Source organism: Simochromis diagramma, unplaced genomic scaffold (assembly GCF_900408965.1).
Source record: "Simochromis diagramma unplaced genomic scaffold, fSimDia1.1 OVJJ01000299.1, whole genome shotgun sequence".
Classification (NCBI taxonomy): Eukaryota; Metazoa; Chordata; class Actinopteri; order Cichliformes; family Cichlidae; genus Simochromis; species Simochromis diagramma.
This window is the reverse complement of record NW_024386795.1, coordinates 375018-447106: the sequence shown is the minus strand read 5'-3', so window position 1 is coordinate 447106 and position 72089 is coordinate 375018. Positions and strand designations below refer to the sequence as shown.

Below are 72089 nucleotides of genomic sequence, written 5' to 3'. Positions count from 1 at the left end.
CAAGCGCATGGCACAGGATAGAAGAGCCACCTCCACAGGACAAGACTCAGCAGTTCATCTACATCTAAAGGTCAAAGGTCACTCTTTCGAGGATGCCAATGTTCACATTTTGGACAGAGAGGACAGATGGTTTGAAAGAGGAGTGAAAGAAGCATCTATGTCCACTGTGAGCGACCATCTTTGAACAGAGGCGGGGCTTACAACACCAACTGTCTGCCATCTATAATCCAGTTTTGAGATCCTTCCCAGACGCCTTAACGCCCACTCACATCCTGGGCCATCTGACCTCAGGAAATCACATGATAGGGTGGGGCCAGGTTTCACAATGAGCTCACCCGAAACCCTGGCTGATTGGGACCCACACACACACACCTTCACACCTTGGCTCATGTGATTAGCTAGAGGATCATTAGGGGGTCCATGACCCTCTGTGGGGGGATACTCCCACTGGGTTTAAATCTGGGACTCTCCACCATTTGACCCTAGAACTGAAGAAGCTTCTCGTATGAGAGGTGAAACGTCTTCAAGTAACTTAAAGAAGTCCAGATGCTTTTCTTTCCAAGCTACTTAGACTGCGATGACCTGGATGACTGAGAACCTTCACAGACATCTTGATGGTTGGTGTTTCGATCCTTGGACACTCCAGTCTGCATGCTACATGCATGTCTTGGCCATGATACTAACTCCAAGTTGCTCTTAGCTCATCAGAGTGTGAATGTTGGTCAGAAGACATTTAAGCATAGAAAACAGTGCTTGTGTGCAGTGGGTGAGGACGAGTGTCAGAAATGATTTATGACAGAGGGATAGCAGCAAGAGTGAACGAGAAGGTTTACAAGATGATACTGATGTATGGTTTGAAGACGGTGGCACAAACAAATGGACAAGAGGCAGAGCTGAAGACATCAACATTCCCACTAAAGTTACCAGATTTGACAGGATTACAAATGAGTACATCAAAAGGAGGAGCTGTTTGGAGACAAAGTTAGATCATCGAGGCTGAAATGGTTTATAAATGTGTATAGGAGGGAGAGTGGATATATTGGACGAAAGATGCTAAATTGGAGGAAAAGAGCACCTCCTCTTGTCAGAAGAGACTGCTACCCTGCTGAGCAGCCTCAGCCTCCATATTCTGAACATCCTGCACCTTTGTATCCTAAATCTTTAGTGCAGGCAGGCTCAGCACCTACATAGCTTTTAGAGCCAGCGGAGCCTGAGTCGGTATACGTCAGGTGATGCCTGAGCCCAGGCCTGTGGGGCCCACACAGTCTGAGGGTCTCCACCTCTGCTGGAGGCCACATGTCAAGTGATGGGTTGGTGTGACTGAAGAGGCAGATGATCTGCGACCCTACAGAGCACCAGGAGGAGAAAATCATTACAGCATGTTTTGTTTGTAAAATAAAAACTTTGCTTGATGTTTCTGGTCTTAAACTTATTGTATATTCAAATACCCAGTTTAATAAATTCTATTGTAAGTTTCCAAGTAATATTTCACATAAACACATAATGTCACTTTAGATATATGGCATATAGCAAATATGGTGAGTCATCCTTTTTAGGGTGCCAGAGGAGCCACGCAGCTCTGCCTGCCTTTGCTAACTTAAAGTGACACGGTCATGTCGACTTATCACAGTCACCAGGTCTTCAAGTCCAAACAGGCGTGGAGAAATGTCCTGGATAAAAATAGGTCTTCTTCTTGAGTTCCTTTCTAGTAAATACATCACTAGATATTATATTTTGGTATATGTGCTGGTCGGCCTGATGTCAGCATGTTGGCAAATACTATAAAATAAATATTTTATATTTCTTTTTTCCTTGAAAGAAAATTGTGACTAAATGACGAGAGAAACAAAACCAGCAGATCTTGATACAATATCAGCATTTGGCCCTCAGGCAGACTGTTGTTTTAAATCTCAGTGCGTCCCCGGTTAGCAGTAATTCTAAAAAAAGCCAAAGTATTATCAGGGTGGCTAATACAGAGGCACAGACCATGAACTGAACAGCACTTCATCCTCAGACTCATAGAACAGTAATCAGACACAACAATAAAACCCTCTGACTGATCTTGTGCTGCATTAACAGAACCTCAGTGAGTGTCCTGCCATCAGGACTGTGCATTAGATTTATCCCATTGTTTCTACAGACTGTATGTAAATTATATAAAACTGAAACATGAGCTTGCTGTGCGGATTATGGTTCACAGCAGCATCTACAAGCGAGAGCTGTCGACTCCCAGTTACAGTTTTAAAGCTTAGCAAAAGGATAACGATTGAAAAGTTTCATGCAGCTGTCATGACGGTAGAAGTTATCCATGGAGGTTAAACCTGCTTCATGCTGCTGAGAGGTCGAGCAGTGCCTGACCTTGACAAACATGCAAGTGTTAGGTCTGCACTCGCAGGCCTCGCTAGCTCAGAGACGCATCCCCGTGAACAAAGCAAAACAATCAGAGCTCAATCCATTTCAACTTGCAAGGGAAGCCGGTCCGGTCAGGATCTTGGATCTGAAAGCCCCTCACCTGATCCCAGCCAACGTAAAAGAACCAGCATCCCCTCGCAGCCTTTTATTCAGTGAAAACAGTTACAGAAATACCTCATTGCAAAACCCATATGGTGTGTCGTAAAAGCTATGGCACTGTGTGTATATATGCACGTGTGAGCATGTGAGTGAATGTGTGTGTGTGTGTGTCTTCCTGGTTACAACCGTGTAACAACATCCCGAGTAATGAAAGGGTCATCTCCCCTCATCCCATATAATGGTCCACCATATACAAGCACAGGTGAGCCCATAAATGGCAGGAAGTAAACATTCCTTACTAAATAAGGAAACTAGAACCTTATATGCAATGTGCCTGCAACACTATAGCTCATAGCATCCCTAGATGTAGGGGAGGAACAGAAAAATATCTGAACGTGCAGGACAAGGTTTACAGTTTTAAGCACAACTTTTATCAAAATCACTCCAACAGTAAGGATGTTCTCTATGAGAACAGCAAAAACTCAGTCTATCAATTCATCTGTTGGTTTTTCCAGATCCTCATCATGCGGAGCACAACACGTGATGCTGCACATACTAAGCCTGTCCACATTCAAGTGCCCGTATGATCACCAGTGGGAAATATTTCCTGCAAACAAAGAGACTAATTAAAAGAAAGGACTCCACTGAAAAGCAGTGAGCAGGTGTAGAACAGTCATGTAGGACAGCTCACACACACATTTGGGGTTCAGCATCTTGCTCACAGACACTTTGACATGTGGCCCATAGATAGGAGCCAGGGATCATACTACCAACCCTCTGATCTGTAGCACAAATTATACCGTACAAGGAAGAAGAATGTCAAAGAAGAAGACACAACCCTGATGCACGGTCACATGTCCTGGTGTGCTGGACGGCTGCTGTGATGTGTTAATGGATCTGATCTCGGGCTGAGCAAATGTCAGGGCAACAGGTGACGACTGAGAGGGATATGAAGCACGGCCGCGCCTCTGATTATAAATCTGTGGTGGTGGCTACACATGCAGCACAGGTGCAGCGTGGGCAGGCTGAGAGGAGAGGCTGAGTAAAGGATGCTGTGTGTGTGCGGTGTGACTTTATATGAGAGGTGCACTGATTCACACACACAAACACAGTCTAATCTCTCTAAAACTGAAAAACACTCTTAACTCAAGGGACCGCTCCGTCCTCCTCTTCCTCGCCTCGCTCTGCAGTGCAGAACAGTAATAGTGTCTGCAGATGCTACAGTGTCCACTGGGAGCTGTTGTTTGGACAGAGGTTTCATTTTCTGCTGTGGAGTTGTTGTTAGTCTCCTGTTGACGGCGTCCTCAGAAACAGGCACACTCTCATTACCCCACTCAGCCTGTACAAGTGTGCATCGCAGTGGACACAGGGGTCCTCCCTTGTCTGCTGGATGCCATCATGTTGCTACCAGTGGACAGCTGAGGGCTATGCTACAGTCACTCTCATGAAAGGAGACTCAGTGGATACCCAGAAACTACAACAACCATGTGCTTACTCTCTGCTACCAGAAAGAGAAACACCTGAGACTAAGATTAGTAGTTTGCAACAATCCTGAAACGAAGCAGCATTATTTTCAGCAGTGAGAAGAAAATCCCATCAGGAGAGGATACAAAGTCTGCACACAACAGTCTAAACCAAAGACCCTCTGCATCTGTTTATATAGCATTGTCTCTGAGAGCCCATTTACCAGGAGTAAAATACTCAAACATCAAGGACATGAAATTAAAAAGAGGGACAAAGACACAATAAGAGCACGAGAAAGGAAAAAGAAATCAACATGTCACTGTTCCTCCCACTGCCACACATTTTACCTGTCCTGTCGGTGTGTGTGTGTGTAAAACAAGGTTGTTAGGCTGTGTCTTCTTAGCCAACAGTAATGTTAAAATAAGCTAACCATCAGTCTGGGGTAAATGATGGAAACACCAGAATATGGCAAACACATGAAACATCCATCTGTGCTGTAAGCTGTCACCCGACTAACATAATTCAATTCAATTCAATTCAATTTTATTTATATAGCGCCAAATCACAACAAAAGTCGCCTCAAGGTGCTTCATAGATGCAGAGAAAAACCCAACAATCATATGACCCCCTATGAGCAAGCACTTTGGCGACAGTGGGAAGGAAAAACTCCCTTTTAACAGGAAGAAACCTCCGGCAGAACCAGGCTCAGGGAGGGGCGGCCATCTGCTGCGACCGGTTGGGGTGAGAGAAGGAAGACAGGATAAAGACATGCTGTGGAAGAGAGACAGAGGTTAATAACAGATATGATTCAATGCAGAGAGGTCTATTAATACATAGTGAGTGAGAAAGGTGACTGGAAAGGAAAAACTCAATGCATCATGGGAATCCCCCGGCAGCCTATGTCTATTGCAGCATAACAAAGGGAGGATTCAGGGTCACCTGGTCCAGCCCTAACTATATGCTTTAGCAAAAAGGAAAGTTTTAAGCCTAATCTTAAAAGTAGAGATAGTGTCTGTCTCCCGAATCCAAACTGGAAGCTGGTTCCACAGAAGAGGGGCCTGAAAACTGAAGGCTCTGCCTCCCATTCTACTTTTAAATACTCTAGGAACAACAAGTAGGCCTGCAGAGCGAGAGCGAAGTGCTCTAATAGGGTGATATGGTACTACAAGGTCATTAAGATAAGATGGGGCCTGATTATTTAAGACCTTGTATGTGAGGAGCAGGATTTTGAATTCAATTCTGGATTTAACAGGAAGCCAATGAAGGGAAGCCAAAACAGGAGAAATATGCTCTCTCTTTCTAGTCCCTGTCAGGACTCTTGCTGCAGCATTTTGGATTAGTTGAAGGCTTTTCAGCGAGTTTTTTGGACATCCTGATAATAATGAATTACAGTAGTCCAGCCTGGAAGTAATAAATGCATGAACTAGTTTTTCAGCGTCACATATCAAACATATTTAATGAAAAAAATATAGCAGTGGAAATCAAGTGAATTGTTTCAAACACTGAGCTTCAGTAAAATGTGCATTTATGTCTCAGCTGTTATTTAGCAAAAGAACATCCTTATAAAATATGATATAATGCTTAGAACATAGAAAGCTTATAAACGACAAAAGCACAGATGTAGCAGTTTTATTAAAACACAACCTTGTTTCAATAGAATAAGAGTACGAGCTTGGGAAAGGTTGTTCACACTCAGCTGATGGATTATCTAAATAATTCAAATGCTTGAAGTTTTTCAGTCCAGCTTTAAGCCATTTCACAGCACAGAGACAGCTCTCATAAAGGTTATGAGTGATATTCTGGTCGCGACGGCCTGTGGTAAACACGTAGTGCTTATAATACTAGATATGAATGCTGCATTTGACACAGTGGATCACGACCTGCTGATCTCTCGATTACAGCTTTGTGTGGGCATTTCTGGCTTTGCACTCCTGTGGATAAAATCATATCTGTCAAACAGGAGCTTCTGTGTTAAGTTGGGTTCGTCATCGTCCTCTGTGGCCCCTCTGCCGTGGGGTGTACCACAGGGATCTATTCTTGGGCCATTACTGTTTTCATCTCCTGCCACTGGGTGCGGTCTTTCGAAAACACAAAGTTTCATTTCATCTATATGCTGATGACTGCCAGCTTTATTTTCCTTTCAGTCGTTCTGATAGCTCCCCAATTAGACTCCTGCTTGATTGCCTTAGTGATGTTAAGTCATGGATGGCTCAAAACTTTTTAAATTTTAATGAACGTAAAACAGAAGTAATTCTGTTTGGCTCGAATCATTCCTCTGATATCCCTGATGTTGACCTTGCTGCTCTGACCCCTCACCTGAAGAGCTCGATTACCAATCTTGGGGAAAAAATTGACTCTGCACTTACTCTTGATGGCCACGTGAATGGGGTGGTGAAATCATCATTTTATCATCTCAGGCGTCTGTCGAAGGTTAAACCTTTTCTTTCAAGGCGTGACTTGGAGACTGTTATCCACGCTTTTATAACCTCACGCTTGGATTATTGCAACTCCCTTTTAATAGGGGTTGGACCGGGCACTCTGACACGCCTGCAACTAGTCCAGAATGCTGCGGCACGGTTTTTATCTGGTAGAAGGAAATTTGAGCACATTACTCCGGTTCTGGCTTCCCTGCACTGGCTTCCAATTGAATTTAAGATTCATTTTAAAGTTCTTTTATTGGTTTTTAAATCCTTAAATGGTCTGGCACCTGCATATTTGTCTGATTTGCTGAAGCCCTATGTCCCCACTCGTTCGCTCCGGTCAGCTGAGCAGCTGTGGCTCTCAGTCCCCAAACCACGGCTGAAACTGAGAGGAGACCGAGCGTTTGCTATCGTGGCTCCTGAGCTTTGGAATAATCTTCCTCTTCACATTAGGCGATCGACATCAGTGCTGGTTTTTAAATCCAGATTAAAAACACATTTTTATTTGCTGGCCTTTGACTCAGTGGTTGACTGACTTGTATTTACCTATATTGTATTGTTATTACTATGTTTATTATTTTACCGTATTTATTATTCTTATTGTATCTCTTATATTCCTGTTGTTCAGCACTTTGGTCAGCCTTGTGTGTCTTTAAAGTTTCTAAATGAAGGTTATAACATGAATGAACTGTGGTGTATCACATCGCCACACGCAGTCCTGGTTACTGATTTCTTTAGGCCACACGACCACACATTTACTACCAAACAGGAACTTATCACACTAATGGCAACCATAAGTCACCTGATAGAGCTGGACTGGGTGCTCCGACCTGGGAATGCTACAGGGAATCTCGAATGTGACAGTCTCCCGCTAATTCTTCTTGAATCCGTGCGTTTCCAGTACACGTGGGTGAGGTCACCTGTGTCTGTCCTACATCCAGGACAAACACCTGATACGGATTAATTCATCATGTTGAGTCATCCTCATGTAAAATAAGTTTTGTGAATAATTTAATAATAATGGATTGGATTTATATAGCACTTTTCAAGGCACCCAAAGCGCTTTACAATACCACTATTCATTCACTCTCACATTCATACACTGGTGGAGGCAGCTACAGTTGTAGCTACAGCTGCCCTGGGGCAGACTGACAGAAGCGAGGCTGCCATATCGTGCCATCGGCCCCTCTGGCCAACACCAGTAGGCAAGTAGGGTAAAGTGTCTTGCCCAGGGACACAACGACCAGGACAGAGAGCCCAGGGATCGAACCGGCGACCTTCCGGTTACAGATGCGATTCCCAACCCCCTGAGCCACGGTCGCCCGTGATTTAAGCTGTGAAAGCTTGTGAGGAGTGTTATAAGCCCCTTCACATAACGACTCCCGCTCACTGTGTTTGAATGTATGACCCGCTTCTTGTTCCCGTTTGGTTTGGACAGAATGATTTAGCCCACTGCTTTGGATAAGGGGAAGAAGATGGATGGATTCTCTGTGAGAGTTCAAATTCTGTTATGTGCTGACAACTAAATGCTTGTTTTAGCATTTCATAATTTGGGAAAGGTGCTTCAGATGATGTGTTGGAGTTACGGTGCATTCAGACCGAACGCGATAGACGCGACCAGAGCGTCAGGTTTACATGTAAAGTCAATGGAGGAGTGCGATGAAGCGCGACTGGGGTTCCTGCGAAAATTCAGAAGCAGATTTGTAGCGCGACTGACACGTTTGAAGCGCGGATAAAAATACGTGCCTCAGTTTTTGTGTTGCATTTTGTGCATTCGCATGTATCGCGTCTACCGCGTCTACCGCGTCTACCACTCGAGTTGGAAAAATCTGAGCGTCAAGTCGCACCGCGACAACCAATCAGGAGCCTTGTGACGTGGCTCTGACCTAGTGCAAAGGGGCAGGTCCAACCAAAGCCCTTCATTCTTCATTCAGTATTGAGGAAAGGCTAATCAACGCCGTAGCAAACCACCCGGAGCTGTACGACACCAGCTGCTTTCTGTACCGACAGGAATATAAAGGACCGAGCTTGGAGGAAGATATGTGAAGAGATCGGGCAACCTGCTAAGTTCATTCATTTCTCTTTTGAAAGTTTTGACTGGCTTCTAGCGCAAAAGCTAGCAAGCCCGCCTACTGTCCAGCTATTTTCCCACTGATGAACAAAACCTTTCCGCTAACAAGACAATGTGTTTTTTTCAGAGGACATCTTCAGGAGAAAGTGGAAGAGCCTCAACAAGAAGAAGAGGACAGACAAGGAGAAGAGGAGTGAGTCTGCAGCAGGATCAGGGAGGAGATGGAAGTTCTTCGCGGTCATGGGGTTTCTGGACCCCTTCCTCACCCCGCGGGAGACTAGCGGCAATATGGTGGGGACCGTGGAGAACATCCCCCCCGAGGACCAGAGACAGCCCGGAGAGGCATCAGAGGAGTCTCAGTCAGAAGGTATGTTTACAATGAAATAATGTAGGCAGTTAATTCATGCATGTTGTCATATAGGAATATATGTTACTGTTTATTAATAAACAGTATACAGTGGTCCCGCCATTCATCAAAAAACGTGGCATAATAATACTTTTATGTTTTGCAGTCTACAAAGGTTTGCACTTTGAGAATCAGCTTGTGAGAACTGTGAGTAATGTTCATGTGTGTGGGAAAAAGTGTATAAAGTGCGTGGTGAGGGGCTGGTTATTCTGAGAACCCCTGCTGCAATAAATAAGGGACCACTGTATATACTTTCTCTATGACTATTGTTTTCAACCTGTTAACATTTAATATTGTCTTGACAGAACCAACTGATGCTGCAGCAGAGCATCCCCTGTTGCTTCTCCTGGCTCCCCAGTCCCTGAGCTCCTGCTGCACCCACAGGTATGTACAGCAGCACTGATAGCTTTTTACTCTGTTGGATTCCCTTGTGATTACTGTTAAGTCTAATTGTTGAATGTTGTCATTGTGTTTCTTAAATTTGTAAGGTCTTAGTTCAATCTATAGGATCAATACATTCTTTTGTCTCTGACCACCTCTCCAGCCACTCTGCTGGGGGAGGTTTTATTGCAGATACATCCTATCTAAAAGTTCTGTTTCTTGTGTTGTAAGCTTCCTGCTTCATGACCCTTTTGGTCAGCAGGAAATCATGCATACAGACACACAAATAAACACACACACACACGCACACACACACACACACACACACACACACACACACGTTCTTGCACATGCATACAGACACACACACACAAACACACACACGTTCTTGCACATGCATACAGATGTTTACACATACACACACACACACCTTGTCTTAGAACCATTTGGGGGTTTTACGGTGGGAGGTGCTTTTGCTGTGATGTGTATTGTGTGAACTGTTTTCCCAATAAAAGGCAGCAAGCGGAGGCCGGATTTGGGGTCATTTTGTGGTAGGGTTCGAAGTGCGTTCCTTAGATACCGACGAGGCCTCCCTTGCAAGTAAATCGATCGATCGCTGACTATCTTGTTTTCTTCATGATGAATAAGTCTCTAAACTAGCGGGCTTGTGGAAACACAGACCCAACAATTACCTTTACTAAATATCTACAACCAATCTGTTTATATCCTTTTTTTTCAATGTTGAAAATGAAAATCTAGTAGCAGCCTTCTCATTACTTTGTGTCTTGTGCTGTTTTACAGGCCCACAGAGGAGGACAGCTCCGAGGAGGACGAGGGACGGGTCCCAGGACAGTCCATCGGCGGTGGAGCTGGCCATTCTGGAGTCCCTGAAGAGGCCACACCAGTCTCCAACGGAGCATTTCCTCCTCACCCTTGTTCCTGCTCTGGAGAGCATGCCGCCTCACACGAGAGTATTAGTGAAATTTCAAATTTATAAATTAGTTTTTGAAAACAGCACAGCTGTGTTAAATTTGGAAACATTGGAGCGATAGTAGTTTTCTGATGAGGCAGCAGCTCTCCAGGGCAGAAACAATGTTCTTATTTTTCTCCTCCTTCCCCCTGAGGCTCTTCCACTTTAAGCTGGGTCCTTTTTATTCCCGTTTCTCTGTAAATGGTTATATTTTATATACAGGTCCTTCTTAAAAAATTAGCATGTTGTGATAAAGTGCATTAATTTCTGTAATGTACTGATAAACATTAGACTTTCATATATTTTAGATTCATTACACACAACTGAAGTAGTTCAAGCCTTTTATTGTTTTGATATTGATGATTTTGGCATACAGCAAATGAAAACCCAAAAGATTAGCATATTTCATCCGACCAATAAAAGAAAAGTGTTTTTAATACAAAAAAAAGTCAACCTTCAAATAATTATGTTCAGTTATGCACTCAATACTTGGTCGGGAATCCTTTTGCAGAGATGACTGCTTCAATGCGGCGTGGCATGGAGACAATCAGCCCGTGGCATTGCTGAGGTGTTATGGAGGCCCAGGATGCTTCGATAGCGGCCTTAAGCTTATCCAGAGTGTTGGGACTTGCGTCTCTCAACTTGGGTGTGGGTACTTGACACTGGACTTCAGGCATTTTGGCATTTCCCTCTCCCCAGTCTTCCTCCAGACTCTGGCACCTTGATTTCCGAATGACATGCAGATGCACTTTGGACCACTGAGCAACAGTCCAGCGCTGCTTCTCTGTAGCCCAGGTCAGGCGCTCCTGCTGCTGTTTCTGGTTCAAAAGTGGCTTGACCTGGGGAATGCGGCACCTGTAGCCCATTTCCTGCACACGCCTGTACACGGTGGCTCTGGATGTTTCTACTCCAGACTCAGTCCACTGCTTCCGCAGGTCCCCCAAGGTCTGGAATCGGTCCTTCTCCACAATCTTCCTCAGGGTCCGGTCACCTCTTCTCGTTGTGCAGCGTTTTCTGCCACACTTTTTCCTTCCCACAGACTTCCCACTGAGGTGCCTTGATACAGCACTCTGGGAACAGCCTATTAGTTCAGGAATTTCTTTCTGTGTCTTACCCTCTTGCTTGAGGGTGTCAATGAAGGCTTTCTGGACAGCAGTCAGGTCGGCAGTCTTACCCATGATTGCGGTTTTGAGTAATGAACCAGGCTGGGAGTTTTTAAAAGCCTCAGGAATCTTTTGCAGGTGTTTAGAGTTCGTTGATTCAGATGGTTAGGTTAATAGCTCGTTTAGAGAACCTTTTCATGATATGCTAATTTTTTGAGATAGGAATTTTGGGTTTTCATGAGCTGTATGCCAAAATCATCAATATTAAAACAGTGAAAGGCTTGAACTACTTCAGTTGTGTGTAATGAATCTAAAATATATGAAAGTCTAATGTTTATCAGTACATTACAGAAAATAATGCACTTTATCACAATATGCTAATTTTTTGAGAAGGACCTGTATTTATGTTTAATGTTTTTCTGTTCGAGAATTATTTTATTTATTTATTTATAATTTATTTCAAATAAATTTTTGTAATGACTAATGTCTCAGTTCTACTACACAGCAAATGTTGGCACACAACTTGACATATGTAGAATTAATTTCATATTATACTAATGAAAAAATATACTGCTATATAGAAACATAGTGAAGACCAATTATTTAAGAGCATAAAGAGAGGTTAGTTTATTTTGGAGTAGAGCTCCATTTATTAAGAATATGTTTTAAAAAGGCAGGAACGCTCTTTAGAGGTTTGTGGGTGGCTCAGGGCCGTTGTGGGGAAGTCACTGGGTCTTCAAACAGGCTGTTCTTTTGTTTGCCAAGACGCTGCTCCCTCCGCCGAGAAGTGGGCCATGAACTTCTCCCTCACCAGGACAGCCTCTCTGGAGGAGTTGTTGGCTGTTACACGACCCAGGCCTGTTTTGAAAATTAACCTGTGATAAGACAGCATATATAGAAATCTTATTATCATATAACTAAAGATGAACCAAACTGTTCACAATTTTATCTAGCTCTTGGTTTAAAGAAAGGCTGGTGACCCCTGTTATGGAGTCTGACAGCTGCAGGGATTATATACAAATATTCAACTGGTTCTACACCAGAATTAAACCAGGTCTAAATAATAAAAGGACTTTATAAGATAGACCTTCCTGGTATTACAACAAAGATTAACCCACAGTGGGCCTCATACCACAGTTTGATATCAGCAAAGACCGAGAGCATACACTGATATGACACCACAGCCATGCTATCATTGCAAACACTGACAATAGCATAAATTGAATTAAATCGGGACTTGATGAGACCTTTCGAGTATCACTAGAAATATTATAAACAGTCATCTCCGTACCACAGTTTGCTATCAGTAAACACCGACGGCATTCACTGTTAGCATAGCACATCCATGTTAGCAGTGTATAAACGATGGTTTAGCATATATTAGCACAGGTATCAATAAAGGACTACCGTAGTAAACACTTTTACTAACCTCAGGCAGATGGACAGGCACTCTGCAGGTGGGATTGAGCGCCTGTAGTTGGTGTCTAGGCGAGCGATGCTTGGACCGACGCGGGACAGCAGGTCCTCAAACTGGGCGAGGGAAAGATGGTGGTACCGCTGAAAGCAGCCGTCGTCCAGGCGCAGCTCCTGGAGCAAATGGTGAAAGTCACCAAACTGCTCACGCCTCTGGAGGACCTGATGGACCCAGGTACGGCGAGGACGTCCTTAACGCCGCTGCTCTGCTCTCCACAGTAAATAGAGAAGGGAGACTCTCTCTTCAAACTCTAGCTCGACAGCTGCCATCTTGCAAACATACCGTCTGGCACTACTTCCTCCCACATTTCCGTTGACCAATTCGCGTTGGATGCGCGTCGAGGTGCGAATGTGCACGCCACCAGCTAGGGGCGTCTGGCGCTTTTTGGTCGTGTCTATCGCGTTCGGTGTGAACGCACCGTTATGATGAGCCTGGAGTTATTTGTAAAAGTGGGAGGTTGAGCGGTGGACAGTCTAGTGTAAATTAGATGTAAATCATTGGAATGATTACATGTAAATGTAATTTCCGACCAGATGAACACAGCTAACATAACATCAGAGTAATGTACTCAGAGCAATGTCCCAGCTCACAGTGGGACTGTCAACAGAGTGCTGGGAACTAAACATGGGTAGCTTCCGTGTAGCTCAGTCGCACAGGAACAACAACACGTTTGGTCTAATTACTGACAATCCAAGAGCGAACATAACGGAGCGTCTCGACTTAAACATCAAAGTCCAGCCTGTCACAAAATCACAAATCTACTGTTTCACATCTTGTCTGATGGTAGCTGCTTCCACTCCCGTCAGTGTGCATCTATCATTACTCAGCCTGTGAATGCATTTCTCTGGCTAACTATGTGCTCACTTCCTGTTATCTATGAGTGTTGTTCATATCAAATCCTTTTCAGTGTGAGCATCATTTACTCAGGTCATCACATGTTGCATATAAAGCACCAAAGTAGAGTTGGAACGCTGGAAACACCCCAGGTTTGTCAAACAGAGAGAGGAATGTTGTCAAACAAGATGGGACCATGATGCATTGCATCACTACTCAAAATCTCTCACTATGCATTTGATTACATCCCACTGTGCTGGGAAAACCATCATGCAAATCAGTGTGGCGTTTATGTTTTAGTGAAGAGGGGACAAGCTTCAGACTGCAGCTGCACACACTCATTAGAATGAACAGAGGACAAACACATAAACACTGTGTGTAACGAACAGGATGTGCTTTGTGAGGACGACGTTATTCTTGAATATAGTTACATTATTACACAAAGCTCATGGTTGTGAAGTGGAAGCTCGTCTACATCTAGCTATCAAGCTAACGTCATGGTGTAAGGCCAATAACCTCCTCCTCAACACTTCAAAAACCAAAGAACTCATAATAGACTTCAGAAGGAAAAAGGCAGAGATTCAACCACCATTCATTAATGGGGACTGTGTAGAAAGGGTGGCAAGCTTCCGCTTCCTGGGAGTGAATATAGAGGAGAACCTTTCCTGGAGTGTGAACACCTCCGAGCCTCTGAAAAAGGCCCACCAGACACTGTACTTCCTGAGAATTCTCAGGAGGAATAACATCACACAGAGACTGCTGGTGTCCTTCTACAGAGCCACCATTGAGAGTGTTCTAACCTACTGCATATGTATTTGGTACACTAGCTGCACAGGGGCTCAGAGGAAAGCACTCCAAGGGATCATTAACATTGCCCAAAAGATCACTGGCTGCCCTCTCCCCACACTGGAAGTTCTACACAACATCCACTGTTTTAAAAAGGCCCAAAACATCATAAAAGACACCTCACATCCTGGCCACTCCCTGTTTGAACTGTTGCCCTCAGGCAGACGGTACAGGGCAATCAGCGCAAGGACTAATAGACTCAAACACAGCTGTTATCCAACTGCAATAACACATCTGAATGCTACAAAAAAACTGTCCATCAAGCCACTCTTGTGTTAATCTATGCATGGTCTGAAGCATGTATGTGGGAATGTATGTGAATGTTTTACTGTTACGTCTTATTAGTATTTTAAGTATTCTATTTTATTTATTGAATTTTATTGATTTATTTATATTTTGATATTGCTGATTAAATCTTGAGAGGAATTTGTTAAAGAACAAGGTACAAACATGCCCGTCATATAAGAGGAGCTGCAGCTCCTGCCGATACACTCAGTAGCTCCTCCCACTCCATGTAATAGTTCAATTCAATTTGATTTACATGGCACCAAATTACAGTCACCTCAGGGCACTTAATATTGTAAAGACCCCCCTATAATACAATAAAAAAATTAAATAGCGGTTAAGTATTAATTTCATTATACCTTCATACCATTCTTAGTACATGTGTCCAGGTAGGACCAGCATGGTGGCCCAAAAGAGCCTGTGTTGGCTTTTGCATTTTTGACCTGACTGAGATTCACCAAAGAGAAAAAAATCACACTTAAAGGGACAAACCGGGGTAAACGTCACATCATGAGTTGTGGTGGCCACCTTCCTCCCTGTTAGTAATTACGCTGTGTAATGTCAGCCTGCTGCAGGAGCCATTAGTGCATAGCAGGGACTGATGCAGTTCTTCCAGCCCAGTGACTGCTGTTTTCCTGTATGAACCAAGCAAAACAAACAGCACAACAATATCTTTGCTCGCTCAGTTAAACCATGTGAGGGGCATTTTGGTGAAAACACCTTTTGGAAAATCTTGCTTCTTGCTCTGTGAAATTATACACTAAGTGGGTCAAATGTGTGAATTTAAAGAGTGTTTAGTATACTAATCATAAACAGTGTGATTACACTTGGCGCTCCTGCTTTGCATGACATAAAAGCTCAGCCCTGGTTTACAGTCTTCAAAAAGCCTGGTGTGTCTATGATAAATCCACTGAGAGCGTTAGCAGGAGAGGGCTCCAGGCTACGAAGCAAACAGACCTCGCGGTACATCCATAACTGTGCTGAGGGAGCAGAGTCCTAATATTGTGGGGAAAACATCGGTGTGAGAGTTTGGGAAACTGAGTTACTCTATGCTGATATTGCTTTTTTAATATTCCAGCTCAGCTTCCACATTTTTTCCTTTCTCTCTAAAGTGAAGGAGTCTTTGATCCTCACCTAGCGTGTCACACTGCTTGTTTTTCCCTGTCAGATATCAGTGGACTAAAACAGATCTGGAGGTGAGATTACATGCTTTTAAAGGTCTGCATGAAAAGAAGTATAAACACGTGACAGTGCTGGAATAAAAGCAGATTTATCTTCAAAGACACACAGGTGCACGACTTGTTTCCATCAGGGCTGCATCAACTGGCCTCATATACATAGAAACAGTCATGGCTTTAAGGATATCAAGATAAAAAAGAAATAAATCACTCATTCCCCGGTCTGGACGGCGTGCTGACTGGAGAAGGTCACCTGCAACATAGGAACCCCTGCCAGGTGGTCAAGACGAGGCCCCAGAGGCTTGTGGGAGAGCAGAGGATAACACTGTGCAAACAGCACAATGGCTTTGTGGGGACAAAAAAAGCTTGGTGACATTTGGATAAAGCTTCTATTGCATTTCTAAAGAATAGAAGGGTGTTCTGTGCCCAACACGGATCCCCCTGTTTGTTCTCTCTGTGATACTGAACTGTGTGCACTACTTCATCACAGCTGATTCTAGGATTTTTCAGGCTGATCATTGATGCCCAAGTCGCAATGACATGACTAATAATGTCCATCAATCTTCTACTTATCCAGAGCCCTATGTTTAAGGGCAGCAAATGTATGCTATGTCTTCGAATGATAATGGGTAAGGGAAGTGTGTTTAGTGTAAACGCGAATGGTCCTCCACAATTAACCTCTGTCCAGTTTGTTCATGTAAATTGGGGGTCCTCCTCACACACAAATTTGTCTATTAGATAGATATGATTCAAACGGTTAGCACGGTGGTTAGCACGGTGGTTAGCACGGTGGTTAGCACAGCAAGAAGGTCCTGAGTTCCACCATCAGGCCGGGGTCTTTCTGTGTGGAGTTTGCATGTTCTGCCTGTGTTTGCGTGGGTTCCCTCCGGGTACTCTGGTTTCCTCCCAAAGACATGCAGCTTGTGGGGATAGGTTAATTGGATTAATCCAAATTGCCCATAGATGTGAATGTGAGCGCGAATGGTTGCTATGATATTATGGTCGACAGTATCGGACGCTGCACTGAGGTCTAGCAGGACAAGCACAGAGATGAGTCCACTGTCAGAGGCCATAAGAAGATCATTTGTAACCTTCACTAAAGCTGTTTCTGTGCTGTGATGAACTAACTCTTTAACCAGGCACTTTCTACTCTCTACATTTTCAAAACAGGCTCGTTACTTTTGAGGTGAATTATTATTACACGTCACTGTGGGCCTTCAAACATCGAACGGGTTTGAGTCTAAACACTAACACATGAAAGACATGCATTAATCACCAGGTAAAAAGAGATGAACGAGGCAAAGCCTTGTGCCAAAGTCAGGGGTTAAAGTGGGACGGTGTTTGTATTTATCGATATTTAACGACTGCAATTGTCCATAAATTACAGTTGCGCTACTTCGGCATCTAGCTAGCACTACAAAAGAGGAGCGAGGAGCATTAAGGGAGTAATATTTTTCACGTAGCAGTTTCAAATGCAACGTTTCTATCAGTTTAACAAATACACAAACTGCAGCTAAAAGTCCAGCTGCTGTATTTGACAGAGAGAGAAGAATGAGAGCAAACTTCACCTTACTTTACTCGTTACTTAAAAAAAATAATCAGATTACTGCCCATCTCTGCTGGTGACCCAGTGTTTATGTTTTTGATTCAATAATCTTTATTTAATAATAATAATGGATTGCATTTATATAGCGCTTTTCTAGGCACCAAAAGCGCTTTACAATTCCACTATTCATTCACACACTGGTGCAGTTATAGCCACAGCTGCCCTGGGACAGAGTGACAGAAGCGAGGATGCCATATTGCACCATCGGCCCCTCTGGCCAACACCAGTAGGCGGTAGGGTGAAGTGTCTTGCCCAAGGACACAACGACCAGGACAGAGAGAGCTGTGGGATCAAACCGGCAACCTTCCGGTTCAGGAAGGTGAACGCACGCAAAGCTACTGGTCCGGACGGGATTCCCGGCCGCGTCCTCAAGTCATGCGCGGCTCAGCTGGCTGGAGTGTTCACGCACATCTTCAACCTTTCCCTCTCTCTGTCTGTAGTCCCAGCCTGCTTCAAAATGGCCACCATCGTCCCTGTACCCAAATCCTCCACCATCTCCTCATTGAACGACTGGCGACCTGTAGCCCTGACCCCCATCGTAAGCAAATGCTTCGAGAAGCTGGTCAGGGACTTCATCTGCTCTGCACTACCTGACTCACTGGACCCTCTACAGTTTGCATACAGGTCCACTGATGATGCCATAGCCCTGACACTACATACTGCCCTGTCACACCTGGAGAAGAGAGACACGTATGTGAGAATGATGTTTGTGGATTACAGCTCAGCATTCAATACCATCGTTCCCTCGAAGCTGGACAGGAAACTGCAGGATCTAGGACTGAGCAGCTCCCTCTGCAGCTGGATCCTTAGCTTCCTGTCTGACAGACGCCAGGTGGTCAGACTGGGCAGCATCACCTCATCCCCCATCACACTGAACACTGGTGCTCCACAGGGGTGTGTACTGACCCCTCTCCTGTACTCACTCTACACCTACGACTGCACGGCCACTAACAACTCCAACATCATTGTGAAGTTTGCAGACGACACTACAGTGGTGGGTCTTATCACCAACGGTGATGAGACGGCTTACAGGGAGGAGGTCAGCGCCCTGACCCACTGGTGTCGAGACAACCATCTCACACTCAACGTCGCAAAGACAAAGGAGTTGATGGTGGACTTGCAGAGGAGTAGAGAAGTACACACCCCCATCACCATCAACAGAGCTGCTGTGGAGAGAGTGACCAGCTTCTGGTTCCTTGGTGTACATCTGGCTGAGGATCTTACGTGGTCAGGACACCCAAATAAAACAGTGAAGAAGGCGCAGCAGCGCCTCTTCTTTCTCAGGAGACTGAAGAGATTCGGCATGAGCCAGGACATCTACAGGAAGCGGTGCCTGAGGAAAGCAGGGAGGCTCATCAAAGACTCCAGTCAGCCCAGCCAGAAACTGTTCAGACTACTTCCATCAGGCAGGAGGTCCCGAACCAGCAGGCTGAGAGACAGCTTTTTCCATCAGGCCATCAGACTGCTGAGCACTTCATAGACTCATCATCTTCACTTACCCGAACTTCAACATTATGCACTCCACACTGTACATATGTGCTATTTCCTTTGCACAATATCCAACAGCTGACCTCTGTACATTTAATTTTAATTTTAATTTTATTTTATATATATGTACACACACACACACACACACACACACACACACACACACACACACACACACACACACACACACACACGTAGCTATACATATTTACTATACATATTCAGTAATATGCATACACTCTTATATTTGTACATATATTAATTGTTATAATCTTCAGATTCCTGTTCATATATTTTGCTTGTTCTTATGTTATTTGTATTTTGCACACCTCTGTTGCTTGTGAAGCTCGCACACAAGAATTTCACCCGCATGTGCTGTACCAGTGTACCTGCACATGTGATGTGACAATAAAAGTGATTTGATTGTGATTCCCCTCCTGTGTCTCATCACCTCATGATCCCTCGTGTTTGTAAACCTTGTGTTTTCCTGTTGTTGTTTTCCATCGCTCTTAGTTTCCTAGTGTTTAAGTCCTTAGTTTCAAGTTTGTGTTTCGTGAGTTTATTTTTTGAGTGTTTGCACAGTGTAATAAAGCTGCCCAGTTCATCCCTTTGTGTGTGCGAGTCCTGCATTTGGCTCCGATCCTGCCACACAGCGTTTCTTGACAGATGTCCTATTTTTACTCTTTTTTTCCCCCCTCTTAGAGCAACAGACTCTTTTTTCAGGCTAAATGAAGATCAAGTTCTTCTGATTTGAGGTTTTCTTTTTCAGGTGATCCACAGTATCCAGAACATATGCAGGATGTAACACTATTACTTAGATAATTGACTCATGAGGGAATAGAGTTTGGGGAGCTGCACTGTACCACTTTGGCACGTGGTATTAAGATCTCCACCCTACATCACTTTGTGGCCATCTGAAAGTCTTGTGCTACAGCCTCACCTGACTCCTTCCACACCAGAATTTTTGCGTCAACTTCCAGAGCTGAACTCATCTCAGCTCAACAGAACCTGTCACTGGCTAATCAAGCCCAACAGGAGCTGCTCTTCAGCTTGATGTCTCCCTTCACCTCTGGTGTCCACCATCTATTTTGGGTATTACCACTACGAGGGGAACATGGTCTGTTGAGCTCTATTTAGACTCACCCCGAAATGCCGACTGTCACCAAGGGCAGCTCTGGACTGGAACACAGTCTAGCCCCCAGTCCAGGAGGCTAGTTCCAGAGCGCTGTGTTGAAGTGAACCCGACTACATCTCGCCAGCATCTCTCAACCTCGTGGTTTAGCTCAGGCTCCTTCACTACCAGTGAGGCGACATTCAGTCTACACAACCTTAGTCTACACAACTGGACCACCACGGCCTCCAAACTGCTGCCTGACGCACGTTGCACCTGACCACGTATCGAACCAGATATGTGAGAATCACTTCAAGGTTGTTTTTGTGTTTGTTTGTTGTTTGCGGGTAAAATAAGATCATTTGTACGATAGATATTTGCCCACTGCATTACATTTGTGTTTACAGAGTAGCTGAAGTTAAAAATGTGATACAAATAAGGAACTCATTTTAATTTCGAGCCTGAAGATGCTTTACTCTAAATGTCTTCAAACTCCAAACAGGTACTTATTAAATCTTTATTTATTTATGTCAGGACAGTGTGGGCACGGATGTAAACTACTGTTGGGAAATGAGCAAATGTGTAAGGTTGTATTGTGTTTGCTTGTATATTAATATCCCAGTGCCACGACTCACAAAACAGAATTGAGTCTCCATAGCTGTAATGCAGGGGTGGATTACCTTTTCCCTCTAACAGATACTCCTTTATTTAAGGTCACAATGATGACAGTGGGATCAATGCTGGGTTGAGAGCTATTTACTGAGAAGGAAACAGTATGTTATTCATTTAAAATCAATGTTTTTAGAACTCAGGAGTTTGGATTTTGCTACAGGCTACAGGGTGTGGCAGCAACATGATATTGAAATATTTTAGAATCCATTAACCTACAGAGAAAACGGGGTTTTGACTCCTCAAGAAGTCTGCAGAGTTCTCCAGTGTAATTAAAGAAAAGTTATTGACACATCCTCCAAATGTGTTCATCTAAGCTTGCACTGACACATGAGCAAACAAGCATACACATTTGTCTCGCTGTGAGTGCATGCAAGCAGCAACAAAGCCGGTGTAAATAGAAGTGATGGCAATGATAAATTCATGTCATAATCTGAGCTTACCTTGGGGTTGTCTTTCTTCTTCCTCCAGATAGGGAAACTCTGTGGAGTTCCTTATCACACAGCCAAAGATAACAGGGCTGCAGAACAAAGCAATGATCCCGTCTGTTTTCTGACAAGAGAAGTAACTTGGATCCCTGCGGAGGATTCCCACCTTGTTCTGGGACAGAGAGCAGAAGATAGAGGCAATATAGAGAGCTCATTTACATAGAAAACTTGACAGAGATGCTTAGAAGAGAACAACAGTTTCACCCAAGTTTGACACAAAGAGAGATTCACTGCAATACTGTACCAAGTGTGTCTCCTCGAAATGACATTCAGATTTTACAAAGCAGTTTTCCCAGCTGTGTCGTGATGCCACTAACCTGTTTGCTCAGTGGATTATGTTCACATTCTGCCTCTTTAAGTGAACCACAGTTGGAATCAGAATCAATTTTATTAAGTTTGTTTTTTTGATTGGCACTACATACAACCCTGGACGTGTACGTGTCCTGGTGGAGGGAAGATCAGCACAGATGATCCTCTCTGCTGACCTGGTTGCAGTCTGGCCCTGTCCTGCTTTGTGGCCGAATCAGACAATGATTGATGTGCACAGGACAGACTGGATGGTGGAAGTGTAGGTTGCAGGTTGAACTTCCTGATTTGGAAGTATAACCTCTGCTTGGCCTTCTCTCAGTCAGAGTGTGTGTGAGGACCACCTCAAATCCCATGAAAAGATGAGTCCTAGGAATCTGAAGTGATCCACACTGGGTACTGTTTGTTGAGGATTGTAAGAGGAGAGTTTGAGCAGGTCTTGAGCAGATTCAGCTCAACATGGTTCTGACTCTACCAGTGGACCTGCTGGTTCACCTCCTGTTTGTACGTGAACTCATCGCCATTCTGAATAAGAGCTGTAATCCGCGAACTGCAGGAGTTTCAGAGCTGGTTCTACTGAGGTACAGTCATTAGTGTAGAGGGGGGAACACACCCCTGGAGGAGGCCGGTGGGAGGAGGAGGGCACTTCACACAGCTCCAGAGGCACAGACTCCTGGAGCCTTCCTGGTCTTCTGTTTTTGGAAGACATTCTGAAAGGGCTTCAGAGTAGAGTGGCTGCTCCACAAAATCCAAAGGTGCCAGTCGAGGTGGTTCTGGCATCTGCTTATGATGCTTGTTTTAACTATTTGCCAAGCCAAACATTGTCTTTCCCACCAACAGCAACAGCAGCAGCAGAGGGATATTCTACCACACTGGATACACGTCTTCTTTTTGCTAAATATTGTATATGACATATGTCCTCCGTACAATAATTTTTAATTAAAACTAAACATGAATAAAGCTTAAATAATAAAAACATACTGAAATAAGGAAATTCACTGTGGAAGCACTGAATTTTAAACAGAAAGTCAAAACAAAAGAAAAATAGATACAAATGAGAAACAAGAAAGTATTTGGAACTAATGAATGTAGAAATGTGCACAACTTAGTAAAGTCAGGGCTTTAGTAAGTTGTGCAAAGGGCTGGACTCGTCCCCTGGCTCCTTTGAAGAGCTGTAATTATTAAGATAAGATAAGATAAGATAAGATAAGATAAAATTCACATTGTTACAGCAGCTAAATGAATATAGCTGGAATCAGCAGATGCAGCACAGTCTATAACAGTAGTTCTCAAAGTTTTCACAATGAGTACCACCTCAGAAAAGATATGACCCTGCACGTACCACAATATTAAAGTACAGTAGTACTGGCCTATTTAGCAACACATACAGTTTACATGAGGCAGGTTTATTTCTTATATGAATTTTATTTTTTTAGCAAAAATAAATATAAATATACAAACAAAAATAACTGTACTTGACTGAAACACTCAGTGAGGTTATTAACATTTGTACTGCATTAAAACAGCCACAGCAGATGGATATTAATAATAACAGCTCCCTGGCAACAATCAAAACATTAAATTGTGTTTGTCAGCCCTGTAGCTCCTAGTTCGGCGGGCCTAGTCAGCGTGCCTATTGGCTGATATAAAAAAGACTATCCCTTTTTCAAAAAAGACAAAACCTGGTTTAAACTGAATTTTGGTGATCGTGTGGTAAATAATTTTTAATGTATGTATATTTGAAAGAAATCTTGGAGACCAGTCATTCTACACAGAACGACTGATCTATAACAATAACACAACAACAGGACTGCAGATGATCACAGCAGGCACACGGTGTGGATCCATGTGGTGTGGTGATGATCCACATCCTCCAGCGTGTCCCCTCAGGACTGTGGGCACCAGTGGAATGACGAACACGACTCTCACAATGCTTCCAGCATTTTCCAGGTCAGTGCGTGATGGATGTGGGAGGTGGATGACAGCATCATTAAATATTAAATATCTGCTAATAACAGTCCCTCCACAGGTCTTTGTACAACAACTCTAAAATCAAACTTGTAATCAATACCATTTCTGCACTTTAACAAAAGCGTGCTTCTCAACAGTCCGGCATCGATGGCAGATTAAACGCACCAGAGAGGAATTACTGAGAATCACAAACTGTGAGCAATCTCAGTTCACCAGTTTGTGGCTCATATCTCAGTTTGTTGACACTCCTTCACAGATATGTGTGAAATACTGCAAACACAGCTAACGTCTATGAAAGAAATAAATCTGTGTATGAACAAGCTTTTCATCTCGGTTTGGGATGAGCTTTTAAACCTGTCTTGCACTCAGAGACAAAAGGCTTCTTGTTTCTCTCCACCTGTAGGCTGCAGAAGGCTTTAACAGTCATACATTTTATAGTCTCATATTTATTAGCTGAAACCAAATGATAACATTTATGTTGAATTTTTCTCCTGAGAATTTCTCATCACAAACTCTTTGATGTTTTAATATGACGTGAAGGAGAGTGGAAAGCTGCAGATGTGCATGCAGGGTGCACACAGGCAGCACGGTTTCTCTCCAGGCTGAACGTAGCTGTGGATAATAATGTGGACTCTGGGTCACATGACACTCCCATGAAACCTTCTTCTGCTGCATTTTTAAATCTAACATTTTATTAACAACGTAACTAAAAAGGCAAAAAGCTAATATTTCACTTCCAGATATTTCTAACATTTACATGAACTCTGGGCCGGTGAAGTGTGTGCTTGAAGCAGTCTCTTTGTCTACAATGAAGAGAACAAAGACTAAGGAGTGACTGGCTATGAGAGCAAGACCGGTGTGTAGCATCACTAACAAGCTAACAACAAGCCTTTGACACAGTGTGTGTGGCAGCAGCTCCCAGCAGTGTGATGTTTGTATGGAAACATGAGATGTGTACCTTTTTAAATAGAATGATGTGGTTGTATTTTAACAAAGCATCAGTCACATTAAAACCTCACACACACACACACACACACACACACACTGCTGTAAACGCCACTCTGGCCGTCTGATTTAAAAACACTCGTGCCTTGTGTGTAAAGCCTCCCTGTCCTCCGTTCCTCTCGTCTTTCTGCTCTCAGGCCGCTGATCCACTGTCTGAAATATTCAGTGTCAAACACTTAAAACGAGGAGAAGAAAAAAGAAGAAGCACCTCTCCGCCCTGTGCTCGCCCGTGAGGGCAGGATGGTGTGGGGGTTTGATTAAACGTGTGGGTGGAGTGGAGCATGACGAGGTCTGCTCTGACTCCTATTTCACTCCATGAACTTTGGCTCCTCTTGTGGATTCGTGTGTTTGTTGGCGTGTTCCAAAGCAGCACACGTGAGCGAGAGAGCCTCACACTCATAGAGAGAGAGCTGGGCTTTAGCTGGCTTCACAGTAGTATTTGTATTCAGTTGTGGTTGTTGGCAGTCGTCTCTGCTGACCCATTGTGTGTGTTTGACTTGATTCAGGCATAAAATACAAAAATACAGTGATTTTATTTTCGTGAAAGTTTAAAAATACAAGTATTATTTTCATTTCCAGCTCTGTAATTATATTTCTGTAATCCCTCTGCCTGCTTTCCTGGCTGTTCGGCTGCTTCTCTAGTCCAGTCATCTTCTATCCAGATGCCTTTGAGTCAATCACCTCCATTTTCGATGGTTTAAATCTGTGCTCTTGCTTTCAGACAGTCATTTGTGCATCAACCATCTCCACCTCAGCCAGAGCTCTATTCAAGCCGCAGACTCCATCTTCCTCCTGCGTCTCAAACAAACATGGTTAGCTCCTATCCTGTGCTATCCTGTGCTATCCTGTGTGACCAGGATGTCCTCTGTCACTGGTGCCATAGAGCTAAGAGTAGAGACAAGTGTGTTTTGTCTCACAGGGATTTCATGTAAGCACAACAACATACTGTGTTTACTATGCATAGTAAACACAGTCATGAGGTCACGTACATCACTAATGTGGCTGTTCATACACACAGACACAGATATTTTCACACAGCTATCTTGCTAACAGAAAGAAATTAATGTTAATGTATAATTCCCGTAGAATTGAACGCATGTCCAACAAAGCATATTGTTTTAAGTTATGGGGAATACTTAAAGGTACTTACAGGAAATGATTCCAAGCCTTCCAGCTCCGTGCTTCTTTGTATTGGCTGTATGACAAACCTGGGTGCGGTTTAAAGCTATCTCAGGTTATCTTCAATAATTCACAGTGATTTTCAGACCCATCAGTCTAAAAAGGAAAAGGTTGCTAATATCCTCCACTGATGCTGTGTACGCATCATTCTCAGCTCCTTTAATTGATCCAGTGAGCCTGCTGCTGCTGCTGGCTGGCAGAGTTTTCTCAGCTGAACAAATGTAATTTATTGAGCAATAATATTTCACTTAACTCAGTGATACTCCTGCACACCGCTGTCAGTAGTAAGTGTGTATTTAGATCAACACTTCCAGATTCTGTTTAGTCTGCCACAGTTCAGCAGCCAAAACCACTCAAGAGCAGCCTGGTGCAGTGTAATCCCTGGACTCTATGGCTGCCTGGAGGTGTACGGGATGAGGTCCCGGCAGAGCCATACGCAGTCTGGAAGAGGCAGCCTGTGAACTTGTGCTCAGGGCTACTGAAACCCAGCTCACCACACACATACACATCAACACTCACAGTGAAAAACACAGCAGACGAGCTGCAACGGTTTTCTTCTGCGCTTAAAGCGAAATGCATTTGCATATTGTCAAATCTAATTACACACTTTTTTCTCCTACATGTGTCTCCAGAGAAACAATATTCCTGTGGAAACCCTTTGGATAGATGCTCCTTTTCTGTCTTGCTCTTTGAAACCTGATGTTGAAGTTTCTCCAGCTGGATTTTTACTTGAAGCCTTCTCCCTTAATTCACTGTGACCACTCCTCCACTTCCAATGTGTTTACTTGTAAAGAGAAATCAGGTTATGGCTGTTTGCAGAATCCACAGCCTGTTGATGGAGACTGAGTCTGAATTACTAACACACACACAACATTATACATGCGTCACAAAACTAACAGTGCTCAAACTCAGTTTTTATGCACAGTAAGAACATTTCCATCTTTTTAAATGAGGCCCAGTGTCACATCATCAGCTTTGTTCTCATGCCTCAGTATCTCACACGACCTCAAACTGAATCAGTGAGACTCGGCCGCAGACGTGTGAAAGTCAGGGTTCGTCAGACTGGAGACCAAAGTCAGCAGGAGTGCAGAAAACAAGTCTTACCCTGCTGATGTATCTATCTGATGTCCAGTGGACACTCGGTTCAGTATTCAGTGCACTGACTGGAACCACTGATTCTTTCCCCCTCGGTGTCATTCTGTCACAGAGGGGGGAAAGTGAGACTTTCATGAGCTGGTCAAGTGAAGTTGTTTTTCTCTTCTCCAGCAGCTATGTGCCGTTTTAGTGACTCACTGTGTGCATGGTAGTTGTAGAAGTAAAAACTGCACTTTAAAGAAGCTTTCCTCCACCCACGCGTTCATCGAGCGAGCTTCACTCATGTTTGTGGACAGACGGGCACCACAGCTGCTGCTGCTGCTCTGCTAGCTGCGGTGGCTCTGCTGAAAGATTGACTGAATCAATAAAGCAGATGGAGATGCATGGCTTTCCACGCACCTTTGGAACTCTATTTTTATAAGCTTAGTGGCATCAAAGTCAAGTGCACTCTGAGCTCATCAAGGAAAACATACTTGGGGTAAACTAGCACCCAGGCTAACCTGTTGCACCTGTAGCATGAAACTGGTCGTGGCTTTAACTTCAGTACTGTCTGAAACGTCCCATGCTCACCTTGTGTTAACTGAGACAGCTCCACACTGTGTTAAGCAGCACACCTGTGGTGCTACACATTTTTAGAGTACTGCCTTGAGGTTATGATACTGGCTTTTTCTTTCTAATACAAATGTGTGAGCAAGGAAAAGACACCAACTCGCTCCATATATAATTCTATATAACCATATGTAAGGCTCCATGGTAGCAAAGATACTGGAGTCAAGGTGTTACAATCCGGCGATGTGCTCTTCTGACCAGAAGAAATCCATGCAAAGTACTTCATGTGCAGGACAGGAGGGGCCTGAGAATGGGGGCAGTCATGTACTGCATGTAAACCTGTGATCCAAAGAGTTCACACTTCACTGTTCAATATCTTATTAAGTGTTGTCTATCCTACATTGTGCACAGGCTCTGACTTCCTCAATGATTTCATGGGATCCTACATTTGATTCATTGAACCATTAACACACACACACACACACATTATTTGTATCTATTTAAATGAAAATGCAGTCGTTAGAGTGTTCTTTGCTTTTCTGTAGTATTTTGTAAAGAAATTAGTTTCAATACAGACGCTTGTCTAATTCATGTAATAATAATGGATTGGATTTATATAGCACTTCTCAAGGCACCCAAAGCGCTTTACAATACCACTATTCATTCACTCTCACATTCACACACTGGTGTGAATGTGGCAGCTACAATTGTAGCCATAGCTGCCCTGGGGCAGACTGACAGAAGCGAGGCTGCCATATCGCACCATTGGCCCCTCTGGCCCACACCAGTAGGCAAATAGGGTAAAGTGTCTTGCCCAAGGACACAACGACCAGGAAAGAGAGCCCAGGGATCGAACCGGCGACCTTCCGGTTACAGATACGGTTCCCAACACCCTGAGCCACGGTCGCCCGTTAAATGTACAACACTATGCCTCTGGTATGTGGAGCTTTCAGATCCTACAACCATAATACTGAGATCCATTTAGTCAGACCTCCAGACTAATAGTTTAGTGTATTATGTGAAGCTGATTAAACTAATAACGTTTCCAGATTTCCTATTCATGCTGATTATTTGGATTATGGATTAAAATCCAGTCATTTGACATGAAGGTAATTGTTTTCTGCTTTGACAAAGTTGAACAAACATACTCAATGGTGTATTGGTCATTGGTGTCCATGGGAGCCATGGCTCGACTCTGTTGTCTGCCTGAATCACAGCCCCATTAGAATAATTGCAGTGAGTTCGGGGCGCTCTCCTTTCTGTTGAACTTGCCTTCAAACCTCAGAGAGGAGCTCCTCTGGGGGCTTGACTAACATATGAGCAGTGTGAAGAACACAACAGTGCACACATGTGATAACACTGATATTAATTTTCCATGCAAGCTCATATTTAGTGCATGATAAGAACGTTTCCACACAAATATCAGTAACTAAGAGACATTAAGTTCAGAGACACAAGAACAAAAAGAAACTGTGAGATGTCCAAAGGTCGCTGACATGCAACGGTGGCTTATAAACACGTGTGTGAGTGAAAACCAGGGGTTGTTACTCAAAAAAGTAATCTATTACACAATACTCATTACTTAAAACTAATGCAGTACATTACTTAATTACTTAGCGGAGAAAGTAAACACACAGTTACATTATTACCTATTAAGCATATAATAGCAGCGGTAGTGGTGCAGAAACACTGAGTGAGAAGAAATGCTGACTGCATCACAGGAAGCCCCCAGCAGCCTGTAGCAGCGTAACTAATGGAGGGTTTGGGGTAACCTCATCTAGCCCTGACTATGCTTTATTTAAAAGAAAAGTTTTAAGTGTAAAGAAGAGAGAAGGTCCCTGTCTCCTGAACGCTCACTGGGAATGACCTCGTCACTAAAGGCTTTGCCTCCCAGCCCACTTAGAAATTAAAAACATTAACTTGTAGTTAATGCGAGGTCTATAGCACACAACACTTGTGAACAAATCTGTGAGTGAATCCTAAACGGGGGGTAGACGAGTTAAACAAAGTCTGACTGGTACTGCATTAAGTCACACTCCTTGTAGGAGTAGCTGTGAACAGGTGTTCAGCCTTCAGTGCAGTGGAGTGGGCAGGTGACGTGTGGTGGTGTGGGTTGCGGTTCAGCTGAACACGGCCTGCTGCACCAGCACAGATGTGTAATGAGCACAACAATGGGCACATTCCATTTCCCTTACCGGGTTCAGGTGAACTGTTATGGACCGTATATCCACAGATGTAGGAATGTGTCCACACTTGTGAGCAATAAGCAGCAACTCACACAGACAAATATTCAGAGGAGGATGAGGAGCTGACAGTTCTGCAGCAACTGAGCTGTCAGGTCATGTCAATATGGAGCCAAATCTCTGCAATGTTTCCAGCACACTGTTGATTCTGTGCCTCGTAGCACCAAAGTATATATACTGTAGTTGAACTACAATCAGCTGATTTCAGTTCGAGTGCCCGAGGAGGAAATAGCGGCCCAGGCTACAGTGTGGTTAAGGACATTTTATTTATATTTTATTTCACAAAAGAACAAGAGCACCATGCTGCAATGCAAACTGCATCCAGGACACACACCACTGCAAAGGCTGTTAATACAGCTTCAACTCTTTGCAAGCGCCTGCACACACAGCATGATAGCACTAACCTGACCAAGAAACCAGAGTGATGGTACAACTGAGCCCCCCAAGGGTGAGTTATGGACTCCAGTACAACACACACACACACACACACACACACACACACACACACACACACACACACACACACACACACAGAGCCTGTGTTTGCAAGGAAGTGATGATGATTTATTTACAGTACAACTGCACCACCAAAACTTGTGGCAGCCTTCCAACTGTCACGCCTCCAGCTCAGCTCCGTCCTCCCACCAGGTCCTGGTGGATCATTGGATAATTCCATTATCAACTGATAAAATCTAATCAGTTCCCATCCAGGAACAACTGGTGTGAACATGAAGGTGCTGAATACAAGAACAGCTGACCTGAAAGAGAGGATTATGGCTAAGATAGAAACCTGGACCCTCCGTGCTTGATTATCTTGTGATGTAACCTTTGAAAGTGGACTAGAAGATGTGGCTGCACTGCTACAGAGAGTCCAATCAGCTGATCTACACCACGACAACAATGACTGTTACTTGTCTACAAGCCAAACAGGCACAAGGAGCAGCACCCTCTTTAGACAAAGAAAGTACAGGCCAAGATCAAGGCAGCACAAAGGGAAGTAAGGTAATTACATTAGCTCTGCAGAAAGAAGAAAGGGAAGCCTAAGATGTGCAAAAGCTGTCTGTATCTGAAGCCTTTTTAAAACGTTCTTCATAAACAGTGAAATAAAACTGCAACTTATCTTAAATGACTTAAAAAAACAATAATTTATTGCTCAAGGTTGACTTTATTTTAGATTTTCTCCACACAGGATCAATATTAGACAAAAAGGGTCTAAAATATCCATAAATCCACATGAAAATGTCAGGAAATCATAGTCTGCAACTGTTCAGTAGGGTTGAGGTTTAGCCTTTCCCCTCTTATTCCAAAACTAGTGTTTGGGATTTCAATCTCTTGTTGATTTTAGGTGAAGATGAAGAATTTGGAGGTCGTCCTACATTATTCCATCCACTTTGTGCAGTGTGTTAGTACCACTGGCAGATGGTACCGTGTTAGTGTCTTAGATTTGAAAGCCACACATTTACTCCTCCATCCATCTCTCGTATTCATAGCCAACTCGCTCTATGTTTGTCTGCTCTGACCATCAGACATAAAAATAAATGTGAAAAACGTTGTACAAAAAAAGCCAAATTACTAACCTAACATATCTCTAATTCACTTTATCTTCCTTTTCCTTGTGGTGTTGTAACAAGTGAATTTCCCCAGTGTGAGATTAAATAAGATATATTTCTATTAGTGCTGTCAATAGATTAAAAAAAATTAACTAATTAATCTCACAATTTTCTGTAATTAGTCACGATTAATTGCAATTACTTGATCAATAGCCTGGTTGCAATTACATTTTTTCAACTTTACATTTAAGCTTGTAACTGACATTCATGCAATACAATGAATTAAATGCAGAGTAAACACAAAGCATGTTAAATGCTTAAATTCAAAGAGAATTTGAATAGTTTTCTTCAATCTTTTAACTCTCTCTCCTGTATTTCTCTCCTGTGAAATGCAATTTTTTAAAAGACCTATATACTAATAGGTAAGTATACAATTAAAATGTTCAATCCGATTGATCACAGGGTTACTGTGGATTTATTTTGATTAATCACGATTAATCCTTTTTTTCTATATTAATCGCATTTCATTTTGCATGAGCAAACAGACTCAAGAAAAAACTTAAAATATATGCTCTTAACATGTTTATTGAACATCTTGAACATTCATGTTAACAAAAAACTCTGTAAACGTTTATCCAGTCTCTCTCTGTCACTCTTGGGGAGGCTTCAAGTCCTTGAAACGAGTGAAACGAGGAACCAATACTATGTAAAGCGCGCGTTCTTAACAATATTAACAGGTCTGCAGTTTTTTGCAATCCACTTGGCAGTTGTGTCAGTCAACGTTTCGGAGGTAGACTCACTCCGTGAGCTGGGTGACGCGTTAGCCAAAGTGCTAGCAGCATCCCGGATTAACATAAACTTCACGTCAATGTGATATTTTAAGCTGGAAGTGCTTCGTGAAAACAAAGTTCCTTCTTGCACAACGTGCATAATATGCCGTAATATTGCATAATATTTGTTTTTCATGTCGGTCGACTGCTCCGTCTTGTTATTTTCTTAATGCTCAAATTTCCCATCAAGAGGACCTATGTGCGTTTATCATCTTCCATATTGAGCTGATTGGTTCAGCTGCCTGTCACTACAGACCAGCTGCCCATTTGCGCATGTGCGAAGGTAACTCTGCTTGGACAAACTGCCCGAAATGCATTGACAGAAACATTTCAGGGATTTTGAGTCATTCTGCACTCTGGATGTGTTAACTGTGTAAAAACCTTTAATCGCGTTGACCGTGATGGTGGATTAATTTACGTTAAATTAATTTTGACAGCACTAATTTCTATGTATGAGAAAAAAGCCCAGACTGACCCAGCTGTGCACTGCCTGGACTGACTGAAAGAATCAGCCTCTGACTCAGTGCTGCACACATGGATACAGGAACGCAGCTCAAATTTGGGGATAAAAATGTGAACTGAGTTGACATTTTTTTAGTTTTCTTGTGTTTGTTCTGACAGGTGGTCTCATAAATGTATTGTGTATATGCAAATATACATTACATTACATTACATGCACATTGTCGCTCCCACACAGTCTCGGTTCCACAGTGTGTCTTTTGTCATGTCTATACAGAAAGATAGACATTTTACAAGACTCACGGCCTTGGCTAACCACCTGAAGAAGTACACCACAGAGACAGAAGCCAGGAGAATAAACAGCTGTTCTCCACTGATCATCTAAGGTGAGCTCTCAGCGGCAGGAGAACCATATGAGAACAGCCCCACCAAGGCTGGAGATGGAGCAATACTGGAAGGGCATATAGGAGAAGCATGCAACACAACACAAAAATGCTCAGTGGGTAGTGGACGTAAAAGCAGACCACAGCAAAAAGGCTCCAGTAACCATCACAGACATCCACGAAAGAGTCTCAAGCATGAGGAGTCGGACAGTACCAGGCCCTGACATGATTCACACTTACTGGCTGCTGCACTCCACTCCAGCACAAATGAACCAACTGCTAATAGACGAGACACATACAGAATGGCTGACTGAAGGCTGGACAGGCCTAATTTTCAACGGTCTCAAGAAGGGACCCATCTAACGCCCAGCCAATAACCTGCCTCGGTACAACATGGAAGCTCCTGTAGAGACACACGGCTCAATACATGAGCAGGGCCCAGAACAGAGGTGGCAGAAACACCAGATGGGAAAAACAGCAGCTGCAGGCAGACAGAGCAGTCACTCACAACTGTGAGACTGGCTGTGCACTGCCTGGACTGACTACAAGAATCAGTCTATGAATGAGTGCTGCACATGTAGATCCTGGAACGCAATGTTGAAAATCAAAATTACTCCACAACAATGTGAGAGACTGGTGTATAAAAAGGATTCCACAAGCTAGTGAGATATATAGTGTACATAGTTTTCATAGGACAATACACATTTGATGGTATGATCACTGGCTTGTATATCGTAATATTGAACATTCCCTATCATTGGAATAAACTGAGCTGGCTAGTGACATAAAACATTTAACTAAAAATCTTACTCAACACAGTGCTTGCACACATCTCGTGTTTCATATTTTAATAGACAGTTTTATGGAATTTCTTTTCACTGCCACAATCACCCCTCAAGAGCAACATACATGTGCAGCTTTGTGAAGGAAAATCTGCAGAGGAGAAGCTCTTATGCTCGTTTTCTGGTTTTTCAAACAACTCTTGGCGGTATGAACACACATGGCTGCTCCAAACAACTCCAGAAAGCCTTGGGAGCATACACAGGAAGCAATGAGGCTAACCCTGTTTTTCACTGCTTGTGCTCATATGTGTTTGTAACAGTGGCTCCTCCTGACCCTTTACAAAGTCTGCATTTGTGTTAACTTCTATTAATATACAGGGTGGGCCATTTATATGGATACATCGTAATAACATGGGAATGGTTGGTGATATTAAAGTCCTGTTTGTGGCACATTAGTATATGTGAGGGGGCAAACTCCTCAAGATGGGTGGTGACCATGGTGGCCATTTAGAAGTCGGCCATCTTGGATGCAACTTTTGTTTTTTCAATAGGAAGAGGGCCATGTGACACATCAGACTTATTGGTAATGTCACAAGAAAAACAATGGTGTGCTTGGTTTCAACGTAACTTTATTCTTTCATGACTTATTTACAAGTTTCTCTTTGTTCACAGCCATTGACATGTCGAAGAGGTTAACACCTGAGGAGCGGATCGAAATTGTGTTGATATCTGGTGAACGCAGTAACCGGGTCATTGCAGCAGATTTCAATGTTTCCCACCGGGATTGAATTCTATAGATAAAGCCATAAATAGTGTACCGAGCCTTCTATCAAAGTTACAGCTTTATAATGAGTTGTACAAAAACGCTTTATTTCGCCAAGACGGTGCGTGTTCTGGACTGTACATGCATTTGAATGGGAAATCGCCTAACAAAGTATAGGTTGTCATTATGTGAATACTTGAAATCTAAGCTCAACGCTGCAAAACCTGTTTGCCCAGCACGGGATATTGAAGTCTATAGATAAAGCCATGAATATGTGTGTCCGAGTCTTCTATCAAAATGTTACAGCTATTTATATGAAGTTGTACAAAACGCTTTCTTTCGCCAAGACAGTGCGTTTCTCACTGTTACATGCATTTTGAATGGGGAACTCGACCGAAACAAAGTATAGGTTTTCATTATGTGAATAACTTGGAAATCTTAGCTCAAACAGCTGCAAAACCTCTTTTCCCAGCACGGGGACCTTGACTTCTATAAGATAAAGCCATAAACATGTGTATCCGAGTCTTCTATCAAAAGTTACAGCTATTTATATGAAGTTGTACAAAAACGCTTTCTTTCGCCAAGACAGTGCGTTTCTCACTGTTACATGCATTTTGAATGGGGAACTCGACCGAAACAAAGTATAGGTTTTCATTATGTGAATAACTTGGAAATCTTAGCTCAAACAGCTGCAAAACCTGTTTTCCAGCACGGGGACCTTGAGTTCTATAAGATAAAGCCATAAACATGTGTATCCGAGTCTTCTATCAAAAGTTACAGCTATTTATATGAAGTTGTACAAAAACGCTTTCTTTCGCCAAGACAGTGCGTTTCTCACTGTTACATGCATTTGAATGGGGAACTCGACCGAAACAAAGTATAGGTTTTCATTATGTGAATAACTTGGAAATCTTAGCTCAAACAGCTGCAAACCTGTTTTCCCAGCACGGGGACCTTGACTCTATAAGATAAGCCATAAACATGTGTATCCGAGTCTTCTATCAAAAGTTACAGCTATTTATATGAAGTTGTACAAAAACGCTTTCTTTCGCCAAGACAGTGCGTTTCTCACTGTTACATGCATTTGAATGGGGAACTCGACCGAAACAAAGTATAGGTTTTCATTATGTGAATAACTTGGAAATCTTAGCTCAAACAGCTGCAAAACCTGTTTTCCCAGCACGGGGACCTTGAGTTCTATAAGATAAAGCCATAAACATGTGTATCCGAGTCTTCTATCAAAAGTTACAGCTATTTATATGAAGTTGTACAAAAACGCTTTCTTTCGCCAAGACAGTGCGTTTCTCACTGTTACATGCATTTGAATGGGGAACTCGACCGAAACAAAGTATAGGTTTTCATTATGTGAATACTTGGAAATCTTAGCTCAAACAGCTGCAAAACCTGTTTTCCCAGCACGGGGACCTTGACTTCTATAAGATAAAGCCATAAACATGTGTATCCGAGTCTTCTATCAAAAGTTACAGCTATTTATATGAAGTTGTACAAAAACGCTTTCTTTCGCCAAGACAGTGCGTTTCTCACTGTTACATGCATTTGAATGGGGAACTCGACCGAAACAAAGTATAGGTTTTCATTATGTGAATAACTTGGAAATCTTAGCTCAAACAGCTGCAAAACCTGTTTGCCCAGCACGGGGACCTTGAGTTCTATAAGATAAAGCCATAAACATGTGTATCCGAGTCTTCTATCAAAAGTTACAGCTATTTATATGAAGTTGTACAAAAACGCTTTCTTTCGCCAAGACAGTGCGTTTCTCACTGTTACATGCATTTGAATGGGGAACTCGACCGAAACAAAGTATAGGTTTTCATTATGTGAATAACTTGGAAATCTTAGCTCAAACAGCTGCAAAACCTGTTTGCCCAGCACGGGGACCTTGACTTCTATAAGATAAAGCCATAAACATGTGTATCCGAGTCTTCTATCAAAAGTTACAGCTATTTATATGAAGTTGTACAAAAACGCTTTCTTTCGCCAAGACAGTGCGTTTCTCACTGTTACATGCATTTGAATGGGGAACTCGACCGAAACAAAGTATAGGTTTTCATTATGTGAATAACTTGGAAATCTTAGCTCAAACAGCTGCAAAACCTGTTTGCCCAGCACGGGGACCTTGACTTCTATAAGATAAAGCCATAAACATGTGTATCCGAGTCTTCTATCAAAAGTTACAGCTATTTATATGAAGTTGTACAAAAACGCTTTCTTTCGCCAAGACAGTGCATTTCTCACTGTTACATGCATTTGAATGGGGAACTCGACCGAAACAAAGTATAGGTTTTCATTATGTGAATAACTTGGAAATCTTAGCTCAAACAGCTGCAAAACCTGTTTGCCCAGCACGGGGACCTTGACTTCTATAAGATAAAGCCATAAACATGTGTATCCGAGTCTTCTATCAAAAGTTACAGCTATTTATATGAAGTTGTACAAAAACGCTTTCTTTCGCCAAGACAGTGCATTTCTCACTGTTACATGCATTTGAATGGGGAACTCGACCGAAACAAAGTATAGGTTTTCATTATGTGAATAACTTGGAAATCTTAGCTCAAACAGCTGCAAAACCTGTTTTCCCAGCACGGGGACCTTGACTTCTATAAGATAAAGCCATAAACATGTGTATCCGAGTCTTCTATCAAAAGTTACAGCTATTTATATGAAGTTGTACAAAAACGCTTTCTTTCGCCAAGACAGTGCGTTTCTCACTGTTACATGCATTTGAATGGGGAACTCGACCGAAACAAAGTATAGGTTTTCATTATGTGAATAACTTGGAAATCTTAGCTCAAACAGCTGCAAAACCTGTTTTCCCAGCACGGGGACCTTGACTTCTATAAGATAAAGCCATAAACATGTGTATCCGAGTCTTCTATCAAAAGTTACAGCTATTTATATGAAGTTGTACAAAAACGCTTTCTTTCGCCAAGACAGTGCGTTTCTCACTGTTACATGCATTTTGAATGGGGAACTCGACCGAAACAAAGTATAGGTTTTCATTATGTGAATACTTGGAAATCTTAGCTCAAACAGCTGCAAAACCTGTTTGCCCAGCACGGGGACCTTGACTTCTATAAGATAAAGCCATAAACATGTGTATCCGAGTCTTCTATCAAAAGTTACAGCTATTTATATGAAGTTGTACAAAAACGCTTTCTTTCGCCAAGACAGTGCGTTTCTCACTGTTACAATGCATTTGAATGGGGAACTCGACCGAAACAAAGTATAGGTTTTCATTATGTGAATAACTTGGAAATCTTAGCTCAAACAGCTGCAAAACCTGTTTCCCAGCACGGGGACCTTGACTTCTATAAGATAAAGCCATAAACATGTGTATCCGAGTCTTCTATCAAAAGTTACAGCTATTTATATGAAGTTGTACAAAAACGCTTTCTTTCGCCAAGACAGTGCGTTTCTCACTGTTACATGCATTTGAATGGGGAACTCGACCGAAACAAAGTATAGGTTTTCATTATGTGAATAACTTGGAAATCTTAGCTCAAACAGCTGCAAAACCTGTTTGCCCAGCACGGGGACCTTGAGTTCTATAAGATAAAGCCATAAACATGTGTATCCGAGTCTTCTATCAAAAGTTACAGCTATTTATATGAAGTTGTACAAAAACGCTTTCTTTCGCCAAGACAGTGCGTTTCTCACTGTTACATGCATTTGAATGGGGAACTCGACCGAAACAAAGTATAGGTTTTCATTATGTGAATAACTTGGAAATCTTAGCTCAAACAGCTGCAAAACCTGTTTTCCCCAGCACGGGGACCTTGAGTTCTATAAGATAAAGCCATAAACATGTGTATCCGAGTCTTCTATCAAAAGTTACAGCTATTTATATGAAGTTGTACAAAAACGCTTTCTTTCGCCAAGACAGTGCGTTTCTCACTGTTACATGCATTTTGAATGGGGAACTCGACCGAAACAAAGTATAGGTTTTCATTATGTGAATAACTTGGAAATCTTAGCTCAAACAGCTGCAAAACCTGTTTTCCCAGCACGGGGACCTTGAGTTCTATAAGATAAAGCCATAAACATGTGTATCCGAGTCTTCTATCAAAAGTTACAGCTATTTATATGAAGTTGTACAAAAACGCTTTCTTTCGCCAAGACAGTGCGTTTCTCACTGTTACATGCATTTGAATGGGGAACTCGACCGAAACAAAGTATAGGTTTTCATTATGTGAATAACTTGGAAATCTTAGCTCAAACAGCTGCAAAACCTGTTTGCCCAGCACGGGGACCTTGACTTCTATAAGATAAAGCCATAAACATGTGTATCCGAGTCTTCTATCAAAAGTTACAGCTATTTATATGAAGTTGTACAAAAACGCTTTCTTTCGCCAAGACAGTGCGTTTCTCACTGTTACATGCATTTTGAATGGGGAACTCGACCGAAACAAAGTATAGGTTTTCATTATGTGAATAACTTGGAAATCTTAGCTCAAACAGCTGCAAAACCTGTTTTCCCAGCACGGGGACCTTGACTTCTATAAGATAAAGCCATAAACATGTGTATCCGAGTCTTCTATCAAAAGTTACAGCTATTTATATGAAGTTGTAGAAAAACGCTTTTGCCAGACATGTGCATTACTCATGTACTGCAGTTTGAATGAGGACACTCGCCGACACAAAGAGGTTTTCACATTATGGAATACTTGGAATTAGCGCAAACACTGCAAAACACGTTTGCCCACACGATAACCGGGACATTTCTATAGAGAAAGCCAGAACCTGGTGCCTGATGTTCTACAAAAGTTACAGGTTTATGGTGTGGATAATCAAAAACAACGCTTTTCTTTCGCCATAGCTGCGTTTTCGCACTGTTCAATTTGAATGGGAACTCGCCGGAACAAAGTATGGTTTTTCTTTATGCACTGAATCTGGCATCTTAGCTCCCAGCTGCACAGCCTTGGGGCCAGGCCGGGCGCTTCCGGCTATAAAGAACAGCCCTAAACATGTGAGATGCCGGTCGTCATGCAGTTGCTATTTATGGCCCCCAAGGCTCTCTGTTCGCCCCGGTTCTTCACTTTTACTCTTTGGGGTCATCTGAAGGCAATTGTGTGAAGATACGAGATGTGCAGCACCTGAAACTACGGATACTGGATGCCTGTGCTGGCATTTTTCCTGCGGTGTTGCTATCAGTGTGTGAAGAGTGGGAGAAGAGGGTTGCATTGACAATCCAACACAATGGGCAGCACATTGAACACATTTTATAAGTGGTCAGAAACTTGTAAATAACTCATGAAAGAATAAAGTTACGTTGAAACCAAGCACACCATTGTTTTTCTTGTGACATTACCAATAAGTCTGATGTGTCACATGGCCCTCTTCCTATTGAAAAAACAAAAGTTGTATCCAAGATGGCCGACTTCTAAATGGCCACCATGGTCACCACCCATCTTGAGGAGTTTGCCCCCTCACATATACTAATGTGCCACAAACAGGACTTTAATATCACCAACCATTCCCATGTTATTACGGTGTATCCATATAAATGGCCCACCCTGTATATACATGTTTCTCAGTATGGCCTATCATAATCAGCATAAGAAAAAAAACAAACAAACATAACAAAGATCTCTTTGGTGCAGATTAAAAATGTCAAGAAAATTGAAAGGTGCAACTTCAAAAAATAGCCTCCGTTTTATGAGGGCATGTAAGAGTTTCAACATAAATCTCTAATGAATCTCGAAGGACATATTTATGGAAAAGAAAGAGTCAGAATGAGAAACTAAAGCAACATTTCTTACTCTGTGTGCAACTTCAGTCTTTCAAATGCACGTATAAAGAAAGCTTTGTGGAGCAGAGTGAAAAACATGCATGTTTACTCCAAGGTTGGCAGCTTGGCATTTTCAAGAATACACAGCCATGTGTGACCAACACGGCCGAGGAGCTCATTCATTTAGGAGGCGTTCAAAGTAGAGCCAAATCTCCTCCAAACTGAATGGAGCCAGTCGAGGCGGTTTGGCTTCTATGTAAAGTGTTCCAATACATGCTAGATTCCATCTTTCAGCTTTCCAGGCAATACCTTGGTGTTCCCTCAGACGAGCTGGAAGAGGCCCGGGGCTTACCCTGTTAACACCCCAATGATATTTTGGGAGGTGTTAATTACTGCACAACCTTCCTGTTCTCAGTCATGGCCCCTGCATACCAAACATCTGGTAGAAGGCCAGCAGCAGCGTCTGGTCAAGGTTATTATTCCTCAGGACAGTGCAGCCACTGCTGGTCCTTCTTTACCAGGGCGATGATGTTAGTCCAGGTGAGACTGGTGGACATGTGGGTCCCAAGAAACCTGAAGGTGGAGACAGATTCTACCCACTCTGTTTTAATTAATTTGAGTGTATTAATTAGAGGCTGTGCTATTCCAAACCACTTGTGTCTGTATAATATTAAATCTTTCAAAGCACTCACATTCAGGGAGAAAAGGTATCATTTTAGAGCCATGGTGCGACGTCATTTTCACACGAAGTCTCTTCTTCCAGAGTTTCTGTTTGTTTTGTTTTGAAGAGAAAACTAAGAAGGTGTTGTTTGCCTTTTGTTCAAGGATAAACCCACTAATTGAACCCTGAGTTCCTCTAACTCCCTCTAACTGAAGCTAATTAACACTCAAGGCTATGCTACACAAGTGCAAGTTAAATTCCATTACTTTCCTTAAAACACTTTATAACCAGCTACTATGCAGGTTTCTGAAAGCACTGAACAGTCAGTGTGACCTTGGGAATGCAAAATAAGCACACTTCATCAATGTGAGACACTTGTGAAGATGCATAAAACAAAGTTATTAAAACAACAGTCTCTAATGAAAGTTTGTTGAAAATGTCAGTGCATCTTTTTGTATGCTGTAACTGATCTAAGAAAAAGGTCACCACAGGTAAGATGTTAATAGAGTGACGATGTAACGAGCTGACACTGGGAGCCTTCTCAACTCGGTACCTGTATAAATAACAGCTTTCCATAGAATCAGTCCAGATTCTGGACTGAGCACCATGGCCAAGACCAAAGAGCTTTCCAAGGATGTCAGGGGCAAGACTGTGGACCTACACAAGGTTGGAATGGGCTCTACACAGCTGGGTGAGAAGGTGACGACAATTGGTGCAATTATTCACAAATGGAAGAAACATGGTCCCTCTGCTCAATAAAGCACATGTACATGGGCCAGCACATGGCCAGTTGCAGACACACTGGTGGTCCTGTGCTGTCCATGTGTGGATTATCTCTGGCAAACCAGATCTGGGCCACCAAAGGCCGTCATTCTTTGAGGTATTTGGGCCATGTGTAAGTTGTGTGCAGCCACGGGCTTGTTGTAGACACACACTGGCCCAGAACAGTTTCAGCTCTGGCTCCAGATGTTAGCCTAATGTGTACCTTAATCAAGCCATGTAATAACAACATGTGTCAGAACATAACAGTGCAAAAGTAACATGACAAAACTCTGTTCAGACAGTGAATGAACTGATTCTTATATAGCGCTTTTGTGCTCTCCCAGTGCTCTATACAACATGTCACATTCACACACTTCCTCTAAACTAAGTGCTTCCTAACTACATTCATAAACATTCACACTGTCAACATGCAGACGCCAGGGATCGAACCACTAACCTTCCGATCCGTAGGTGACCCGCTCCACCTCCTAAGCTACAGCCACCTGGTGGTAAACATGAATAAACCCTCACAAGGTTTTGGATAAAGTGTTCACTCACAAACCTGTCAAACCTGAATTTGAAACGTTGGCTACCATAGCAGTATACTATTGCAACATGGCATTTGGGTCTTCTAATTAAAATAGGAAAATAGGAACATAAATAGTGCCATCATTGCCAGACCTGGCCCACATCTGGTTGACATACACCCTGCCATGACACCGGTCAGTCAGAAGTGCCAGCTTGATGCCAGATCCGGCCCAGACCTGTTTTCTATGAGCCTGGGCCACATAAACCAAACCACAATCGGGCCAGAAGTGGTATACCATCACATAAACAGTGGCATCTACACCAGGCCTGGCCCATATCTGGATGAGATACCACTGACCATGCCAGAAGCCAGCCAGCAGTGCCAGCTTGACACCAGATCAATGTCTGTGTGTACACGTTGTGTGTACACAAATCAGCTTTACCTGGGTGCTGTTGACAGATTGCCTGTCAAACAACTGATACGCAGCAAGCAAATGATTCTACTGTTTGATTTCACTCAGTCACTCAGTGCTTCTCCCGGGATCTCTCCGTTCCGTTTCTGGCTTTACTATTTGCTGCTGACACTATCTGACTCCAGGTCTCTCTTTCCTTGCATGTGGCTTCATCAGCTCAGGGGCACTCCTTCTCAGCAGACATCCCATATAGCAGACAGGTCTGGCCTGGATCTGGTGTCAAGCCGGCACTGCTGGCTGACTTCTGGCATGGTAAGTGGTACGTCATCCAGATATGGGCCACCAAAGGGCAGTCATTCTTTGCAGTATGTGGGCCATGTGTAAGCACATTGTGTGGGCCAAATCCAGACCATACCAATTTTGCCATGTGGGATGGTGCCCCTAAAATAGAGTATCAGGGTAAGGGTTCAGTCTGTCCTACCACCTCACTCAGTGCTGTCATTAAATTCCTTGAAACTCCCCAAGGCCTTAAATACTGTCTCACAGTGTAATTTATACACTTCACCGAGACTAAGGGAGTGCTCACCACAGCACAGAAGGTCATTGGCTGCCCCTCCCCTATTTTGCAGACATCTAGGTGTCAGCAGAGCTAAGGCAGTCACAGAGCACCAACCATCCTGCAGCTCACCTGTTCAACCTGCTGCACTTTGGGAGCGATACAGGTGAATACAAACCAGAACTCAGGAGCAGTTTCTTTCCACCATGAATCACTGTACCGAACACACACACATGCCCCACCCAGACTCACTCATCAGTACCTCTCATACACATACAATACACACACACACACTCTGTGTAAACCATGTACATCTGTATAGTTGGTATTTGGTTGAACATCTGATGCTTAATGACTGTAAAGATTCGGATTCTCATTTGAACATCCCTCCGTGCTGCTTCACAGGCACTGACTGTTATCCGCTCTGTACTGTCTGGCAGCAACGACACCACAACAAACCTAAAGGGAAAACTGAGCAATTTACAACAACTGGCTTCCATCAACAGCACCATGTCCTCCACATCTATCTCAACATCAGCTGTCTATAGTGCATCTTTCATGCTGTCGAATGCTCTTCACTCAACATGAAAACGCTACTAATCTGTGATATTCTTACTGACTTCCTTCGCCCATCAGAGACATGGCAAAATCAGCAAGACTTTATGTCACTCACCAAGTCAGTCCCCGGGATTTGTGTACATTAAGAAGTGTTTGCTCTAATCTGTCACAGACCAAGCTGACTTCCTTCACCCAGTGTCACCTCTTTTCAGTGCCTTGATGTCACTCTGGCTGGGTCAACACAGCTCACGGTTGTCCTCATCTACTCCCCTAAAGCCTGTCCTAGCTTCATGTCGGAGTGGTTGTTGGGATGTATTTTTATCTTTAAGGCTAATGTCTTATTATTAGCATCACATATTTGTATTTTATACTTTATTGCACACAGTTAAGCGTGTAGAGTAGTATTAGAAGTAGATTGCTATACTCAGATACCACACAGATTATCACACATAATAAAAAGCATTTACTACTAGGGCGCGGCAGCCTTTTGTCTCTGAGGCAGAGAGGGGAGGTCCATAGCGCCATGTGAAGCTCATCTCAAATTCTAACCTTTTTGATAATAAATTGTAAGAACTCATAATTGGAGCGTATTTGTCTTCTGCATTGTCTGAGGTTCCCATCTTGAATTCCAGTACATTGGTGTCTGCAGGCACAGGTCTCTCTGTCTTGATGCAGCATTTTACACAGGTTGTCTGGATTTTGACAGCACCATTGCAGCACCTTGATTCTTTCTTTTGATCCATCCAGATTTGCTGGTGAGCTTGGGTTCATTGTTCATTGTTGTTTCATAACCAAGTTTCAGCCGATCTCTAGCTGTCAGACAGATGGCCTCACGTTTGACTATAGAAGCAGTTTGTGGTCATGTCAGTGACTGCAGATGGTTTTCACCCACTATGGACAAAAACCCGACACCATGCACCATGGTGGAGGGGTAATAATTCAGGCTTGTTTCACACCCAAGCATACCACGTCGGCATAAACATCTCCACTTTGTTGCTCAGATGTGGTTTGTTCAGATGCAATATGAATATGAAATATGACTAGGTTATGGGGTAGAAGTAGTTTTAATCTTTTGTTCTGTCTTTTATTGGTTTGGTTTTTTAGTATGCTTTTATTTTGAAGGTTTTTTTTTTTTTTTTTTACTTCCTACCCACACTGTAATCAAAGCAATTCTCCTGTACAAAAACGCTTTCTTTCGCCAAGACAGTGCGTTTCTCACTGTTACATGCATTTGAATGGGGAACTCGACCGAAACAAAGTATAGGTTTTCATTATGTGAATGACTTGGAAATCTTAGCTCAAACAGCTGCAAAACCTGTTTTCCCAGCACGGGGACCTTAAGTTCTATAAGATAAAGCCATAAACATGTGTATCCGAGTCTTCTATCAAAAGTTACAGCTATTATATGAAGTTGTACAAAAAACGCTTTCTTTCGCCAAGACAGTGCGTTTCTCACTGTTACATGCATTTTGAATGGGGAACTCGACCGAAACAAAGTATAGGTTTTCATTATGTGAATGACTTGGAAATCTTAGCTCAAACAGCTGCAAAACCTGTTTTCCCAGCACGGGGACCTTAAGTTCTATAAGATAAAGCCATAAACATGTGTATCCGAGTCTTCTATCAAAAGTTACAGCTATTTATATGAAGTTGTACAAAAACGCTTTCTTTCGCCAAGACAGTGCGTTTCTCACTGTTACATGCATTTTGAATGGGGAACTCGACCGAAACAAAGTATAGGTTTTCATTATGTGAATAACTTGGAAATCTTAGCTCAAACAGCTGCAAAACCTGTTTTCCCAGCACGGGGACCTTGAGTTCTATAAGATAAAGCCATAAACATGTGTATCCGAGTCTTCTATCAAAAGTTACAGCTATTTATATGAAGTTGTACAAAAACGCTTTCTTTCGCCAAGACAGTGCGTTTCTCACTGTTACATGCATTTTGAATGGGGAACTCGACCGAAACAAAGTATAGGTTTTCATTATGTGAATAACTTGGAAATCTTAGCTCAAACAGCTGCAAAACCTGTTTTCCCAGCACGGGGACCTTGAGTTCTATAAGATAAAGCCATAAACATGTGTATCCGAGTCTTCTATCAAAAGTTACAGCTATTTATATGAAGTTGTACAAAAACGCTTTCTTTCGCCAAGACAGTGCGTTTCTCACTGTTACATGCATTTGAATGGGGAACTCGACCGAAACAAAGTATAGGTTTTCATTATGTGAATAACTTGGAAATCTTAGCTCAAACAGCTGCAAAACCTGTTTTCCCAGCACGGGGACCTTGAGTTCTATAAGATAAAGCCATAAACATGTGTATCCGAGTCTTCTATCAAAAGTTACAGCTATTTATATGAAGTTGTACAAAAACGCTTTCTTTCGCCAAGACAGTGCGTTTCTCACTGTTACATGCATTTGAATGGGGAACTCGACCGAAACAAAGTATAGGTTTTCATTATGTGAATAACTTGGAAATCTTAGCTCAAACAGCTGCAAAACCTGTTTGCCCAGCACGGGGACCTTGAGTTCTATAAGATAAAGCCATAAACATGTGTATCCGAGTCTTCTATCAAAAGTTACAGCTATTTATATGAAGTTGTACAAAAACGCTTTCTTTCGCCAAGACAGTGCGTTTCTCACTGTTGCATGCATTTTGAATGGGGAACTCGACCGAAACAAAGTATAGGTTTTCATTATGTGAATGACTTGGAAATCTTAGCTCAAACAGCTGCAAAACCTGTTTTCCCAGCACGGGGACCTTGAGTTCTATAAGATAAAGCCATAAACATGTGTATCCGAGTCTTCTATCAAAAGTTACAGCTATTTATATGAAGTTGTACAAAAACGCTTTCTTTCGCCAAGACAGTGCGTTTCTCACTGTTACATGCATTTTGAATGGGGAACTCGACCGAAACAAAGTATAGGTTTTCATTATGTGAATGACTTGGAAATCTTAGCTCAAACAGCTGCAAAACCTGTTTTCCCAGCACGGGGACCTTGAGTTCTATAAGATAAAGCCATAAACATGTGTATCCGAGTCTTCTATCAAAAGTTACAGCTATTTATATGAAGTTGTACAAAAACGCTTTCTTTCGCCAAGACAGTGCGTTTCTCACTGTTGCATGCATTTTGAATGGGGAACTCGACCGAAACAAAGTATAGGTTTTCATTATGTGAATGACTTGGAAATCTTAGCTCAAACAGCTGCAAAACCTGTTTTCCCAGCACGGGGACCTTGAGTTCTATAAGATAAAGCCATAAACATGTTTGTCTGAGTCTTCAATCAAAAGTTACAGCTATTTATATGAAGTTGTACAAAAACGCTTTCTTTCGCCAAGACAGTGCGTTTCTCACTGTTACATGCATTTGAATGGGGAACTCGACCGAAACAAAGTATAGGTTTTCATTATGTGAATAACTTGGAAATCTTAGCTCAAACAGCTACAAAACCTGTTTGCCCAGCACGGGGACCTTGAGTTCTATAAGATAAAGCCATAAACATGTGTATCCGAGTCTTCTATCAAAAGTTACAGCTATTTATATGAAGTTGTACAAAAACGCTTTCTTTCGCCAAGACAGTGCGTTTCTCACTGTTGCATGCATTTTGAATGGGGAACTCGACCGAAACAAAGTATAGGTTTTCATTATGTGAATGACTTGGAAATCTTAGCTCAAACAGCTGCAAAACCTGTTTTCCCAGCACGGGGACCTTGAGTTCTATAAGATAAAGCCATAAACATGTGTATCCGAGTCTTCTATCAAAAGTTACAGCTATTTATATGAAGTTGTACAAAAACGCTTTCTTTCGCCAAGACAGTGCGTTTCTCACTGTTACATGCATTGGGTCCCAATCAGCCAGAGTTTCGGGTGTGTTCATTGTGAAACCTGGCCCCACCTTATCATGCGAATTCCTGAGGTCAGATGGCCCAGGATGTGAGTGGGCGTTAAGGCGTCTGGGAAGGGATCTCAAAACTGGATTATAGATGGCAGAGAGTTGGTGTCGTAAACCCCCGCCTCTGTTTAAAGATGGTCGCTCACAGTGGACATAGATGGCTTCTTTCACTCCTCTTTCAAACCATATGTCCTCTCTGTCCAAAATGTGAACATTGGCATCCTCGAAAGAGTGTCCTTTATCCTTAAGATGCAGATGGACTGCTGAGTCTTGTCCTGTGGAGGTGGCTCTTCTGTGTTGTGCCATGCGCTTGTGAAGTGGCTGTTTGGTCTCTCCAATGTAGAGGTCTGGGCATTCCTCCCGGCATTCCTCGGGCATTCCTTTTTCACAATGAACACACCCGAAACTCTGGCTGATTGGGACCCACACCCAGTTTCACACCTTGGCTCAGGTGATTAGAGGATCATCAGGGGGTCCTTTTGTCCCTCTGTGGGGGGTTACTCCCACTAGGTTTATATCTGGGACTCTCCACCATTTGACCTTAGAACTGAAGAAGCTTTCTAAATGATTTAGAAAGAAAAAAAAAAAAAAAAAAAGAACTGAAGAAGCTTCTCGGATGAGAGGTGAAACGTCTTCAAGTAACTTAAAGAAGTCCAGACGCTTTTCTTTGCAAGCTCCTTTGACTACAATGACCTGGATGACTGAGAACCTTCACAGACTTAGTTATGCTGCAATAGACGTAGACTCCGGTGGGATTCCCATGATGCATTGAGTTTTTCCTTTCCAGTCACCTTTCTCACTCACTATGTGTAAATAGAAATCTTTGCATTGAACCGTACCTGTTATTAATCTCTGTCTCTCTTCCACAACATGTCTTTATCCTGTTTTCCTTCTCTCACAGCATATGGCCGCCCCTCCCTGAGCCTGGTTCTGCCGGAGCTTACTTCCTGTTAAAAGGGAGTTTTTTCTTCCCACTGTTGCCAAAGTGCTTGCTCATAGGGGGTTATATGATTGCTGGGTTTTTCTCTGTATATATTATTATAGGATATACTGTACAATATGAAGTGCCTTGAGGTGACTGTTGTTGTGATATGGCGCTATATAAATAAAATTGAATTGAATTGAATTGAATTGAATTGAACTGAATTTAATCTGCAAAGCTGGCAAAGCAAGGGGCTGCTTTTCCCCCCCTCCCCATCGCACATGTCGGCCTATTTTTACTGGGATTCCCGATTGTGCTTTGGTAAGGAACATGTTATGTTTGGTGTGCATGTAGTAAGCTGTTATGTTGTAAACTGTTTTGATATGCTTGGGGGGTGGGGTAAAGATTTTGCTATATAAAATAGCGCTGATCACATCAGCAGATTGCACCACAATGCCTGTGAAAATTGATTCCTGACTCCAGCTTGTTGGGCTGATGAGCTGCCTGTCACCTAGCTCAAACGGGCTCTCCTCCACACCCTGCTAATTTATAAAGCGTTTTACAAGCCCGAACATTATGGCTAACAGGTGAATTTTTCCATATCAGTGCAGCTTTCTTTTACTAGTTAACTAACACAAACTAATGTAAGTCAACTGACACCAACCAACACGGTGACGAAACATTCTGTACTGACAGAAGATGGTGCTAAACATGTTTTTAAAACTTTAAGCCCTTATTTCTTAAATCCAGCTTCACAGAGTTACATCTATGGGAGTTATTGAGAGCAGGTTTCCATGGTGTAAATACCCTTTATACATTTGGTGTTTCATTTCCACTTTAAAGCTTTAATCAAAACCTCAATGCACTAATATTCATTATCACTATCAAAATCCTCAATGTAGACTTTACAATATAAAATGATACCTCTGGTCATTTATATGCTCAATGGCTAAAAACATCACTAATAGTGCGTTTTTTCTTACATTAAACACAAAATACCTTAGCCGAAGGAGGGAAGAGTATTACACTTGTAGTACAACACCAGCTACAGTTAAACTTGAGGTATGCAAAAATTTAGACTTCAGATGGGGGGGGGGAATAAGCAAAGGAATAGGCAATAGAAAATGGTTTTTTCTGAGCAATCACTACAAACTTTCTCTCCCCTCCAACAGACTTTACGGCCAGACTGATTTGGCTACCATCTATACAAAATCCGATGCAGATGCAATGGACTTGAGGGAATATTATGCATGGGTCTGTTGGTCAAACAATAATTTTTTGGACTTGTTCAGGGGACAATGTCATCCAGATGAAAAAAGAACATGTGGTGCTGTTCATTCTGACAGTGGCAGGTATGTGAGATTGTTGTTGATAATTCTTGTTTAAAGACGTGTTAAAAAATACTTTTTGCATTTTTAGTAAATATTTACAAATAAGTTACAGCTTTTAGATTTACATTAATGGCTGTATTTGGACAAACTTTGAAAAATCTGTTATATGAAATTGGTGTGTGTGCTAACTTTAAAAGAGACTTTGAGAGAGTCTTCAGTTTTTGTTTTCTAGTAAGAAGTGGGTAATAAACAGAACCACTGGAAATTTTTTGCGTCACTACACGACCAATAAATCCTATAACACAGCTGAACACTTTGATTCATTTTTCTCAACCACTCCCTTTAGCTGAGAGAACCACAATCTGCTGCCAGTTAGCCACATTTCCTGACTTAGGCTGGAGAGCTGCAGTGTCTCCAGATACTTCAGATAACAGTGCGGCTCTTAAGTTTTAAATGCATCAGATTCTTTCATGTTGTATTGATTCTTTCTCTTGAAAGGGTTTATGGAGCTGAATGCAACAAAAAATTCTTCTTCATGTGTGAAGGTTCAACTGAACTTATAACTCAGCCAATGAAATTTGATGATGCCCATAAATACTGCAAGAAGAAAGGTGGTCTGCTAACTTCGTCAGACTATGACCAACTGAATTCATTATTTGGTGATCAGGACTTTCCCATCTGGATTGGACTCCAGAGAGATGGTAAAGACAAACACTCCTGTTACAGTTTTGTAAACTAAAATGTAGTTCCATAACTCGGTCACACATTTTTTTTACTTTGCTTTTTTTTCACAGTTTAAGTCAATATCAGTAGCTGAAAATATAATAGCTTGCAAAATCTTCATCCTTAAGCATGTCTTACAAGTGAGATTCATGATTGTTTAGTTTATGATAAACTATTAAGTACTATTACTAAGTAATCTGGTAATTAAGCTAAGTAACTTATTCAAATCTGTAGAGTTGGGCATTTTTTCCCTGCCCATTTTAGCCTTAAAGCAGGCGGTGGAACAGATTGATTACTTGAGAAACAGTAAACATATATTAACCTTATCTATGTGTGGAAAAAATTCATTGTGTTCTGCAGGGCAAACGTGGAAATGGAGTGCAGGCTTGTCAAACTACACAAACTGGGCACCGGATGAGCCAGATAACAGTAAAAACTGTGTCTCCATCTCGTCTCTCAGCAAAAACATGACTACCCAAGACTGCTCCTCTCGGTTTCCCTTCCTTTGCTACAGGGCTGGACAGGACAGGACAGGACAACCTAGTTCTCGTAGAGGAGGATAACCTAGTTCTCGTAGAGGAGAACAAAACCTGGGAGGAAGCACTGGAACATTGCAGAGCACTCAGTTCACCCACAAGCTACGACTTGGTCAGCATACAGCCTGAAGACTACGATTATGTAATGCAAAAGTTGGTGGAGGCCAATGCTGAAGAGGTGGGTTCAAATTCAGTGACTCATGCATGAAATGTTTACATGAGATTTGCGTTCATGTTGTTGGTTAGAATGAGAACATGCAGCCAACATCTAACCACTGAAGAATCAAATCAATCAGAATCAAAAGCGAAATCCATACAAGATATGTGTAGTGCAGAATAGTAACATATTCTGGCTATATGTATAAATGATTTACATGGCCATATTTAACCTTATTTGCAGTCTTTTGCCATTTATAACACTTTAATAGCATATTATGGAAAATGCTTTTTCAGCTGCAAGAGATTTTTATGTTGCATTGTGGCAACATAAAAATCTCAGTGGAATAATTGACTATGAATATATTATATATATATATGTATTTTCACTAGCTGCTTTCCCCCCCTAGGTGTGGACAGGTCTGCGTTTCCTGGCTGGTAAATGGCTGTGGGTGAATGGCGCAGATATGTTGTACTCTGACCTGCCCCTCTGCCCCCCAATGGTACAGCGCTGTGGAGTCTTATCCACAAACAGCACAGGCAGTATGGAGAACAGAGACTGTGCAGAGAGAAAATATTTTATGTGCTATAGGAAGTAGGGCCCTCAACATCTCTAAAATCATCACCATTAGGGTGGTCCCAAAAATAATTTACAAAATTTACAAAATTTACAAAAGACAAACCACTTGAATTTCCCAAATGCATACATTTGTGCTCAAGAGTTTACTTTGGCTTATCATGGGCATGAACGTCATGGTGTACTTTCTGTTTTAATGATTCATTTGAATTTTTTTATAGGATCATGGGATTGTACAGCATCCATCTTAGTGACTTTAAAAAAATAAGACATGGGTGCACAAGTTTGAATTTATTTTGGATTCTCTCTGATCTACATATGATCAAAATTATAGATAAATATTTGGTTAAATGACCCTAGCAAGCTGCAACTTGACCAGAAGGTTATGATGGTCATCAACAAGCTTCTGGCATAACTCTGGTTTAATATCTTCATTTTTTTCCCCAGAAGCTTAATATTATCCTGCTTTATCCCAAAACCCAGTTTTGATGTTTGGGATCATTGTCCCGTTTAAAGGTCCAATTATTTCAAATTTTTAACTGTAGCTGCAGTTTTATCTGTAAGTTGGAGAACTTGGAGGTAGTCCTTCATTATTCTAACATCTTTGCAATATATCAGCACCACTGAGATAAGAACGGCATTAGATCATGTTGCCACCATCATGCTCGACAATTGGTATAATGTTCTTAAATTTGAAAGCCTCACTTTTACTCCGCCAAACATACATCTTCTCATTGTGACCAAATAAGCTTTTTCTGATCCAACCATAGAACTTTTTTCCCAAAGGTTTTTTTTCATCCATGTGGGATTTCAGCTGACTTTGAAGGTGTCAATTTTAGAACAGATTCTTCTTTCTCTCTTGGCGCACACTTAGTCCATGGTGGTGTAAAACTAGCTTCACTGTGGACAGTGATGCTGGTATTTCAGCAGTTTCCAGGTAATGGCAGGCTTTGGGGTAGTAACAGTAACACATTCCGAAAGAAGACCCAAAGTGAGTACATGTCTGAATAACTTGTGTGCAGTTGTTTAAACTGATGATCTTGGAATCTGCAGTTGTTTAGAAATGGTTCATTCCATCCAGCTTCTGGAATCAGTTGTGTTGTGACTTCATGTTGTGATTTCATGGTGTGCATTATATTTAATTCTTTTTTATTTATGTAGCACCAAATCACAAAAACAGGTACCTCAAGGCACTTTATATTGTAAGGTAAAGACACTATACAATAGTACAGAGATGCAGAGAAAAAAATACAGTAGAATGCCCCAGGTCGTCTTTAAGTACACTGTACAAACTGTGGAAGGTACGTTTTTGTGTAAGATGTGCTTAAGCATCTGGTTTCACAAAACCATTCTTCGATCAATTCTCTTTCGCTTATCCTTCATCAGGGTCGCGGGGAGCTGGAGCCTATTCTATTGAGGCTAGATGTAGCACCCTACTGTAGGCCTTTCCACTGTTTAAACTAGAAGAACAAAAAAAAAAAAGAATCGCATGAGCAGGGTTTAACTCCTTTGAATTTCAAACACAATTTTTTCTTGTCTGCAGCTCAGTGTGTTGTTTTATCCTGCACGCACCTGACATCACCTGATAAAATAAACCCGAAGAAGGATTTGCAAGAACAAAAGTTAACCCTATAGGCACTAAGACACAGGAAAAGAAAAACAGCACTGGCTTTAGAATTCAAATTCAAATTCAAATTTTATTTGTCACATACACAGTCATACACAGTACGATATGTAGTGAAATGCTTACACAACTGCTCGTGACCTAAAGAAAAAAGAAAAGGCTATGAAGATAGGAAATAAATATAAAAATTAAAAAGGGTAAATTTAACTAGGAAGGAATAAAATAAAATATATAAATTAAAGTTGAAAATAAAATAAAATAACTGTACAACAAAATACACAATACACAGTATAGAAATACATAAGAATGTATGAAGAAATATAAATATATATATACACAACAACAGCAGCTGTACAAGTATTAAATGGAAATGAAGAATATAATGTCCAGTGTTGTGCAATCCACATTTGTAAGTGTCTTGTGCAGTGCAAATATGCTTAAAGTGATTTAAGTGATGAAGTGAAAACAATATCCAGAATGTTCAGTGTGTGTGTAAGAACTATATGTCTGGGTCAGTACTGTGTGGTGGTGTGATTGAGAGACCGTTTCGCCTGCGGGAAGAAGCTCCTCCTCAGTCTCTCTGTGTTGGTCTTCAGGGAGCGGAATCGCTTTCCTGACCTCAACAGAGAGAACAGTCTGTTGTTGGGATGGCTGAGGTCCTTCACGATCTTCCTGACCTTGGTCCAGCACCGCCTGCTGTAGATTGAATGTAGAAGAACTCCAAGCACAGCAAGCTCACATCTGCAGTATACTCTCCCATTTTGAACTATTAGCCTGCCAGAATAAGTTAAAGGTTAAATAGTAATAATAATAATGTTCTAAATGGTAATGTCATGACCCTAACCCTAACTCTAAGATATCCAGCTCAGATTTGAAAACATCCGTATGTGCTAATCAGAAGGGGTTTTCCATAGCCTGTTATTTATTTATGTTTTTTGTGGTAGGACGACACATTTAGTAATTTATGTTAAAGTGAGATCTGTAATACTGGTCTAGTCTCATGGTTATAAGTTTGAATAACATGTAAAAAATATGATGGCTAAATATAAAACTCTGCCCTTGCAATCTCTAATTCTGCAAAGAAAGTGGGCTGAGCCAATATTTTGGGGGTTTATTGAAAATTTTCAAAGACATATATATAATAATTACATTATGGGTTTGATTCCTCATGCTTTTGTATTGTAAATGATCCAAAATTAGCAAACATGGCAATAGCAGCTGTAGCCTAAAATAAAGGGTCAGCTTTCCTTTGGTGTGGCTGACATGTATACATATTTTTTTTAAAGAGCACACTGATTAACTGAAGATTATGGAGTAAATATTTGCAATTATGTCTTCACACATGTCAAACAAAATGGCTTCAATGTCAAAATAATGACGATTATAAACAAAATATTTCAAACAGAAATATTAACCAATGGTTATTGTAAATATACTTGGAAAACAAGAGTTTATCAGCAGTAAAGACAGTCTGCACAGAACTCTTTCTATAAATTGCAGAACAATTTCAGAATTAAGGTCCTCAGTGTAAAATTGCAAAGATTTTGAATGAAGATTTTTTTTTTGTCTTTCCTATGCCTGAAAGGTTGGAGTGTGTGTGACTGTCTGATCACAATCTTAAAACAATAAAATAGAGTGTTTCATTAAAAAAAAAAAAGAAGTATATTTACTCTCAGTTTTTAAACAAAGGCTAGGTGTGATCTTAAAGGAATTTGCTAAACTTTTTAACAGCTTACCTTATGATTAGTGGATGACCTGCTCTACCTCCTGAGCCACAGCAACAGACAAAAACTAGCTCTAAAGGTAATAAATCTGTGCTTGGACCACATGGATATTAATGAGACTTTTGCAGAGTATAAAGTAAAATATGCAAACCCTTAGAAAACAGAGTTGTCACAGTGAAACATTTTTCCTAAACAGATTGCTTACTTGATAGGGCACTGTCAGGTAGATTCTTTTGTAAAGCAAAAATTGTGAGCATGAAGTTTTTGAAGTATTGCATTTTATAATTACCAATGTTCAGTGCAACACCCTATCATAAACATGGTTGACACTCATTCATTTCAATTACTGTAATCTATTGCTAATGCTAATTATACATGATTTTTTGTTTTAAACATTGTTACCTCCCCCCCAAAAAAGTCCAGGGAGGTAGCCAGTCAGGTCAGCTATTTGCATTGATTAGGGCTATTGCCCTGTTGTAAAAGCTGTCCTTGAGTCTGTTTGTCCGGGACCTCAGCAGTCTGAACCTCCTGCCAGATGGCAGCAGCTTGAACACCCGATGTCCTGGGTGTGTACAGTCCCGTAGGATGCTGTGTGCCCTCTTGAGACAGCGAGTGCTGTACAGGTCCTTCAGGGAGGGAAGAGGATGTCCAATGATTTTTTGGGCCATATTAATGACTGTTAAGGGTTCAAATATTAAGGAGGGATACAGGAGGTAATCCAATAACAACACTGATCCAGCCGGGTGGAGTCAAACGATGATTTTAATGAAATACACGCGTGGAGAGACAACTGTATGCAGACAGCATACTAACAATACACAAGCAGATGTTTTATACCATTAGGGCTTAAATTTAATGACGCCCCTTCAACGTCAAACAGATACAATAGATACGTAGGTTTCACAACCAAAAAAGTTTCATTAACGATTTTAAAAAAGTTCAAAAGAGCATCTTATTCGCCTCCGCGCCAGGTGTCTTCCGGTGGCTGTCTTCCGGTGGCTGTCTCCCCTCGCTTCTCCAAAACCTCGAACCATGCTCTGCAACACACTAGCAATTCTGCACGCACAAAAATGCAGTGACCAGCAGATTTCTGAACTCTCACCTAGAACATAGCCTACCTACTGTCACGGTCTGGCTGGCAGACCGTGGGGATGTGTGGGGAAGGAGGACCCAGGCGCGGTACTCTGTGTATAAACAGTGCGTTTATTTACAGTGATAGAAACAATAACAGTAAATCCCCGTGCTCTCCCGTGACTCCCGTGTCGTGTCTTCCCAAAAAGTCTGTGCTCCGTGTTCTCCACTCTCGTGTGTCCACACACATCCCGTGCCTGCTGCCCTCCGATGTTCCACGCTCCTCCTGAGGGGAAAATGACAGAGGCAGCCGTCAAGACACGTAATTCCAGTAGGCATACACTCACAGACTAAACTGAACAGAAGACTAACGTGGAGTCTCATGCAATGATCCCGCGTCGGTGGGAGCTCCAAGACTCTCCTAAATAGCTCCCCCGACGAGGCCTGATCGGCAGCAGGTGTGTGGCTTCGGGTGTGGCCCTGCTGACGGTCTGGCCAGGCCTGAAGGCGCCCGCCGAAACACAAATACACACACACGCAAACAGGGAGAAAGACAGCAACACCAAATATACATAATAATATAATACATAACTGCTCAGGGACCCTGGGTCGCTCAGACCCAGGACCCTGACACCTACAGTGTATGCAGGTGTGTGTGTGTATGTGTGCCCTGACCTCAATTGACACTCTGTGTCACCTCTCACCTCACCCGCTAACGCTCACAGTCAAACAGAGGTCACTCTCAAATGTGTTAGCAGTCTACTAAAACTATATATATAATATATGGAATAAATGCTGTAAATGAATGCCACTACTTCAAAGCTTACTGAAAAGATATAAATGAACAAAAGATAACAATGAATCATCTGGAATAAAAGGTTAATATGATAACAGTATGCATAAACATTTTAAGGCCATCGTAAAGCTATCTGTTACATTGTTAAAGCAATGATTATACCGCAGATTATATTGTACTGATAAAATACTTTTATTCAATCCCACATGACCCTCTGGAGTGCCTTTCTGTGTGCTGTGGTGCAGCTGGAGAACCATACACCGATGCAATATGTCAGCACACTTTCAATGGAGCAGCGGTAGACGACGGTCAGCAGCTCCTACTTCAGGTCCATTTTTCTGAGGATTCTCAGAAAGTGGAGACGCTGTTGGGCCTTCTTTAAAACCGCAGAGGTGTTAGAGCTCCATTGGAGGTCTGTGTCTATGTGCACACCCAGAAACTTGAAACTGAAGATCCTTTCCACGCACTCCCCGTTGATGCTGACAGGCTGCAGCTCGGACTTCCTCCTTCTGAAGTCAGCTACCAGTTCTTTTGTCTTGGTGGTATTGAGGTCCAGGTTGTTATCTACACACCAATCTGACAGCCTCTGAACTTCAGCTCTGTACGCCGTCTCATCTCCCCTGAGATGAGCCCCACCACGGTGGTGTCATCTGCAAACTTGATGACTGCGTTGTCTGGCTGGGTACTAGCACAGTCATGTGTGTACAGAGTGTACAGTAGGGGACTCAGTACACAGCCTTGTGGAGAGTCAGTGTTGAGGCTGAGGGCTGAGGAAAGATGAGGCCCCACTCTAACTCTCTGTACACGGTCTGAGAGGAAGTCTCTGATCCAGAGGCAGGTGGTAGAAGGAAGTCCGATTTCCAGCAGTTTAACTATAGTCTGTCCGGGAGTATCATATTGAAAGCAGAGCTAAATGGCCTGTATTTGTGTAGCGCTTTACTAGTCCTTAAGGACCCCAAAGCGCAGCCTGGCGTAACTGTCACACAGCGGAAATTTGTGTTTTTATGTTTTATCAATCTGTGTATTGGTACATAGTGTTGATTTTATTTGCATGATTTTATAGTGATATTTATATTGCATGTTTGTTTATTGATGTTTATACTGCATGGTTTTATCCTCATATTTATATTTGTGTTAATGTTGTACCATGTTCCTTTAACCCACTGTGGACTAAACAGTCAATTGTAGGCACCTGTGAGGTGGGGGCGTTCCCCAAGGTGGCCTAGCAGCCACCAGGTTGACCTGTTAAAGGGGATAGCGAGCGCAGAGACAAAGGAGAGAGGCGTGACGCACGAAGGGAGAGGAGGCGAAAAAGGAACGCGTGCAACCCCGCACGTGTGTGGAACGAACTGCTGCCTGACTGTGGGGCGCCGCGAGTTGTTCGGCGATCCAGTCCTAACGGCAGGAATGGCAACAGTGGGTGGCGATGGCTGCAATGCACGACAGGGCAGGGATGCCCCTCTGCCTGCATCTGACGGTGAGACGAGGGAGGCCGTGTTCAGGTGTGGAGTGGGGCGGGACTGTGCGGCGACGCGCTGTCAGGAGGAGACAGGTCTGCGATAGGAGCCCCCTCCCTGGTCTGTTGCTGACGAGTTTTACCATACTGGAAGAGAAGTTCCTCTCCTGTCTCTTTCATATAAGGACCATTCGCCCATGTGTGGCTGGACTGTGGGATTATGGGACTATGGGAGGGTAGTTTTAGCATATGGAAAACATTCATTTAGCCTTGTTTTAATATTGTATAGTTATTTCTGCCGGCAGGGTTTTTAGCGGGTTGCAACACTATTTTTATTGTATACGGGGAATTTTATCTTGTATTTGTGACTCTGGCTGTGTTTTTTTTATGGAAATAAATGGTGTTTGAAGCCAGCTTAGTTTCTGTGCCCTGAGCGTTGACCCACCCACTCCCCTTTTTCGCTTGTATGTATACCAGACCTGGTGGTGGTGAAGATTTAGGTCCACCAGTCTTAGCGGCTACATAACTGCCCTGCACTTCCAGGTGAGAGATGGTGGTGTGGAGCGTTATAGCAATGGCATCTTCAGTTAATGTTGTGTGTTCTCACTCACTACAATAATACAATATGTTTCAGTGTGATGTTTTCTTTGTACGTTAGAAGTCTGATGACAGTGATGAAGACCTGCTCGGTTGGAACCTTCCTTCTCCTCCTTTTCAGCTGTAATTTATCCGGACTGGGATCAGTGGTGTCAAGAAATTACTCGTACACTCAAATACATTATACCTGGCGGGAGGCCGAAAACTTCTGCAGGAAGTGAGGCTTCTTTTTTCTTCTAGTTATTCATGCCCAATAGTATGTAACATAGCAATGTATGCAGTCATAAAAACTGAGAAAATTTACCATTTTTAGAAAATATTAGTTCATTTTCAATTTGATGGCAGCGACACATCCAAAAAGTTAAGGCAGGACATCAGCATCGGGCAGGACATAAAAGAGGTCCATCAACATCTAGGAACTGAGAAGACAAGTTATTGGACTTTTATAAGAGGAATGTTGTCCTATTCCCATCCGACATTCTGGCTACTCAATAGACCTGGATCTTGCACAGCTATCGGTAGTCAGTTTTGAAGATTAACAATGGCTAACACTGAGCAGTGCTGATTTTCTAACGCTGGAATATTTCTAACATTTTGAGTTATTTTCCAGTGTTAGAAAATCAGCACTGCTCAGTGTTAGCCATTGTTAATCTTCAAAACTGACTAGGTTACTTTTAAACATATAACACTGTCAAAAGTGTTAATTTAACACTCAACAGTGTTGTATTTAACACTCAGAGGTGTGGACCCATATAGACACTCTCTAGTGTTAATTTAACACTGGAGATTTTGCTGTGATACTATGTTTTTTGGGGGGAAATAGCAATAAAGTTCAAATTTTTTCAGCAGTTGAATGACAAAACCTTTTTTTTTTTTTAAATCATTGCAGGTCAGTGCCAGTAACAAAAATAATACAGTGGGGCAAAAAAGTATTTAGTCAGCCACCGATTGTGCAAGTTCCCCCACTTAAAATGATGACAGAGGTCAGTAATTTGCACCAGAGGTACACTTCAACTGTGAGAGACAGAATGTGAAAAAAAAATCCATGAATTCACATGGTAGGATTTGTAAAGAATTTATTCGTAAATTAGGGTGGAAAATAAGTATTTGGTCACCTCAAACAAGGAAAATCTCTGGCTCTCACAGACCTGTAACGTCTTCTGTAAGAAGCTTTTCTGTCCCCCACTCGTTACCTGTATGAATGGCATCTGTTTGAACTCATCATCTGTATAAAAGACACCTGTCCACAGCCTCAAACAGTCAGACTCCAAACTCCGCCATGGCCAAGACTAAAGAGCTTTCGAAGGACACCAGGAAAAGTATTGTAGACCTGCACCAGACTGAGAAGAGTGAATCTACAATAGGCAAGCAGCTTGGTGTGAAAAAATCAACTGTGGGAGCAATCATCAGAAAATGGAAGACATACAAGACCACTGATAATCTCCCTCGATCTGGGGCTCCACGCAAGACCTCATCCCGTGGGGTCAAAATGATCATGAGAACGGTGAGCAAAGATCCCAGAACCACACAGGGGGACCTGGTGAATGACCTGCAGAGAGCTGGGACCAAAGTAACAAAGGTCACCATCAGTAACACACTACAACGGCAGGGAATCAAATCCCGCAGTGCCAGACGTGTTCCGCTGCTGAAGCCAGTGCATGTCCAGGCCCGTCTGAAGTTTGCCAGAGAGCACATGGATGATACAGCAGAGGATTGGGAGAATGTCATGTGGTCAGATGAAACCAAAGTAGAACTTTTTGGTATAAACTCAACTCGTCGTGTTTGGAGGAAGAAGAATACTGAGTTGCATCCCAAGAACACCATACCTACTGTGAAGCATGGGGGTGGAAACATCATGCTATGGGGCTGTTTTTCTGCCAAGGGGACAGGACGACTGATCCGTGTTAAGGACAGAATGAATGGGGCCATGTTTCGTGAGATTTTGAGCCAAAACCTCCTTCCATCAGTGAGAACTTTGAAGATGAAACGAGGCTGGGTCTTCCAACATGACAATGATCCAAAACACACCGCCCGGGCAACAAAGGAGTGGCTCCGTAAGAAGCATTTGAAAGTCCTGGAGTGGCCTAGCCAGTCTCCAGACCTCAACCCCATAGAAAATCTGTGGCGGGAGTTGAAAGTCCGTGTTGCTCGGCGACAGCCCCAAAACATCACTGCTCTCGAGACGATCTGCATGGAGGAATGGGCCAAAATACCAGCTACTGTGTGTGCAAACCTGGTAAAGACCTATAGTAAACGTTTGACCTCTGTTATTGCCAACAAAGGTTATGTTACAAAGTATTTAGTTGTATTTTTGTTATTGACCAAATACTTATTTTCCACCCTGATTTACGAATAAATTCTTTACAAATCCTACCATGTGGATTCATGGATTTTTTTTTCACATTCTGTCTCTCACAGTTGAAGTGTACCTCTGGTGCAAATTACTGACCTCTGTCATCATTTTAGGTGGGGGAACTTGCACAATCGGTGGCTGACTAAATACTTTTTTGCCCCACTGTAATTATTAATATTAATATTTTTGTATTATTCCTGTGAGTAATGACCCCAATAAAAGAAACTCCCACTTCGTTAGTCATGCCAAAAACGGCCTTTTATTGCTTGTTTGTACAAAATATGTGTGTGTGTGTGTGTGTGTGTGTGTGTGTGTGTGTGTGTGTGTGTGTGTGTGTGTGTGTGCACGCACTCAGGGAAGTCAGGACACGCAAACCACAGCAGAGTGATCTTTGCAGACACTCTTTCCACAGCTGGAGCAAGTGGTTGCCGCTCTTCTTCTGTTTATACACAGTTCACACCTTTTCCTCATTTTGTTGATGGGCTGTGGGTCATACTCTGATTCTGATTCTGACTGCTGTATCTCAGCAACAATAGCAGCGACTGCTTTTGAGCGTGGGGCACAAGGCCGTCTTGCAATTTCTGGAGTCACCAGCATGTGGCCCAGCTCCTCCAGGAACACCCTTCGTTTGTGGGTCTTGGTGGACTCCCACTCAGGATTCACTGCTTTCCACAGGACAAAGGCATTGTATGCTGAGATGTCCAGAAGATTGTAGAACAGAGCCAGTGGCCAGCGACCGGTTTTCCTCCGACAACTGTAGGTGCCAACAACCTTGTCTAGGTTATCCACTCCACCTTTACACCTATTGTAATCAAGGATTACTGATGGCTTCTTCTTTTCCCCATCACTGACTTCTGGTTCCCTATGCTTTGTGCTCAAACGAAGCACATTCTTCCCTCGCTTGGGCATGTAGGAGACTGCCATTGTTGTTTTGGTGAAGGCAAAGAGAGATGAAAGAATCTTCCTCTGTCGCAGCTGAACAAGCTGGGGAGGGAGCTCTGGCTTGTTTCTCCTGATTGTGCCAACCAGAGCTAGTTTTCTTCTGAGCAGCTCCTCTGCCAAGCTGAATGAAGTAAAGAAGTTGCCACAAGTGACAGTGTGTCCTTGGAGCCCCTCTGTCAGTTGTAGCACAACTCTCATTCCCTGATTAACTTCCCGGGAACTTCCAGGTGATTTTCCTGTGTAAATTTCCATCTTCCAGGCATAGGAGGTTGCCACATCACAGGTCACCCAGATTTTAATGCCATATTTTGCAGGCTTGCTGGGCATATACTGCCGAAATCCACATCGACCTTTGAATCCAACCAGCTGCTCATCGACACAGACGTCAACTCCTGGATTGAACAGCAGGGGGAGACGAGCAACCCACTTTTCCCACAGGACGCGAAATGCAGCAAGCTTATCGTTCCTGAAACGTCCCGGGTGGGTGAGCTTGTCATCAAAGCGGATGTTAGCGCTGATCTGGGCATAGCGGTAGTGGGGCATTGTAGCATGGAATATTGCCCGTCCGGTCTTGTCAGCCCACAAACCACGCGATGCTTCATGCCTTGAGCGGTAGACACCAGCGAGAATCAAAATCCCAATGTACGCTCTCATCTCCGCATCATCCACATCCCTCCAATCCTCACGCTTTCGCCTCCCATGCAGGTTTGTGTGGGTGCACAGCACCTGAATGATCTCTTCTGTCACAAACAGGTCAAATGCAGATCTCAGGGTGCTAATGCGGGCAACTGCATACAGGGTGGGCCCTGGAGTGATACCAGTGGGTACTGGATTGTAGCGCATGGTCTCCTCAGCAGTGGGAAACCACTCAATATTCCCAGAAGGAGACATCCACTCAGCCACCGGCACCCCGGCGTCTGCCGCTTCTCCTACCATCTCTGCCATTAGCCACTCTGCCTCGACTGCTGTCTCTGTATCATTCTCACTTGCTGAAGAGGAATCGGGCTCTGGATGGTAATCCTCATCACTGGTAGTGATGCTGTCATTCTCTGAGGAGACTGAAGAAGAAGCCTCTTCTTCAGATGCAGCGGATTCCTCGTCATACTCGCTTTCTGAGCGCATCACATAGTCAAGTGCTTGAAGCAGTGAATATGACCGTCTTGCCATCTTGCCAGAGCAAAAATGATCTTGAAGCTGCTGGGTTTATTTATAGCTTTACAAATGACTGCACCTGTATAAACCCCAGGACAGAATTACAAACAGTTCCAGTTTGTTGTTGTTTATGCTACAGCTACAGCTTTGAACTTTGCAGAGTGTCCTGTGAGTTCTTTCTCTGGTTTTTTTTTTGTTGGGAGAGTAGATATTTTGATGTGCATTTTTTTAATGACAAGAACAAAGTTAGAGGTGCTTTCATTATGACCATCAAAGTTAAAATTCCCCAGGAAGCTCAAAGCTCAATAGCTTGCATCAAGAGACATTCACATGAACTTGGACGTATGGCAACATAATTTATTTTTCTCTCTTGCAAATACAAAGTTGTGCTGCAATTTCACACTGGCACTTTTTTTTTTCATGCACAAACACAAACCTTTGTCTAACATCTTTAAGATCAAACCGGAATCAAAATTGTGTCTTTTTTTTTTGGTCCATTGGAGTGCAGTAAGCCATCAAACACCCCTATAAAAAACTCAGAATATTACATGAAATTGCTTGCTTGGCCAAAAATGGGTAAATGATGTAATTTGGTAAAAAACATTAAAAACTACAATTTTCATGTGTTGAGTTTAGAATGAAAGCAATTTTACCTAAATCGCATGATATAGTACTGTCAGTAACAAGGAATCAAAAAAGGTGGTTATAATGGGTTTCAATTGGCCACAAATGGCCACGATAGAACCAAGAGGAACAATTTAGTGTATAGTGAATATTATTGACATTATTAAGGAGCTGATGTTGAAAATTAAAAAATCTGAAAGAAATACACACCTTTAGGAAGTTTCATTCGATTAACAGAACAAAAATGGTTGAAAAGCAAAAAGCAAAGTGGCCACAAATGGCCAGGATAGGACTCATAGAGCTAGCTGAGGAAAGGAAGTTCTCGTCCAAGATTTTTAAATATTCTAATTTTTAAACAGTTCAGCCAACAACTTTATGGAGTTTTATTTATTTTATTCAGCTTATTTAGCTGAATTATCAATAACTGCTAAAACATGCTAGGTGCACTTCTCAAAGTAAAGCCCAATAGCTCAAACCACGAATGATTGTGCATATAAATCACAAATTTTAAACCTTTATTCTTTAAAAAGGAATAGTAATTGTCGTTTTTGTCAATTTTTTTGCAGTTGGGTGTGCCCTGTCATCTTGTCATTGAATTCAATTTCAATTCAATTCAATTCAATTTTATTTATATAGTGCCAAATTACAACAAAAGTCGCCTCAAGGCGCTTCATAGATACAGAGAAAAACCCAACAATCATATGACCCCCTATGAGCAAACACTTTGGCGACAGTGGGAAGGAAAAACTCCCTTTTAACAGGAAGAAACCTCCGGCAGAACCAGGCTCAGGAAGGGACGGCCATCTGCTGCGACCGGTTGGGGTGAGAGAAGGAAGACAGGATAAAAGACATGCTGTGGAAGAGAGACAGAGGTTAATAACAGATATGATTCAATGCAGAGAGGTCTATTAACACATAGTGAGTGAGAAAGGTGGCTGGAAAGGAAAAACTCAATGCATCATGGGAATCCCCCGGCAGCCTATGTCTATTGCAGCATAACTAAGGGAGGATTCAGGGTCACCTGGTCCAGCCCTAACTATATGCTTTAGCAAAAAGGAAAGTTTTAAGCCTAATCTTAAAAGTAGAGATAGTGTCAGTCTCCCGAATCCAAACTGGAAGCTGGTTCCACAGAAGAGGGGCCTGAAAACTGAAGGCTCTGCCTCCCATTCTACTTTTAAATACTCTAGGAACAACAAGTAGGCCTGCAGTGTGAGAGTGAAGTGCTCTAATAGGGTGATATGGTACTACAAGGTCATTAAGATATGATGGGACCTGATTATTTAAGACCTTGTATGTGAGGAGCAGGATTTTGAATTCAATTCTGGATTTAACAGGAAGCCAATGAAGGGAAGCCAAAACAGGAGAAATCTGCTCTCTCTTTCTAGTCCCTGTCAGCACTCTTGCTGCAGCATTTTGGATTAGCTGAAGGCTTTTCAGTGAGTTTTTTGGACATCCTGATAATAATGAATTACAGTAGTCCAGCCTGGAAGTAATAAATGCATGAGCTAGTTTTTCAGCGTCACTCTGAGACGCTGAAAAACTGCGCAACATCTCTAATTTTAGAGATGTTGCGCAAATGGAAGAAAGCAGTCTTACATATTTGTTTAATATGTGCATTGAAGGACATATCCTGGTCAAAAATGACTCCAAGGTTCCTCACAGTAGAATAGAATAGAATAGAATTTAACTTTATTGTCATTGCACATGCACAGGTACAGGGCAACGAAATGCAGTTTGCATCCATCCAGAAGTGCTTTAGTGATATAGATATATTACAATAAATATAGATATGTAAATATATTACAGAAATGGGTCTATTATGGAATGTTATAATGTACATGGTATGAAGTATGTTGTGAATATTCTATAACTATAGGTATGTGTGTTACTGGAGGCCAAGGTAATGCCATCCAGAGTAAGAATCTGGTTAGATACCATATTTCTAAGCTTTTCAGGGCCGAGTACAATAATCTCAGTTTTATCTGAATTAAGAAGCAAAAAGTTAGCGGCCATCCAAGTCTTTATGTCTTTAAGACTGTGATGGACCGAGTTGAAAAACAGGAGGAGCCCAGGAATTATTAGAAAAATATAGTTTCCATTTATTTAACCCCCAAAAATTATATTTACAAGACTAATAAATGTTGAGCTCATAAAAGAGGTCAAAGAAACAAAACTGAACTCAGGCAAAGACTGCAAACTTAACAAACCAAATGACTGCTCAAACATACATAATTGACCTAAAACATGAAATGACATATATATAATGGCTGATCAGACCATTGTGACACATGAGGGGTAACAAACAAAACACAATCATAAATCACAAAGGATGCAGTACAATCTAGTTTGTTAATAAACTAAACACTAAAGAAGAAAATCAAAAAAACCATTAAACCCTAAACTCAAATATTTAATTAAATACAAATACTTTGTTTTTAAAGTAAAGAAAACACACATTCCCCCCTTCAGCAGGAAGTGGTGGTGTGGTCCAATTATCTTCCTTCATATTTAATGGTTTCAAACCCTGGCTACCATCTTTTGTCCGGCAACTCCCAGGGATGATAGCAGGTAAGAAATAAAAAGACAAAGGTTAGTCAGAAAGCAAAGAAATGAAGTAGTATGAATACATAAGTAAACTAAATGTGCGCGCTTACAAATAGAACAAATGTATCCAAACCAATCAATAAAGTTATCGGAAACTAAAATGTATTACTATGTTCAAATGAAGAATGAAAATACAAAAGTTACCGACTTTAGAGTGTGGCCACGGGTTTGGCCATCACAAAGACATTCCTGCAGTTTAACTAATTGGTGTGTGTTATCTGGCTTCATGGACAGATAGAGCTGGGTGTCATCTGCATAGCAGTGAAAATGTATGCTATGTCTTCTAATGATGCTGCCTAAGGGAAGCATGTATAATGTAAACAGAATTGGTCCTAGCACTGAACCCTGTGGAACTCCATAATTAACCTCAGTGTGTGAAGAGGACTCTCCATTTACATGCACAAATTGGAGTCTATTAGATAGATATGATACAAACCACTGCAGTGCAGTACCTGTAATACCTACAGCATGTTCTAATCGCTCTAATAGGATATTATGGTCAACAGTATCGAATGCTGCACTAAGGTCTAGCAGGACAAGCACAGAGATGAGTTCACTGTCAGAGGCCATAAGAAGATCATTTGTAACCTTCACTAAAGCTGTTTCTGTGCTGTGATGAGCTCTGAAACCTGACTGAAACTCTTCAAATAAACCATTCCTCTGCAGATGATCTGTTAGCTGTTTGACAACTACTCTTTCAAGGATTTTTGATATGAAAGTCTTTTAAGCATTCTATGAGAAAGGGGATTTTTTCATTGTAGTAATTTGACCACTGGGACAAACTGACTCTCACCTTGAATTAAAGCTCTTAAAGATACTGGCTGCTTCTACCCCCTAGGTAGGGGGGACAGGCCTGCCTTTCCTGGGTGGTAAATGGCTGTGGGTGAACGGGGCAGATATGATGTACTCTGACCTGCCGGTCTGCCCCACCATGGTAAACCACTGTGGAACTTTATCCAAGCATGGCACAGGCAGTATGGAAACCAGAGACTGTACAGAGAGAAGAAACTTTCTCTGTTATTGGATGTAACCTTAATGACATCACTATCATCATTGGTGTCCAGGCCATCACTGCCTTGTAGCTCCCATCCACCACCTCTGTTTATAATCACATCCCAGAAGGGTTTTTTTTCTTTAGGCACTAGATATAAACTATGTTATAATCTGAAAAATTATCTTTCACAGAAGTTAATTATCAAAAAAGTCTCCTCTATTTATTTTTTTTCATCATTTTCATTAGCATATCTGCTTCATACATGTTGTAGAAAACTTTGCAATCCCTCTGCTTCACTGTAAATCATGTCATTTACTGTATGTAACTGAAACACTTGAAATAAAAAAAACCCACTATAAAGCACTAATACTAACACATCAGCTTGATGCGTTTGCATCAGTGTTGATACACTGACATTCGCAAAGCATTAGTGATCTGAGGAAATGCTGTCTGGATTTCACGAGTGTAAAATGACATCGTTAGTTCTAATTTTGGAAACATTTAATATTCTTAAAACAAGCTAAAAGAGATCTGTGTTTAAACTGGATGAAGTTTGTTGGATTTTATGAGTAGATTTTTAACAGCTAATCAAATGCCATTTTTTCATGAAGCCAACTGCTTTTCATTCATGTTTTACAGGTGTGACATGATGACTGTGACTTATCAATGTATCTTAATGATATTAAGTGTGAAAATGACAATAGGGCTTTGGAGTTGATGTCATGCCACAATGCATTGTGGGAGCACGGCACCATTTTAGCAGGCCACGAATCAAAACAAACACCCTGTGTTGGAAGGAAGATTGCTACGAACCACACTTAAAAGCAGTTCAACGGGAAAAGGACGTTATAGAGACAGACTGCGTCCAGATCATAGCTGGACTGGCCATCGGGCATACCGGGCATTTGCCCGGTGGGCCGATGTGATTTTTCGTTGTTATGGGCCAATCTTTTTTTGTTTTCTGTTTTTCCGTAATGGTATAAACACTGGAAGTTGGTGGATTGGCCAGATGCTGGGAGATGTGTAAAAATAACTCAGTTGTTTGGTGGTGGCTATCGCGGAGCTTCCACAGATTCAGTAACATTAGCAAGTGATGGAGGCCAGCAGGGGAGGCAGGAGGAGGAGAGACTCGAGGCGGCTGCTGGTCCGAGCGTCAGGTGAACTGAACTTCAGGTAAGAAGTTATGACCTGCAGTCTATCTGGGTCAGATATAAACCAAGTTTAGGTGTAATTTATTTTCGTTATGCTGACTTTTTACAGTAAGTTACAATAACTCGTACTAGCTAGCATGATGGAGTTTCTATACAGCTGGGTGGGTGCTATGATGTTACTGATAGTGAACTTTATTTAATTCATAAAGTTGCCAACCGTCCCGGAATCGTCTCGTATTCAGAGAAAATATTATGCGTTTCGTATTGAGGTGAAAAGGAACACAGTTTGTCCGGTATTTCAGCTACAATGAAAAATACACAAAGCTGGAGTTATTCTGTGTCTTTATGCTGCACAGCTGTTTCTTCTTCTCTCATTCTCTCCCCCCGGTTGTTATTTCAATCATGAAACTGATCAATGATCAGCTGATCGCTTTTCTCTCTTGTTTGTTTATCGCCAATCCAATCCATCCAATGCACCAAGGATTGGGTACAAGATTTGGCTATTTTTAAGCCTCCACATTGTGAATTCGCCGTCATTCAAAGTCAGCTTCAGTACTGCCAGTAAAATGCATTTGATTTCTCTCCGAACATTCAGATTAGTGCAAGCATAAATTCATTCATGTGGGGAAATTACAGTGAGAACATGTGGAGGCTCCGTTAGATGGATAACATAGTGAGTTCGGTGCATTGATGTGACATTGTCCTGAAGCATTTAGTTACTCTCTATGGTTAAAGAAATTGCACTAATGAATTCATTTTTAATATGAATAATCCTAATTATACATATTGCTTCCATGTTTATGTCCTGTGTCACTAAAAATACATTTTATTTTAGTTTTATACATTGATTAATGACCTGCAGAATCTCCTTATCATATTAAGTGATTCATAATTGTCACTTAAAGTCAAACTTTATGCTTTCTCCCTCTTGAAAGTGATTACATCCTTGCATTACATACTTTAGGTTAATTTTTTGCTGGTAGATTGTAAAAACAAAATAATAATAATGGATTGGATTTATATAGCGCTTTTCATGGCACCCAAAGCACTTTACAATGCCACTATTCATTCACTCTCGCATTCACACACTGGTGGAGGCAGCTACAGTTGTAGCCACAGCTGCCCTGGGGCAGACTGACAGAAGCGAGGCTGCCATATCGCGCCATCGGCCCCTCCGGCCATCACCAGTAGGCGGTAGGGTAAAGTGTCTTGTCCAAGGACACAACGACCAGGACAGAGAGCCCGGGGATCGAACCGGTGACCTTCCGGTTACAGATACCAACCCAAAAAAACAGGCAGATTTAGAATATAACATGCAGCATTCTATAGATGGATACATAAAAAGATTTTTTAAAAATTACGTTTGTGCTAACTTTCTAAACACTTTGTTACATTTATGATAAATGGATTTGAAAGTAGATAAAACACATTTGTGTCAGCCTTCCCTCATTAAAATTTTTGTCTTTAAATTAACTGTGTGTGTTTCAGGTACTGCACTCTCAAAGACTGAACGAACCAGCATTGCAGCCATGGGTCATTGTGAGCATCACAGAGAAGGTTGAAGCAGCCCACTGCACCCTCCAAAAAGGCTCTCAATCAAAACATAAACAGACCATCTGTAGTAGTGACAGGTAAAAGAAGGCGTCCTCAGAAAAGAAAAATTCCAACTGCTACTGCAGAGGAGTTGTCCGGGTTGCGGGGGCAGCAGCCTAAGCAAAGAGGCCCAGACCTCCCTCTCCCCAGCCACCTCCTCCAGCTTATCCGGGGGAACACCAAGGCGTTCCCAGGCCAGCTGAGAGATATAATCTCTCCAGCGTGTCCTGGGTCTGCCCCGGGGCCTCCTCCCGGTGGAGAGGAGTTGTCTGAACTAAAAGAGTTCTGAAAATATTTCTCCAAGCATAGTTCTTTTCTGAATAACCCATAATGTTGTATTTAGGGGGTCTACATTTATGCATGAAGGTGAATTTACTGAATGATACTGATACTGCATTTACTGAATGATAACACAGTTTAACAGGCTTAAAATTGTATTTTTGTACCAACAAGGTGACTTCCAAAGAGCTTTTGGTTGAAAACTTGGCATTTCTTAAGAGTTGGGAGTTCGCCTTGTAATTGGAAGGTTGCCGGTTCAAGCCCTGGCTTGGACAGTCTCGGTCGTTGTGTCCTTGGGCAAGACACTTCACCCGTTGCCTACTGGTGGTGGTCAGAGGGCCCGGTGGCGCCAGTGTCCGGCAGCCTCACCTCTGTCAGTGCGCCCCAGGGTGGCTGTGGCTACAATGTAGCTTGCCATCACCAGTGTGTGAATGTGTGTGTGAATGGGTGGATGACTGGATATGTAAAGTGCTTTGGGGTCCTTATTCGCATGATAAGGTGGGGCCAGGTTTCACAATGAACATACCCGAAACTCTGGCTGATTGGGACCCAATGCATGTAACAGTGAGAAACGCACTGTCTTGGCGAAAGAAAGCGTTTTTGTACAACTTCATATAAATAGCTGTAACTTTTGATAGAAGACTCGGATACACATGTTTATGGCTTTATCTTATAGAACTTAAGGTCCCCGTGCTGGGGACGTAGCACGCCCAGTTTCACACCTTGGCTCAGGCGATTAGAGGATCATCAGGGGGTCCTTTTGTCCCTCTGTGGGGGGTTTGTGTTTACGCCGTGGTGCAGCGTCACTGACAGTTGTTGTTTTGTAGAGAGAGTGCTGTATCATGAGTGACTTCTGTTGTGCTGTTGTTGAACCTTGAGGCACATTGTAGCACCAGCAAGTGTTTTAATAAAGAGCGCCCCCTACCGGCTTGGGTTTAAATAACAAGCTCAATCTCTCTCTGTGAGCTTCATTGTTAAGATTTCTCTGAATGCCACAATATAAAACATTGCATGGACACGCTGTGCTAATTATATATTTTGAAAAAGAAATGTAGAGGAAGGAATTGCAATTAATATAAATAACATGACGCTAAGTATTGGCCAATGAATGTGAACTAACAACAAGGTTGCGGGTATGGCTGCGACCATAGGAAAAAACCCTAATATGAAGGTATTTTACTGTGCATTTGACAGTAATGTTCTGTTCTTGTAGAATATCATTAAAGTTACGTAAATAGACTTTGACTTCACATTTTGAATGTAAATTAACGTTAAATCACTGTAATGTAATACAACATAATTGTCATGATTATTAAATGTATCTGTCTGTACATATGCATA

At 42.2% G+C, this 72089-nt stretch overlaps 3 long non-coding RNA genes across 3 annotated transcripts in view; 2 read left to right on the top strand and 1 right to left on the bottom strand.

Moving 5' to 3' along the window:
- Nucleotides 1-37622: 37622 nt before the first annotated feature.
- Nucleotides 37623-38316, bottom strand: LOC120729285. Its single transcript, XR_005694881.1, has 3 exons — nt 38217-38316; nt 37958-37978; nt 37623-37721 (listed from the first exon to the last, which is right to left on the bottom strand). It is a non-coding gene; the product is annotated as an uncharacterized LOC120729285 (long non-coding RNA).
- Nucleotides 38317-48705: 10389 nt separating this feature from the next.
- Nucleotides 48706-53510, top strand: LOC120729284. Its single transcript, XR_005694880.1, has 4 exons — nt 48706-49817; nt 50295-50497; nt 50880-51233; nt 51622-53510. It is a non-coding gene; the product is annotated as an uncharacterized LOC120729284 (long non-coding RNA).
- A 6170-nt stretch (nt 53511-59680) lies between these two features.
- Nucleotides 59681-72089, top strand: part of LOC120729283 — a 15290-nt gene continuing 2881 nt past the window's right edge. Inside the window, exons 1-2 of the long non-coding RNA XR_005694879.1 lie at nt 59681-59691; nt 64365-64374. This is a non-coding gene — a long non-coding RNA (uncharacterized LOC120729283). The remainder of the gene's footprint in view (nt 59692-64364; nt 64375-72089) is intronic.